We start from the raw sequence: 72089 nt of genomic DNA on the forward strand, positions 1-72089 counted from the left end.
TTCACAAGATGTCTTAGATGTACGTATGTACTGACCAATGTTAGCAGAATGTTAATGAACCGCTGTATACTCATGCTTTAGAATGTCTTGGTCAGATAAAAACTTTGCCAATATAGCATTGGCAAAGGAATGCTAAAGATTTTATGCTGACCAAATATTAAATAGTTTGAGGGATCTTGTGTTGGGTAAGTGTAGTCAGTGGTCCTCTGTAAGTCAATATAAGGAAGATAAGGAAATTGTGGATAAAGTCTTTGAGATCTAAGCCACCCTAAAGGTGAGGAGTCAGAGCGTTTCTTTTTACCTTTTTTTTTTTTTTTAGACAAAATCTCTCTCTATTGCCCAGGCTGGAGTACAGTGGCGTGATCGCAGCTCACTGCAACCTCTGACTCCCTAGTTCAAGTGATTCTCCTGCCTCAGGCTCCCAAGTAGCTGGGACTATAGTCGCACAACACCACGCCCGGCTAATTTTTTTTTTTTAGTAGAGACAGGGTTTCACCATTTTGTCCAGGATGGTCTCGGTCTCCTGACCTCATGATCCGCATGCCTCGGCCTCCCAAAGTGCTGAGATTACAGGCATGAGCCACCATGCCCAGCCGCCTTCCATTTTTTTTGAGATGAAGTTTTGCTCTTGTTGCCCAGGCTGGAGTACAATGGAATGATCTCGGCTCACCACAACGTCCACCTCCCAGGTTCAAGTGAATCTCCTGCCTCAGCCTCCCTAGTAGCTGGGATTACAGGTATGTGCCACCACGCCTGGCTAATTTTGTATTTTTATTAGAGACAGGGTTTCTCCATGTTGGTCAGGCTGGTCTCGAACTCCTGACCTCAGGTGATCCACCCGCCTTGGCCTCCCAAAGTGCTGGGGTTACAGGCATGAGCCACCATGCCCGACCTTTTTTTTTTTTTTTTTTGACAAAGTTTCACTCTGTTGCCCAAGCTGGAGTGCAATGACGCGATCTCGGCTCACTGCAACCTTCACCTCCTGGGTTCAAGCAATTCTCCTGCCTCAGCCTCCCGAATAGCTGGGATTACAGGCACGTGCCACCATGTCCGGTTGATTTTTGTATTGTTAGTAGAGACGGGGTTTCACTATGTTGGCCAGGCTGGTTTTGAACTCCTGACCTCGTGATCCACCTGCCTTGGCCTTCCAAGGTGCTAGGATTCCAGGCGTGAGCCACCACGCCCGGCCGAGTCAGAGGGTTTCTTTTTGTTTGTTTGTTTTTTGAGACGGAGCCTTGCTCAATCGCCCAGGCTGGAGTACAGTGGCATGATCTTGGCTCACTGCAAGCTCCGCCTCCCGGGTTCACGCCATTCTCCTGGCTCAGCCTCCCAAGTAGCTGGGACCACAGGCGCCTGCCGCCACGCCCGGCTAATTTTTTGCATTTTTAGTAGAGACGGGGTTTCACCGTGTTAGCCAGGCTGGTCTCGATCTTCCGACCTCGTGATCTGCCCGCCTCGGCCTCCCAAAGTGCTGGGATTACAGGCGTGAGCCACCGCGCCCGGCCATCAGAGGGTTTCTAAAGGAGGCTGGGGGCGGTGGCTTATGCCTGGAATCCTAGCACTTTGGGAGGCTGAGGTAGGAGGATCGCTTGAGTCCAGAAGTCGAGACCAGCCTGGGTGACATACTGAAACCCCATCTTTATTTAAAAATAAAAAAATTAGCCAGGTGTGGTGGTGTGCATCTGTGGTCCCAGCTACTCAGGAGGCTGAGGTGGTAGGATTGCTTAAACCTGGGAAGCAGAGGCTGCAGTGAACCAAGATCAAGCCTCTGCACTCCACAGCGGAGGCTGCAGTGAGCCCAGGGGATCGAGCCTCTGTACTCTGTCTGGCAACAGAGCAAGAGTGGTAGTTTACGCCTGTAATCCAAACATTTTGAGAGGCCAAGGCGGGCAGATCTCCTGAGGTCAGGAGTTTGAGACCAGCCTGGCCAGCATGGTGAAACCTTGTCTCTACTAAAAATACAAAAATTAGCTGGGCATGGTGGCAGGTGCCTGTAATCCCAGCAATTTGGGAGGCTGAGGCTGGAAAATCATTTGAACACAGGAGGAGGAGGTTGCAGTGACCAGACATCGCGCCATTGCACTCCAGCTTGGATTACAAGAGCAGAACTCCATCTCAATCAGTCAATAAAAAATTTTAAAAATATTGAATCTCTTTTCTTTGATAGCAAGTAATGAAGCATTCAAAGCCTAAACTTCTGTAGTGAAGCCATTTTTATGAACATCTCTAAACTGTCAGGATACACATGGAAGATCCAACACTGTTTCTCTGTTATTCATGGGAGGATGATTCTGGGTATCCAGCTACTGACTGATGTCCAGGATCATGCCAGACCTCTCTAGCTCAGAGGTCTCTGGTCCTAAGATCAGATCTTAGGACCTAGAACCTAGTGAGTTTCAGCCATGAGACATGTTCCTGAGCCAGTGAGGTGAGAAAAGAATTGAATGGAGTTTCACCATGTTGTTCTGTTATGCCACTGCTACTCACATTAACAGGCTTGTTTGGAAAGCCTGGAAATCAGGAGGGCTTGGGGCTAGGGACAGGCTATACACCTTCAGAGGGATTAGCTCAACTCTCCTGATGAGCTCCCTGGAATCGAGCTTTAGATGCCTGGGCAAGGCCAGAACATTGTAGATGAGTCCAGCTGGAATCAGTTGCCAACAGGGGAACCCAGCTTCCCAATGACATCAGAATTAGCACATAAAGCTTGGTACTGGGTTGTCTTCGGGTGGATGTGTCCCTACAAGAATACCTGTATGTTTTCAGGAGATGTCTATACAAGCATTCTCCTTCACTGAATCTTGTGTTCTCTAGAATTAAGTAGATCCCCTTTAAATACAGACCCCCATTTTATAGGCTTGATTTTGCTGTGAGTCACATCATAGCTTTCAGGACTTAAAATTGTGCCTAAATAGGTAAAAACATTAGCCGGGCATGGCGGCACGCACCTGTGGTCCCAGTGACACAGGAGGCTGAGGCAGGGGGATCACTGGAACCCAGGAGGTCGAGGCTGCAGTAAGATTTGTTTGTGTCACTGCACTCCAGTCTGGTGAGCATGAGACCCTGTCTTCTTAAAAAAAAAAAAAAAAGTAAAAATGTAAGTAATCATTACATGTTTCCCAAGCAAAATATTTCTGCATGAGGTCCTTGGTGGTGAAGAAGAAATCACCAGTGCCCACCCGTGTTGCACTATATTCTTGTAAAATATATTTTGGTTCTGTCCCCTAATCCTCATATGCTAACAGGGATGTATTGTTTTTTCTAGAGTTTTTTGCAGGGATTTAGATCATTATTTCAGATCTTCCAGATCTTAGATTTGGTTCAAGAGGTCAAGAAGCACTTCCTTCATTCATAAATATTTATTTAGGTTCTATTATATGCCAGCATTCTATGCACTAGAAGCTTAACTTTGTAACCTGGTTTGATGCATTGTGTACAAATTCACAAAGATATGTATGAAACTGTTATCCACAGAATCGTTTGTGTAACTGGAAACAATTCGAACATCTATCAATAGGTAGGAAATGGTTCATTCAAACAACAGAACTTTAAAATCATTAAAAATAGATCTTTATGTATTAGTATGCAAATATGTCAAAGGAATAATAAGACCAAAAGTTGTAAAAATAAGTTATTTTATCCCATTTTTGCATACACACACGTGAGAAATTGGTAAAAGTGATTGCATGTGCGAATAGGTTGGCAAATTTACTTCTATATGTATTAAAAAAAAAAAAAAAGACCAAGGCTGGGCATGGTGGCTCACACCTGTAGCCAGCACTTTGGGAGGTCAAGGCGGGTAGATCACTCGAGGTCAGGAATTCAAGACCAGCCTGGCCAACATAGTGAAAACCCGTCTCTACAAAAACACAAAAATCGAGCCAGCCGTGGTGGTGCATGCCTGTAGTCCTAGTGACTCAGGAGGCTGAGGTAGGAGAATCACTTGGACCCAGAAGTCAGAGGTTGCAGTGAGCCAAGATTGTACCACTGCACTCCAGCCTGGGAGACAGGGAGACTCTGTCTCAAGAAAAGACAAAATGAAACAAAACAAAAACAAAAAACAAACTTTGCGTTGATAGTCTCATTAGCAAGTGATTTGGATGGGGGGGAGATTAATTTTTAAAGTCGATAGTTCTGTTTTTTAATGATATGTATTGCCTTCCTAATAGAAAAAAATAATTTGTACACTATTTGTAGATTATGGAAGGGGATACCTATTCACGCATAGAATGTTAAAGCTTTATCACTGAAGATTCTCAACCCACTGCTGGTATAAGCTTTCTCAGGTTCTTTTCTTCCTATAGCTAGGAAGTCAGGTTTTCTTTTTTCTTTCTTTTTTTGGGACAAAGTCTCGCTCTGTCGCCCAGGCTGGAGTGCAGGGGTGCAATCTCGGCTCACTGCAACCTCCGCCTCCTGGGTTCAAGCGATTCTCCTGCCTCAGCCTCCCAAGTAGCTGGGACTACAGGCGTGTGCCACCATACCTGGCTAATTTTTTTAATTTTAGTAGAGATGGGGTTTCACCGTGTTAGCCAGGATGGTCTTGATCTCCTGTCCTCGTGATCTGCCTGCCTTGGCCTCCCAAAGTGCTGGGATTACAGGCGTGAGCCACCGTGCCTGGCAGAAGTCAGGTTTTCTAACGTGTTTAGCTTGATTCATAGTGGCACTGGCTACTGGTTCACTTTGACCAGAGATTTAACTGAACTTTTGGAAATTAAAAACAACCATTACTTAAAATGTTCCCTAGAAGTCTGTGCCAGGTGATGTAGGCTTCCTAATTTTACCAATCTTTTGCAACTGAAGATTAATTACAAGACTTTTGATGGCCGAGCACAGTGGCTCATGTCTATAATCCCAGCATTTTGAGAGACCAAGGCGGGCAGATAATCTGAGGTCAGTAGATCGAGACCATGCTAGCTAACACGGTGAAACCCTGTCTCTACTAAAAAATACAAAAATTAGCTGAGCATGGTGGCACGTGCCTGTAGTCCCAGCTACTTGGGAGGCTGAGGCAGGAGAATCGCTTGAACCCAGGAGGCAGAGGTTGCAGTGAGCTGAGATTGCACCACTGCACTCCAGCCTGGGCAACAGAGCAAGACTCCATCTCGAATAAAATAAAATAAATAAAATAAATTATGAGATGGGATCTGTATGTTTCCCAGGCTGTTCTTGAACTCTTGGGCTCAAGCAGTCCTTCTGCCTGGGCCTCCCAAAGTGCTAGGATTACAGGCATGAGCCACCATGCCCAGCCTCAATTATTATTTTAGAAAAAGGTTTTACAAATGTAGTGTATCCTGTGTAGAGTGCTTACAATCTCTATAGTAATGGCCTAGGCCTTCACATTCACTCACTGACTCAACCGAATCAGGACTTCCAGTCCTGCCAATTCTATTCATGGTAAGAGCCCTATCCAAGTGTACCATTTTTTTTTTTTTTTTTTTTTTTTTTGAGATGGAGTCTCACTCTGTTACCCAGGCTGGAGTGCAGTGGCACAATCTTGGCTCACTGCAACCTCTGCCTCTGGGATGATTCTCCAGCCTCAGCCTCCGAGTAGCTGGGATTACAGGCTCATGCCACCACATCCAGCAAATTTTTGTATTTTTAGTAGAGACAGGGCTTAGCCATGTTGGCCAGGCTGGTCTTGAACTCCTGATCTCAGGTGATCCGCCCACCTCAGCCTCCCAAAGTGTTGGGATTATAGGCGTGAGCCACCACGCCAGGCCCTTTTCTCATATAAGGTACTTTTACTGTACCAAAAGGTAAACAGAAAACTACTTACCATTGTGTTACAACTGCCTACGGTAACAAGCTGTACAGGTTTGTAGTCTAGGAACGATACACTACACCACATAGGTGTACAGTCGGCTACACCACCTAGGTTCGTGCAAGTACACCCTGTTCGCATGATGAAACCGCCTAACCATGCACTTCTCAGAATGTATCCCTGCTGTTACTGTGCAGATCCATGCTGCCAACAAGGATAAACCATGAAAACATTATGCTAAGTGAATGCATCACTAAAGGTCATGTATTTTGATCTAATTTATACAAAATGTCCAAAATAGGCAAATATTTAGAAGCAGAATTAGCTATTAGTGATTACACCAGGAGTTGAGGAGAGAATGGAACAGAAAGTGACTTAATGGATTGGGGGTTTCTTCTTTGATGAAAATGTTCTGAAATTAGTGGAGATGGCTGAATATACTGAAATCAACTGAATTGTGGCAAATTTTTTAAAATGGTAAATTTTATGGTATGCAAATCATATCTTGAATAAAGCTGTTACACAAAATTATCTGTGCTGGTGACACTGTATGGTTGGTTCTCTAGGCAGGTGCTCTACAAACTAGAGCAAGGAGACCAAGACCTTAACAGCAACTCTCTTCCAAATAATTTTCTTGCCTACAGTCAAAACACCTGGGTAGAAATGAAAGACAGACTACACTGAACAACTGTTTTATAAACCTTTATTGGAAAGGCTACAAACTTTATATTGCCACCGCATTTCTTATGTTTAAAGTGGTTGTGGGGAAGTAACCTTGGATACAAAACTATTATGCTGTTGAATCTTGCCCAGGCTTGTAAAATATTTTTTGTACAATGGAGGTAGAGTGGATAGGTCAATAATTTAAACCTCACAGGCCTTGATTAGTGTCAGCACACCTTTTTCATTCAGGTTTTCAGCTTCTAGCAGACCTAGAAATAAACTACAAATACTAGATTTAGGCTCAGGGATGGCATTTAATACATTAAAAATTTTTCGTTTTCAGTTTTCCCCATTTGTTCCTTTATAAATGTAAAATGTGCATCTTCCCTCAAATAAATGTGTTCTACAAATACCTACTGAGAGTGAAATGATAAAAACCAGATGATGGAAAGAGAAACACAACATCCTTTTCATCAATTTTACCTGATTTTTCTCATTTTCTTTAGTTTGAAATATAAATAACTACAATGCATATTTCAGTTGCCTTCATTCTTAAATTCTGAATAAGCATATTTTCTATAAAACATTAAAGAAAATCAAAATAATAATCAATGGCTTCTCCAATTCTAAATATTCAACGTAATGGAGACAGAGCGTCTTCTACATTTAATGAAAACAGGATTTGAAGACGTTCTATGCAGACATGGTTTTACTATAGATTTGCTGTTACCTTATTTTTTTAAGGGGGTGGTGGTGGGGAGATACAGAAGTCAGGCTAGCCCAGTGCTCAGGAGTTACAGCACTCAAGACATCCTGGCCTCTAGAGAGCATCACTGAAGCCACTGAAGACTGTCTCTACCAGCCTTTTGTCTACCAAGACTATAAGATGGGCACAGGCCTGAGATATAAGCTTCAGGCCAATGGGTTTTTATGGGCTGTTTAAGAACCAGTACTAAGGATACATTCTTTATGTTTTTCCCTTCTAAAAATGTGACACAAAAGAATAATTTACACCAACTGCTTTTTATTATCGAGTTTCAGAAACCTTTCACAAGATGGTAAAAAAAAAAAAAAAAAAAAAAAAAAAAAGAAACAAAAAAAAACCCCAAAACAAAAAAACTTACAACCACAGCTAATGTAATTTTTTCCATTGTTCCCAGTCAGCTCCAAACCATCGTGTGCAAAGCCCATTTTTTTCCATGCATCTAAATGATAGATACAGGCTATGAAATTCTTTATTCTATTTGTAGCAGCTTATGCAAGTGCAGCCAAACACAAAGCTTCAGGACAAATTATACAAACTTTACAATGTGGGATTTAAATTTAAAATATGAAACATAAAAATCTACACAAAACTGATAAAAATCAAGCACAGATACCAGGATTGAAACTTATAATATCCACATGTGAAAGGGAGTCTTGTTTCCTTTCAAGTGCTTTATTCTGCTATGGAACAGTCGAAATGAAGATGTAAAGCTTTGTGGTTAGTTTAAATTATACACTCTGTAGATACTATACCAATTTTAAAAGTTATACATAGACCAACAGATGTCCCTCAGTTCATCTGGATTGATAAGACACTCCAGCTGGATTGCTGAGAACAAATCAGGCAAATGTGGAAAGAAAATCCACCTGTGCAATTTGTTTGCAGAGTTTACTGATGGGCACACTGCACTCCAGGTCCATGATGGCTGCTGCTTTCTTCATCAGAGCTATCATTATAGGCTTCACGCCTCTGACCACCTCCTGAGCCTCGAGTGCTATCAAATTCCTGAAGCTCTACCTCCTCTGTTTCGCCAATTATGTTAGGAACTTCCGGTCTAGATGGCAGAAGATCTTCTAGTTCCTTTATTAAAACAAACAAAAACCAGGTTGGTTGTAACAGTTTCATCAACTTTCCTTTTGATGTATACAATCCAGTGTCCTTTCTTTAAGAGTTGAAAAAGGGGCTGGGCGTGGTGGTTCATGCTTATAATCCCACCAGCACTTTGGGAGGCTGAGGCGGGTGGATGAGGAGGTCAGGAGATTGAGACCAGCCTGGACAACATGGTGAAACCTTGTCTCTACTAAAATACAAAAAATTAGCCGGGCACGGTGGTGGGTACCTGTAATCCCAGCTAGTTGGAAGGCTGAGGCAGGAGAATCGCTTGAACCCAGGAGGTGGAGGTTGCAGTAAGCTGAGACTGTGACACTGCACTCCAGCCTGAATGACAGAGCAAGACTCCATCTCAAAAAAAAATTTAAAAAAAGGAATGTGGACTGGACTTTGAACTCTAAGTAAGAGATCACAAACTCATCACTCACAGGCCAAATCTAGACATCTTTTGTGCAACCTATTGCTTTAAGAACCAAAAAAAAGGTCATTAGCTGCCAATACTTAAACATTAGAAAACTTCTACAGGAGACACGCCTTCCTGCATCCGGCATGGACACCAGCTGATGAGAAGGGGGTAGTGGTCCCTCCCTCTGCAAGTGAGGAATCTGCTCTCTTCAGGGAGTGCTAGTCCTCATCACCACCCACACCTGGTCTACTTTACTTCTCTACAATTCCCTGCTTGGACCCATCAACATTTACACCAGCAATACTCCATTTCCTAACAACTAGGAAAGCCTACTAATCATACAAATATACTTTAAAATTGAATGTAACATGACTATTAAGAAACTTGAAGTCAGCTGGGCACGGTGGCTCACAACTGCCATCCCAGAATTTCAGGACGCAGGAGGATTGCTTGAGACCAGTCTGGACAACATAGCAAGACTCCACCTCTACGAAAAGTTTTGAAAAGCATTAGCAGGGTGTGGTGGAGCACATCTGTAGCGAGCCATGATCATGCCACTGCACGCTAGCTTGGGCAACAGAGCGAGACTCTCTTAAAAAGAAAGAAACTTGGCCGGGTGCAGTGGCTCACGCCTGTAATCCCAGGACTTTGGGAGGCCGAGGCGGGCAGATCACAAGTTCAGGAGATCGAGACCATCCTAGCTAACAAGGTGAAACCCCGTCTCTACTAAAAATACAAAAACAAAATTAGCAGGGCGTGGTGGTGGGTGCCTGTAGTCCCAGCTACTTGGGAGGCTGATGCAGGAGAATGGCATGAACCCAGGAGGCGGAGCTTGCAGTGAGCTGAGATCTGAGATCATGCCACTGCACCCCAGCCTGGGCAACAGAGAGAGACTCCGTCTCAAAAAAAAAAAAAAAAAAAAAAAAAAAGGAAAAGGAAAAGAAAAGGCCAGGCGCGGTGGCTCAAGCTTGTAATCCCAGCACTTTGGGAGGCCGAGATGGGTGGATCACGAGGTCAGGAGATCGAGACCATCCTGGCTAACACGGTGAAACCCCGTCTCTACTAAAAAACACAAAATAAAAACTAGCCAGGCGAGGTGGCGGGCGCCTGTAGTCCCAGCTACTCAGGAGGCTGAGGCAGGAGAATGGCGTAAACCCGGGAGGCGGAGCTTGCAGTGAGCTGAGATATGGCCACTGCACTCCAGCCTGGGCAACAGAGCGAGACTCCATCTCAAAAAAAAAAAAAAAAAAAAAAGAAAAAGAAACAGAAACTTACCAGGCATTGTGGCTCATGCCTGTAATCCCAGCTACTTGGTTGGCTAAGGCATGAGAATGACTTGAACCTGGGAGGCGGGGGGTACAGTGAGCTGAGACTGCACCACTGCACTCCAGCTTGGGTGACACAGTGAGACTGTGTTTCCAAAAAATTTTTTTTTAATTAGCCAGGCATGGCATCACACACCTGTAGTCCCAGCTCCTCGGGGGGCTGAGGTGAGAGGATCGCTTGAGCCCAGGAGGTCGAGGCTATATAGTAAGCCATGATCACACTACGGCACCCCAGCCTGGGCGACAGAGACCCTGTTTAAAAAACCAAAAACCAAACCCCAAACTTGGAAGTCAATTGTTGTTTAAAGAACACTTACGGAAAGCTTGTCTGGGTTGATCCAGTTGTTTTCAGGAAACTGCACATCAAACTTTATGTAAAGATCACCTTTTTCAAAGGGATTACGATACTGCGGCATCCCTTCACCTCGAACTACACGAACACATCCTATTAAGAGGAAATGATTAATAATTTTACCCAAAAGAGGTGTTCATTTGTTTTCAGAGTTATTCAGTATAAAAAAATTACAAATTGTAAGAATACCTGAAAACCAGAATCGGACAAAATCAAGATTTACCTGGTTCAATTACTTTGCCAGGGGGGTATTTCACCACAATCTGACGTCCATCAAGGTGCTTAAACGTGAACTGAAATCCACATAGAGCTTCAACAAGTCCTATTTTATATGTCATGTGCAAATCATTCCCATCTCTCTGAAATACCTATAAATAAAGCACAAAAGAAATACATTTTCTTTTTTTTTTTTTTTTTTTTTGAGACGGAGTCTCGCTCTGTCGCCTGGGCTGGAGTGCAGTGGCCGGATCTCAGCTCACTGCAAGCTCCGCCTCCCGGGTTTACGCCATTCTCCTGCCTCAGCCTCCCGAGTAGCTGGGACTACAGGCGCCCGCCACCTCGCCCGGCTAGATTTTTTTGTATTTTTTTAGTAGAGATGGGGTTTCACCGTGTTAGCCAGGATGGTCTCGATCTCCTGACCTCGTGATCCGCCCGTCTCGGCCTCCCAAAGTGCTGGGATTACAGGCTTGAGCCACTGCGCCCGGCCAAGAAATACATTTTCTTAAAAATTATGGAGCTACACCCTGCGGCATTATGTTCATTGACTTAAATTCCAAACCTTATTTCTACCACTCACTGCAAAGTAGTACGTGAGAAACTTCCATGAGGAAGGTGTACTGGAACTGGTAAACAATGGCATATATAAGAGCAACAGAACTGAGGCCCCCAAAACAGGGCCAGGCATATTCTGCAATTATGGCCCACTTTCAGACTCTGCCTCTGGTGAAAAAGGTATAAAAAGCCCAGAGGTCTTCTACAGAACAAGCTCATCCTGGAGTGCTCCCCAGACATGATCATAACAGGAAAGGGGGGAGGGTCCAAGGTTAACGTAAAAAAACCTTAACCAGTAACACCCAGCCAGCAAAGTCAAGTGGCTCAATTCCACACTCCACACACGTACCAACAAGTTTCATATCTCACTAAAATGTAAAACTGGCTCATTCAATATTACACTATAAGCCTATGGACTAGGTAATGCAAAAGGTATTGAGAATAAGCACAAAGAATGTTTCTGGGCCTTCAATGTGTAGGAAAAATATATCCAATTTCACATGCCCAATCTGCAATTTTTGCTTAGATTTTACAATGGTCACTCTTCTTGTAAAGACCAATCCTGGCTGGTTCACTTATAGAAAATCTGGTAGACAGGTTCTTTTCCTATGTTACTCTCCTAAATTTACCCATTAAACAAAGTTAAACCATTACCTTAACCAATGATTCTCTAAGTGTGGTTCTGGACCAGCAGCTTCAGGAAACTTGTTAGGAACACATATTCTTGGGCCCCACTTCCATTCCTGCCAGAAACAAGGCAGGCAGGACCCAGCGTAGTCCTAACAAGCCCTCTAGGCATTCTTGCGTGTGCTAGTTTGAGATCCAAAAAGGTCTATTATCTATGCACATTTATTCAAGTGTTCCTCACAACGGGACCAATAGTTTCTTTAATACAGGATTTTTCAACGCATTAAAAATGCTAAGTAGGCCAGGCGCAGTGGCTCATGCCAGTAATCCCAGCACTTTGGGAGGCCAAGGCAGGCGGATCACAAGGTCAGGAGTTCGAGACCAGCCTGACCAATATGGTGAAACCCCATCTCTACTAAAAATACAAAAATTAGCCAAGCGTGGTGGTGGGCGCCTGTAGTCCCAGCTACTTAGGGGGCTGCGGCAGGAAAATCACTTGAACCTGGGAGGCGGAGACTGCAATGAACCAAGATCGCACCACTGCACTCCAGCCTGGGTGACAGAGCGAGACTCTGTCTCAATTAAAAAAAAAAAAAAAAAAAAAAAATTTAAAAAGCTAAATATAGGGTCAGAGCTTTGGGAGGCCAGTTCAAAACAGCAACATAGGGAGACAAAAAATTACAACATAAAATAGGCTAGTTGAGGCAGGATGATCCCTTGAGCCCAGGAGTTGGAGCCTGCGGTAGTAGTCCCTCCTCAATGATCCAGCTACTGCACTCCAGCCTGGATGACAGGACATCCTGTCTCTTAAAAATAATAATAATAGGCCGGGCGCGGTGGCTCAAGCCTGTAATCCCAGCACTTTGGGAGGCCGAGACGGGCGGATCACGAGGTCAGGAGATCGAGACCATCCTGGCTAACACGGTGAAACCCCGTCTCTACTAAAAATACAAAAAACTAGCCGGGCGAGGTGGCGGGTGCCTTTAGTCCCAGCTACTCGGGAGGCTGAGGCAGGAGAATGGCGTGAACCCGGGAGGCGGAGCTTGCAGTGAGCTGAGATCCAGCCACTGCACTCCAGACTTGGCGACAGAGCAAGACTCCGTCTCAAAAAAAAAAAAAAAAATAATAATAATAATAATAAATTTAAAATAAAATGCTAAGAATACTGTAAAATGCAAGTGTTCTAAGAACCATCTTACCAAATATCCTTTCTTAAAGTCATATTATTTTAGGACGGAAGCAGTAGCTCATGCCTATAATCCCAGCACTTTGGGAGGCTGAGGCAGGTGGATCACCTGAGGTCCTGGTCAACAAGGCGAAATTCTGTCTCTACTAAAAACACAAAAACTAGCCGGGTGTGGTGGTACAGGCCTGTAGTCCCAGCTACTTGGGAGGCTGAGGCAGAAGAATTGCTTGAACCTGGGAGGTTGAGGTTGCAGTGAACAGAGACTGCGCCACTGCACTCCAGCCTGGGTGACAGAGTGAGACTCCGTCTCAAAAAAAATAAAATAAAAATAAAAAGGAGGGGCAGGGCATGGTGGCTCACACCTATAATCCCAGTACTTTGGGAGGCCGAGGTGGGTGGGCAGATCATTTGAGGTCAGGAGTTTGAGACCAGCCTGGCCAATATGGTGAAACCCTGTCTCTACTAAAAATCCAACTGCGCCACTGCACTCCAGTCTGGAGGATAGGCTGAGACTCTGTCTCTTAAAAAAAAGAATAGGGAACAGGAAGAGATACGTATTATGTTCTTGTACAGGAGAGTTCAACTGAAAGTGATTTCAATAAAAAATGATTATCAGGATAGCTGTTGCAGTGGAGGGGGAGAAGCTAAACAACTGGATGCTAAAAAGTTTAAACAGAATAAACAAGCAAGAATGCCGGAGAGTTTCTGAAAAACAAAATTAATGAGGAGGGATTACCAAAGCACTAGGCCAGAAAACACTTAAAAGTCATAATTTCTGAATAACAAAAGCACAGGTTATAGAGGCGTGACTAACATCACCAGGTTCTGTAGTTTGATGCTGTATAACTGCACTATGGTAATCAGACCACCGAGACACACAAACGGGCACACTGACAAGTGACATGGCAAGATGATGACTATAGATGATACAGCACTCCCAAGAAGGAACTAGACAAACTTCCATTCTAACCTTTACCACCTTTTCTACCTTAGACAACTAGTTACATCTGCCTTCTGTTGAAAATTCCATGCCAATTCCACTGCTGCCAACAACTTTCAGAGATTACTTACTTCCCAACACCTCCCCACAGGCCCCAAGAAAGAAGCTTATTCATAATCTCATTTGACTCTTTAATATCTGAAAAGTCCAGGGAAGCCAAAGCTAGTAAATGGGGCCCAGACCTTAAGTCCTTTGCCTCGAAATCCAATGATCTACTTTTAAAAACCCAATTTATTATGCAGCAACATTAAAATTAGGAATAAAAACAGGTTTTACCATCAGTCTGACATGCCTCAGACCAAAAAAATCATCTTTCTTCTGCAAATAAGCATTCCTTCTTCACTTCCTCACTACCGTGCTGCTGCACTGCCAGACATCATTTGACAATGAACCCCAAACTACTCCAAGGATTCTATCAATGAAAATGCCTAGGCACTGTCTGTACCATTTTACAACACAGTCTAACCTACATCTAAGCAGAATTCCCAATTATTTAGCTGTCTTGCTAGTTTTCTCCTTCATATTCCTGGTATGGTGCTGTGCACAGCAGCAAGACTGAATGAACAAGGAAGTAGCTAAAATGTTAACAAATGGCAAATCTTGTAAATATTTCATCCTATAAGACCCAAAGGCAGAATTCTAAAAACTACTCATTTTTTGACAACCTAGGAGACGTTTGCTATTTGTAGGGTTGGCAATTTCCACAAAAAGCCAAAATACATAATTTGTAGCTTTGCTGAGTCATGAAAGCTGACTAGCACGCCGATTGTCCAGGAGATCAAGTCTGACCTTGTGAGGGATTACAACCAAATTTCTAAAACCTGGATCTCAATATGGCTTTGTTGTTCTCTATTGGATTCTTAAAGTGATTTTTAACATTTACTCTATTTGAAGAAATGACCACCACAGAAGGACGATCTCCTTCTTTATCAAATATATAACCTTTAAATTTCAAATGGATAATCAGCTTACCCACCTTTTTAGAATTAAAAAGAATAACCTTTCACTGAACATAATACAAATTTACCATTTCTCTGTGTTGACTGGGCTTATGCATAGGAGAAAATTTTAGGGCAAACTAAAAAGGCGGTTAACCTGTGATGTAATGACTTTCAGAGGAAAGCATAAGTAAATGTGATCAAGTACAAAGCTAGAGTCCTATCAAGTGCTTCTAACATTCAAGAATTTAGGTGATTACTGGAGGGGTTTTTCATGAATAGCTCCAGATATACTCTTTATGAGTAAGGTCTACAGTATACAATATGGACATTAAAAATACACAAGTGCAATGCTAAAATCAAAATAACATACACTAGGCTGGGCACGGTGGCTCACACCTGTAATCCCAGCACTTTGGGAGGTCGAGACAGGCGGATTGCTTGAGCTCAGGAGTTCAAGACCAGCCTGGGCAATATGGCAAGACCCTGTCTCTACTAAAAATACAAAAACAAAACAAAACAAAACAAAAAACCCAAAAAAACAGATGGGCATGATGGTGCGTCAGTTGTCCCAACTACTTGGGAGGCTGAGATAGGAGGATTGCTTGGGCCCAGGGGCAAAGGTTGCAGTGATCCCAGATCACGCCACTGTACTCCAGCTTGGGCAACAGAGCAAGACCATCTCAAAAACAAAAACCCCCCAAAACATACACTAGTGACCACATTCTTCAGAAACTTCTAAAAAAATGTTTTTTGTTTTTTTTTTTTAAATCCCAGAACTCTTTCAAGGATAGCTCACTTGGCTACCCAATAAGTAAAAACCAAATCAACAGAGCAGCAGTTTCACAGTGAAAAAACAGGCTGCCTTAGACCAACTGGTCCAACGCCCAATGCCCTTATTTTCATAAACAAAGAAACTGAGACAGTAAGATTACCTACCGTTAAAGTGCTAGTCAACGACCAAGCTAGGGGAGAATCGCTTGAACTTGGGAGGCGGAAGTTGCAGTGAGCCAAGATTGCGCCACTGCACTCCAGCCTGGGTACAGTCAAAAAAACTGTCAAAAAAAAAAAAAAAAAGACCAATGCTGGGTGCAGTGGCTCCCACTTTTAATCCCAGCACTTTGGGAGGCTGAGGCAGGCGCACCACCTGAGGTCAGGAGCTCAAGACCAGCCTGACCAACATGGAGAAAAGCCCGTCTCTACTAAAAATAAAAATTAGCCAGGAGTGGTGGTGCGCGCCTGTATTCCCAGCTACTCGGGAGCCTGAGGCAGGAGAATCACTTGAACCCGGGAGGCAGAGGTTGCAGTGAGCCGAGATCACGCCACTGCACTCCAACAACAGTGAAACTCCATCTCGGGGTGGGGGGGGGGGGGGACCAAGCCAGGACTAAAACTGACTCTTACAGTGCTTCTAACTGCACCTGCCTTGTTAGTCTTTCTTACACAAGCCTGTCTTAGGAATTTGCCATGATTCCCTTAACTTCTCCAGTGTGCAGAGTTGCTCCAGGGACTCCAAACAGATCTAACCTATTTCTCACAAGCAAGAAGTACTTCTGAATAAAACAAAACACAAAAAACTAAAAAAAGGAAAATCACCTCATGTTCTTTCTCCTGTAGCAAAAGAACAATGTCTCCAGGTTCCACTCCTGGGGCCTGGTCTGCTTCCCCAGTGAATGTAATTCTCTGTCCATGTTTCATGCCTTTGTCTACGTGGACTTCAAGAATCTTCACTTCTTTAATCACCTTCTTCCCTTCACATTTTTTACAGCGGTCTTTTTCATTAATTACCTCTCCTGGAAAAAGAAGTCATTGAAACTTTCAGCAAGAGTACTATACTATACTCTTAATATTCTTATCCTTTAAAGATACTTTCTGAACTTCTTTTAATCGCTACCTAAATTTTTATTCAAAGCAGCATTCTGAGGTCAAGCATAGTGGCTCAAGCCTGCAATCCCAATCCCAATATTTTGCGAGGTCAGGGTGGTAGGATCACTTGAGCTCAGGATCTGAGACCAGCCTAGCAACACAGTGAGACCTTGCTTCTACTACAAATAAAAAAAGTTAGCCGGCATGGTAGTGCACACTTGTAATCCTGGCTACTCGGGAGGCTGAGGAGGGAGGACTGCTGGAGGTCGAGGCTGCAGTGAGTTATACTCATGCCACTGCACCCCAGTCTGAGTGACAGTGTGAGGCCACCTCTCAAAACAAAACAAAAAAAAGCATTATTCTGAATAACAAAAACTTACATCTTACTACTGCAGATTGCCTGAAGGACTCAGCTTCCCACTATTTCAGAATGTAATGTATCCATGCCATGTTTAGGGCAACACAGCTTTTCTCTTCTATATATTCTTCTGAAATATTTAATTATGGTATAAAAAAGCAAAACTGTGATTATACATAGTATAGTGTGAAAAAATTGCGTCACTTTCTAATAGCTAATTACTGGCACATTTGAAGACTTAGAAAGATGTGTGTAACTGACTATTTAGGGGCTGTTTCTGTAACAGTACTTTTGCAAAGTATGTTCTGCAAAACACCAGTTCTTCAAAATGGTAATGATGGCGGGGCATGGTGGCTCACACCTGTACTCCCAGCCCTTTGGGAGGCCAAGGTGGGAGGATCACCTGAGGTCAGGAGTTTGAGACCAGCCTGGCCGACAGGGCAAAACCCTGTCTCCATTGAAAATACAAAAATCAGCCGGGTGTCATGGTGGGCGCCTGTAATCCCAGCTACTCAGGCGGCTGAGGCAGCAGAATCATTTGAGCCAGGGAGGCAGAGGTTGCGGTGAGCTGAGATCATGCAACTGCACTCTAGCCTGGGCAACAGAGCAAGACTCTGTCTCACATTAAAAAAAAAAAAAAAAAAGGTAATGGTACATGAGAAAAGATTTCAGTTAACTTTGGTTTCTTGATAGTGGGAGTTAGCAATTTTAATAAAATAAAAGGAGGCCAAGAGTGGTGGCTAACACCTGTAAGCCCAGCCCTTTGGGAGGCTGGGGCAGGAGGATTGCTTGAATCCAGGAGTTCGACACCAGCCTGGGCAACATGGCAAAACCCCATCTCTACAAGAAATACAAAAATTAGCTGGGCGTGGTGGCAAGCACCTGTGGTCTCAAAGTTAATTGTGGGGTGAGGGGCTGAGTGGGAGGATTGCTTGAGCGTGGGTGGTGGAAGCTGCAGTGAGCTGAGAATGCGCCTCGGCACTCCAGCAAAACCCTATCTCCAAAAATAATAATTTTTAAAAATAAAGTAAAATGCCAAGATTCTCCAGGAAGGAAACATCATATGTAGCTTCTCATAATTATCGCATCACTTCCAATAGCAATGTAGAAAAGGATGCTCTTGAACTATACTGTCTAATGTGGTAGCCACTATCTACCTGTAGCTACTTAAGTTTATGTGTAAATTAATTCAAATTTAAAATAGTTCCCCAGTCACACTAGCCACATATGAAGTATGCAGTAGTCATAGGTGATTAATGGCTACTGTACTGAACACTGCAGATACAGAACACTTCCATCACCACAGAAAAAAATTCTATTGGATAGCACTGCTCTAGAATGGCAGGTGTGGGAGGAGCTACTTGTTTTTATAATTAAAATTTTAATCAGAACACAGCCATACCCGTTTGTCTGTGGCTATAAAAGCACTAAAAAGTCAGAGGTGAGTAGCTGTGACAAAAACTATTTGGCCCACAAAGACTAAATTATTTACTTCTGTGAGGACAGTTTCAATCTCAAGATCAATTCTTTAAAGCTAACTAAAGGTTACAGTAAAATCTTCCACTTATCAGAGTAACTAAACAAGTAATTGTTTATTTACTTGTTTACTAAACAATTACTTGTTTAGTTATTATTTATTTGTCCCTTTGTAGTTTAAAAGGTTCTGTTTGAGAAAGGAGATAGTCCTCCCATGGTGGTCATTTCTACAGAGACAGTATATAAAAGATTATATTTGATAAAGAAGAAAATAGCAAAGCAACAAATAATCACCTTGCCCCTCTTTTCAGAATTAAGGAGTCACCTTTCACTAACACAATACAAATCTACTGTTTCTCTACGTTCACTGGGCTTAGGCATAATGGAGTAATTACTTTCACGCTTTTATTTTTTGCAACAGGGTCTTGTTCTGTCGCCCTGGCTGGAGTGCACTGGTATGATCACGGCTCACTGCTCCCTTGAACTCCTGGGCTCAAAAAATCCTCCCGCTTCAGCCTCCCAGGCAGCTGGGACCACAGACATGCCCTGAGCCCCTGATTACATATTTTTCTACACTTTTTTTCCTATAGTAATGATGTCTCCCTATCTTGCCCAAGCTGGCCTCGAACTCCTGGGCTCAAGCAATCCACCTCTGTCTCCCAAAGTGCTGGAATTATAGGAATAAGCTAACGCATCTGGCCTCCTTTTTCTTTAATAAGATGTAAACAAATACCCTTTGAAATAAAAAATTGTAAACCTCTCCAATATCTGCATTCTCAATCCATTTCAACATAAAAGCAGAGAAGTACTGGCACACATACCTTCTCCATTACAATCAGAGCATACAGACTGCATCTGTTGTACCATTCCTGGAGCCAGCTGTCTGATCATGATGCGCACACCCCGACCTCGACAAGCACTACACTTCTGGACAGCTCCAGACTTTCCGCCTTGGCTAAAGCAAACACAAGTTATGCATTAGGTTTTTGTCCACAGACCACTCCAATAAGCTATGACACACAGAAATTGTGCTTTTACCTTATCTTCAACCCCAATAACTTGTATTTAAACACAATAACTTGTGTTTAAATTGACTTTCAGAAGTTATCAGAAAATGTTCTGCTAAGATTTATTTATTTCTTTTTTTTTTTTTTTGAGGCGGTGTCTCGCTCTGTCGCCCGGACTGGAGTGCAGTGGCCGGATCTCAGCTCACTGCAAGCTCCGCCTCCCGGGTTCACGCCATTCTCCTGCCTCAGCCTCCCGAGCAGCTGGGACTACAGGCGCCCGCCACCTCGCCCGGCTAGTTTTTTGTATTTTTAGTAGAGACGGGGTTTCACCGTGTTAGCCAGGATGGTCTCGATCTCCTGACCTCGTGATCCGCCCGTCTCGGCCTCCCAAAGTGCTGGGATTACAGGCTTGAGTCACCGCATTTCTTGAGATGGAGTCTCACTCTGTCACCCAGGCTGGAGCGCAGTGGCGCAACCTTGGTTCACTGCAACCTCCACCTCCCAGGTTCAGGTGATTCTCCTGCCTTAGGTGATCCACCCACCTCAGCCTCCCAAAGTGCTGGGATTACAGATGTAAGCCACTGCACCCGGCCGTAAGTTTTAACTCGTAACAATTTTTACCTGGTACAGACATTCAGTGTGACACTTAAAGAACAGACAAAATGTACCCAATAAACCAGAGGACACACTTACCCACTGCATGCACTACAGAGTACATTCTTGCTAAGTTGGAGTTTGGTTGTCTTGCCATTATACAGATCTTCTAATGATACTCTGGAAAGAAAATAATCAGCTTCAATCAAATTTTGCCACATTTTCTCAAATACAAGATATAAATAACAGCTGATACAGCAAATTCATTATCAACTTTTAAAACAGAATTCAAAAATACCTCATAATCTCACATTAAATCAATTCAACTGAGGTTTATTTTATGGCTGAAATTAACAGAAATATTTTATGACTACAGACAGTATATATACCATACTCAAAGTCAGAGCCTATAGCATCAGGCCAACAATTTGCTGTGGTAGAATTTCTGATAAAGCTGATGACTTCACAAACTCAGACATCACAACCTTCTGTTCTAAGGCATAAGCCCTCCACCTAACTCCTAAGAAAAACCCTTCAGAAGAGGTACAATTATTATTCCCATTTTATGTGATAAAACTGAGGCACAGAACAGTCAAGTAACTTGCCTAAGATCACATAGATGTCTGGCTCCAGAGTCCCTGTTTCCTCCATGGACAATTTAGAAAGGCTACAAAGTTATATTTCAGCTTAAGGGAGTCACTTAGATGGCATATGTCTTAAAAAAAATAAAAGTGGCCCTACCAATAGTATGACAGAAAGGAGGGAAAGGAGGGAAAGAATCGTTTTTCATGCCAGGTGCAGTGGCTCATGCCTATAATCCCAGCACTTCAGGAGAACGAGGAGGGAGGATCGCTTGAGCCCAGGAGTTCAAGACCAGCCTGAGCAACTTAGAGAGACCTCATCTTTACCAAAAAATAAAAAATAATTAGCCAGGAATAGTGGCATGTCTGAAGTCCCAGCTACCCAGGAGGCTGAGGCACGGGAATTGCTTAAGCCCTGGAGATTGAGGCTGCAGTGAGCTGAGATCGCACCACTGCACTCCAGCCTGGAGGACAGAGTGAGACAAGTACTTATGTGTGGAGTTTTCTACTTGTGGCATCATGATGGTGCTCAAAAAGTTTCATATTTTGGAGCATTTCAGATTTCAGATTAGGAATGGTCATCCTGTAATGATTTGCTTTAAAATCCTGGGAGTTACAGGAACAAAAAAATAGTTAAAAGTATTTTACAAAGCACCTACACTATTTTGTGATATTCAAACTTTCTCAAAATTGTTATTCTCAGAAACTTAAAACTGTTGTAGACAGGATAAGAATACCACATGTAAGGACAAAACATTACCAACAACACTGTCAAATAATGACCTATCTACAGCTGAGTCTTAGACAAAAAAGCTTGTTGCATCTCGTATACTCTCTGTAACAAATCATTTTTTAAAAATCGGCTTTTTCCCCCTACATATTAAATTACAATTGATATGCACAACCAGTACCCTAAAGCCAGAAAAAAATACACATTTCAACAAAGAAGGCCAAGGAAGGAAAAATGCAGGTAATGGTTTGGCAGGGCTGGCACTCTCCACTAGTGGGGCCTAAACTGGCACAATCCCTCTGCAAGGCGATTTAGTTGTATTTAACAGCCTCAAAACACTCATGCCTGCCTGGGAATCTCTGCCAAGGAGAAACAAAGCTCTACATAAAGATACTCATAGCAGCACTATCTATTACAGAAAAAAAAAACCTGGCAATACCCTATATAAAAGGTAAATGATTAAATCATGGAATGCAGTATTATAAACACAGTATTTGTAATAACAGGAAAATTTGAAATATTAAAACAGCAGAAAACTGTTTTACTATATAGCATAACATTTCTTTAAACATGAAGAACTATAAAGTACAGACAGCACTCTTTTGATCCTATTTTCCTTTTAGACCATTTCTATATTAAAGAAAAATATAAACGAATTAACCTGCACTGCACAAATATTACCATTGGAATGGTATCCAAATGTTAATTTCTGAGGGTAAATTCTTTTAAAAAATAAATTTAAGGATTTAATGAGACTCAAGTTAACAGATAACATGACTTCCTCTAATTTACTCAAGTGTATAAACTAGGATATTATGAAATATTTTAAGTACCTGAACTTCAGCCACTGATATTTGCTAATAAAATAATTTATCGGTCCACGAAAAAAAGAATGGGAAAAAAGACCTCCCAGATTTTGCAAAGTGAAATAGCTAATTTCATACTGGAGAGGGCTTGTGGATTCACAGTCTAAGATCAAGGTCAGGCACCATTCATGTGTTGGCAGGTTAATGTCAGGCTGGAAGCCAGCAAGCTCCATGGAAACCAACTTAGGAGAGTTCACACTGAGGATCAAGTAATGAGTGACTCTAACATGTACACAAAGTAGGCAGACAGTCACTCATTTTTAGTTTTTAAATAAAAGGTAACTTGGAAGATTCATACACTTCAAAGAAAATAGGCTGGATGCAGTGTCTTATGCCTGTAATCCCAGCACTTCGGTAGGCTGAGGCGGGCAGATCACCTGAGCTCAGGAATTCAAGACCAGCCTGGCCAACATGGCGAAACCCTGTCTCTACTAAAAAAATACAAAAACTAGCCCGGCATGGTGGCAGGTGCCTGTAATCCCAACTACTTGGGAGGCTGAGGCAGGAGAATTGCTTGAACTTGAGAGGCGGAGGTTGCAGTGAGCCTAGATGGTGCCACTACACTCCAACCTGGGCGACAGAGTGAGACTCCATTTCAAAAAAAAAAAAAGATCAGGCACAGTGGCTCACGCCTGTAATCCCAGCACTTTGGGAGGCCGAGGCAGGCAGATTACCTGAGGTTGGGAGTTAGAGACCAGCATGACCAACATGGAGGAACCCCCCACCTCTACTAAAAATACAAAATTAGCCGGGTGTGGTGCCACGTCTGTAATTCCAGCTACTCGGGAGGCTGAAGACAGGAGAATCACTTGAAACCAGGAGGCGGAGGTTGCAGTGAGCTGAGATTGTGCCATTGCACTCCAGCATGGGCAACAAAAGCGAAACTCCATCTCAAAAAAAGAAAGAAAAGAAAAAAGAAAATGATCTTCACACTTGAAATTTTAAGTCCTATAATAACATGCAGCCTCAGAACCATATAAAACTACCTTCCTCTCGTTAAAAAATATCTACCATCCTTTTAAGACCTACAGCAAAACAGAAACAGTCAGATAATCAAATTCTATTTAGTCACCAAAAGAAGACGAGGCACATGGAAGTTTTTCTGATGAAGGACAGAACATTCTATGAGTTTTTTTTCTTCTACTGAGTCAATATTCCACTTGACAAAAAGTACCTAATTTTTTAAAACAACAAAACAAGATATTCACTTGAGTGGATGCATCATGTCCTCTCCTCTTCTTCTGCCATTTCGACTTCTACTCTGATTGCCCATGAAGCCGAACAATCCCCCACCAAAAATGTGAGAGAAAATATCATCCATGCCACCACCTCCGCCGCTGCCTTCCCGAAGACCTTGCTCTCCGTATCTGTCATATAACTCACGCTTCTCAGGATTTGATAGTACTTCATATGCAAAACTTATTTCTTTAAACTATAAAGAAAAGGTAAAAATAAAAATAATTGCATTTTCAAGTAGAAGAGTGGGGAGAGGCTATGGGAGTCCAGAATCCATTTAATTCTAATAAAAGGGACAAGTTACCTTTGACTTGATTCTGCTTCTATTTACCACCCACCACTCCTCAGAATGGTAGTACTCTTATTCTAAAACTAAAATACTCTTTGACATTATGAAAATGTGGCTGTGTGGGCATAGTTGGAGCAATATTCCTTTTTTTTCAAGGAGGGCAATTTAAGTTAAAACTAAAACCCCCGGAATAAAAAAAATGACAAATAACTTACTTTGTCTCCTGCATTTGGATTCTTATCAGGATGATATTCCTTGGCTAACTTTCTGTATGCCTTTGAAAATGGATAAAAACAAAGAAGGTTATAACTAAACACCAGTTTAAAGTTTTGTAATAACTTCATATCCACTTTTCTGAAAAGTAATGTTCTAGAGTTATAACCTTCCAAAAATATTTTCTATTTGTATTCTTTGGCATTTTCTTGCGATACTGTTTACTAATGTAATATAACCAAGTAGACTGTAGTTATACTTCAAAATAGTTACAGTGACGTGAAAACCAGATAAAACAATGAAGCAATGCCATAGGGAAAAACAAAACGTTCAACCATTATCCATATTTTCCCTATCGTCAAGTGTCTGATGGCCAAGTAACCAGACCAAGACCACCCTAATAAATTGGAGATAAATGACTGTTAAGCTTTACGGACTGCAAAACATTACTATAAATCAAGCTAAAGTCACAATTTCTGCTCCCAATGGCTCATGCCTTCCTTCTAACTGTAACAACATGAAAAAGTCAAGGTGGTCCTAGGTAGTGTTTTTAGGTGTTTTATTTGCACGTGGTGGTTAACTGGGGTCGTGGTGACAACTTTGGTGGTAGTAAAGTTGCACACTCTCAACGAGGTGTTTGGGTCCTACAGCACTTAAATCTTCATTCACGGAGGCTCGTGAATTATATAATACAGACTAGCATTTCCGGTAAGGTAACAGGAAGTCCACTGCACTCTTCTCACTGCCTAAGGAGCATTCTCATTTTTCTCGGCTTACAAATCCGGATGCTCTTAGCCCGGTGAGGATGCTGTGGGGCTTAAACGCCTCGTGTGCTTTGAAATCCTGAGATTTCAAAGATATCGCAGCATTGCAAACAGCGATAAAAGGCCTTCTATTCATGTTTACTGAACACTCAGGCGTTTGGCTGGGACCACGGTTTATTCCTAAGCAGGTACAGGACATTAGCATTACCTGACCACAGAACAATGCATCCAAACACAGACCCACGCTACCTCCGGGTCAATGGGCGAGGGAGGAAGAGAGGGAGGAGCTCCCGCAGCCTGCAGCCGGGGATCCCAGGAAACAACCCCAGCTGCCCGAGGCGCTCTGTGGGGGCGGCCTCGACCTCCCCGCCGGACCTCCCCGCCGTTTTTCCCCGCGGAGCACCAGACCCGGGGCCGACGGCCGCGGGGCGGACAGCTTCTCTCCCGGGGCCGGGATGCGCTGAGCACCTCGGTCCAACCTGTTTTTCCGGGGTGGTGATCTCGACGCGGAGAGCCGGGCGAGCTGCTTGCCTCCTGGGGGAGACCGGCCCCCGGCGCTCGCCCGAGGAGGGAGGAAGGGCTACCGTCGTGTTTGCGCAGGAGTGAGTTTTATTTGCTGCATCTGCGGGCGGGCGGGGCCGGCGGCCCAAGGTCAGCCGAGGCCGGAGTGCGCGGCTCGCGGAGAGGCCGGTCCCGCCGCCGCCGCCGCCGATCCCCAGCCCGGGCCCTTCACTGCCGGCGCCGGCTCGCGGGCCGCCCAATAGCGCGGCCTGGCTGAAGAAGACATCCCCGGCCGCGCAGGCCCCGCGCCCCTCACACCCGCCCGCCCGGCCCGCTCCCGGATACCTTCTTCAGCTCGTTCTCGCTGGCGCCGGGCGGGACGCCCAGGATGTCGTACAGCTTCGTGTCAGCCACGTTAGCCATGGCGGCCGGCCGGGCGGTACTCGGGAAGAAGGTGGCGGAGCAGACGGAGAGGAGCCGGGCCCACAAGCGGCGTCGGCAGCGGCACAGGCCGAGGGAGACAGCGAGGGGGAAGCGGGGGCGGGGCTGAACTTTGACCGGGCGCACGGTGCGCCGTGACGTCGCAGTGCGGAGCCCGCCCCCGAGCGCCCGAGGCGCGGCCACTGGGTAAGGGTAGTGGAGCGTGTGGCCGGTTCTCTGATCTCTGGATGCAGGCTGTTGTGCAGGGCCAACGTAGGAAATGAACTATACACGGCGCACCCCAGGAATTCAGCTTCCTCTCAAAGGCCATGGTTGCGAGGTCGCGTGTTTAACCTCGCACTGGGTACTGAGGAGATTAACAGGCCTGCGCGGCAGCTTCGTTAGCTTCGAGTCAGTCGGGAAAGAAAGTGGGCCCCGGCTCCTGCAGGAGGCCCGCCTGGCGCGCAGAAATCGTTCTCAGAATCCAGGACGGCGGTGGACTCTCTGGGTCTGGCTCCCTCGAGGCTTACGATGAAAAAAACTGGGGAGCGTGTGTGTGTATGTTATGTTTTATGTTATGGGAATAATGAAACATTCAGCAAAAGCAGTCTATTACTCCCCGTAGTGCAGTTAGCTACATTTTACCAATTTTGTTTCATTCGCTCCCCCATACATCTGTAGTGTTCAGGGAAACCGTTTCATTCATAAATACCCTGAGTGTATATATTTAAGACAACTTTTAAAAGCATGACGACGTAATCTCATCTAATGAAATTAACAATTCCTTAATCTAATTCCCAGTCTATATTTAGGTTTTTCAAATGATCGCATGGCCTTTTACAATTGGTTTGTGGCATTCCAGTCCAAACCAGGGTCCACATGTTGCATCTGGACCACGTGTTTAAGCCTCTTGATAGCTTTAAAATTAGCTAATACCAGAGGTTTAGATGGTGTAAGGCAACTCTGGCCACCAGGTGACTTGATTTACATTCGTTTTAGTTTCGCTCAGAAAGTGAATGCTGTGCATCTACCACGTGCTATGATGTACAGAGGCCTGGTCCGGAGAAAGGAGTGTTACAAAAGTGCCTGCGTTCAACCCATTTACAGTTTATGGAGACAGAAAAGTAAGATTTTTTGATCCCTTGGAACCTGAACTGATAGCAAAGACTTCAGCATAGGCATCTCACTCAGGATGTTTCTTCCTTGGCGTTTCCCTTGACCTAGTTGTGGAGGGCCTGAATGCCATGACAAGGACTCTGAAATTTAGCCCGAAAACCCTAAGAGTAATCAGTGATAAGTCATTGATAGTCCTTAAACCCTTTTCCTCAAATCCCATCTGAAATCCTGCTCCCTCTGTGAAGTCTTCCTTGACTGGACACTGGTGAACACTGCTATCTCATTCGAGTTCCCACCACCCTTCGTTTATACCTTTTGTGGTACAAAAAATGTGCAACAATGTGTTAGGATCCCGAACTCTTTTTTTTTTTGAGACAGTGTCGTTCTGTCGCTCAGGCTGGAGTGCAGTGGCGCGATCTCAGCTCACTGCAACCTCCACCACCCGGGTTCAAATGATTCTCCCACCTCAGCGTCTCGAGTAGCTGGGATTACAGGCGCCCATCACCATACCCGGCTAATTTTTGTGTTTTTAGTAGAGGTGGAGTTTCACCATGTTGACCAGGCTGGTCTCGAACCCCTGATCTCAAATGAACCACCCATCTTGGCCTCTCAAAGTGCTGGAATTGCAGGCCTGAGCCACTGCCTCTGCGGACCATGATTGCCGTGTAAATGCTGACATCATCCTCATGCATGGCTGTGAAATCCATTCTCTACTTTTCATTCTCCACGTCATTTGATGATTGTTAGCCCTCTGGAAAGAAATGTTTTTATGAACATTTTGAGATGTTCATAAGAGAAGGTGTAAAGTTGTGGCGAAGTTAGATTGTGTGGGTTGGTAGTCTGACTCTGCCATTTAGGAACAATGTGACCTTCAACAAGTTAACTTTTCTGAGGTGGTTTCCTCAGGTGTAAGATGGGGCTTATTATTTTTGATATCGTTGGTTTAAAAGAGTTAATACATTTCTGTTACTTAGGGCTGGGCACCATGGTCTGTAATCCCAGAACTTTGGGAGGCTGAGGTGAATGGATCACTTGAGGTCAGGAGTTTGAGACCAGCCTGGCCAACGTGGCAAGACCACCTCTCTACTAAAAATACAAAAATTAGCTGGGGGTGGTTGCGCACCCCTGTAGTCCCAGCTACTCGGGAGGCTGAGGTGGGAGAATCCCCTAAGCCCAGGAGGTGGAGGTTGCAGTGAGCCAAGATCACACCACTGCACTCCAGCCTGGGTGACAGAGTGTGACCCTGTCTCAAAATAATAAATAATTAAAATTTTAAAAATTACTTAGAAGCTAAAACAAATTAAGTATTAACTATTGTTTTTGGCCTATTTGCTTACATTGTCTTTACTCATTTAAATTTCTGGCTTTTCTACTGGGATTCCCTGACTTCCTCCATTACCTATGGGAAATGCCCGTCTGTCCCTTTTCATGACTTCATCTTCCCAGATCTCCTTGCTTGTCAGTCTCATTTCTCTGTTAGTTCCTGCTCCACGTGAGAATATGAACTGAAAATCTGTCTTTATTGCAACCTTCATATTAATTTATCTTATTTGTTTCATATTGTTTTATCTTATTTTCCTTCTGCCCGTGAACAGTTTAAAAGGGCTGGAGTTTCCTATTTGTTTCAGTTTTACTGTTTTTGTTTTTTTTTTTTTTCCAAGGGGAAAAAATTCTCTCTTGATGCCATTTTAGCTTCTGATATTGTAATGAAGAGTAGCTGGGTAAATTCCCTCTTTTGTTCTTGTTGTTACTGTTATTATTTTTTTACCTGACTAGACCAGTAACCACAGTAACTATTTTTGAATTTCATTTTCATTTCTTTGCAATATTTTCTCTACTTCTGAGTATTAATTGTAATCAGCATAATTTGCTAATTTTATGGCTTGAGTTATTTCAGAAGAACTTTGTGTGCTTAAACTGACACAGGCTCTTCTCTCAAGAATCAGAGACTGAGGTAAACCTGTGTCACCGTAATGTTTCAGCCACTAACTCTTTTGAGGTAGCATATTTATTTTGGCTTCATATTTAGCCAATGCTATGAAGGGAAAAGGACCTTTATCTTATTTCATGTCTCAGGCACTGTAAAATGCTGAGTCACAGTGCACCTGAGCGCTGCAATGATCTAAAGTTTGAGGCGGCAGTGATTTCAGATTTCTGCCAGGCTTATATTGGTGTTCAATTCCTTTACTTTGATTTAGTATGTTTGTGTAACTGTGAGGGGTTGGGGTGGAGAGGAGGTGGATATGGACTGGGGCAGGGGGTATAGGAACTGTAGTGTTTTTGAAGACCATTCATACTGTTCACAAGTAATTGGGAACTGTGTAATCCATTACTTAGACAACTCTAGATATATCATTCAGGCAGTTCAGAAAGTGGTTTTGCTTTCTGCCTTTAACTAGGTTTGAATGTATAGAGTAAGTGATGCAGGTTAAAATATTTTGGGGGAATACAGAAGAAGGTAATAATTGTTCTTGTTATGAGGGTATCAGGACCACGTCATTTGATGATTGTTAGCCCTCTGGAAAGAAAAAATTGTGGGCCAGGCGCGGTGGCTCAAGCCTGTAATCCCAGCACTTTGGGAGGCCTAGACGGGCGGATCACGAGGTCAGAAGCCGAGACCATCCTGGCTAACACGGTGAAACCCCGTCTCTACTAAAGAATACAAAAAAAACACAAAAAACCCAAAAAAAAAAAACTAGCCGGGCGAGGTGGCAGGCGCCTGTAGTCCCAGCTACTCGGGAGACTGAGGCAGGAGAATGGCGTAAACCCGGGAGGCGGAGCTTGCAGTGAGCCGAGATCCGGCCACTGCACTGTAGCCTGGGCGACAGAGCGACACTCCATCTCAAAAAAAAAAAAGAAAAAGAAAAAATTGTGGGACTTGGATCACTGAATAATCTCTGAATTTCTTTCAGTGCTTAAAGTAGATTATTCAGTGATGGGGCAGCACAGTTGTATGTGGTATTTCTAGCCCTGCTGCTGGCCTTTCAAACTCAGTCGTGTCAAACCCTGCCTCATTAATTAGCATTTTCCAAAGGTTCAGTTTGCTTATATAATTGCAATGGTATAGTAAGCAGAGAAATTGACCCAATAAATTTGGCCATCTAACAATTAGTGTGGGAAAAATAGTGGAGAAGATATGTCTGTTGTGATGGGATATGAATATGAATTATATATATTCACATATATGTGTATATATATATATACACACACACACCTCATATTACCACTATAATATATACATAATATACATAAAGTCCGGGCATGGTGGCTCACGCCTGTAATCCCAGAACTTTGGGAGGCCAAGGCGGGTGGACCACAAGGTCGGGAGATTGAGACCATCCTGGCTAATACGATGAAATCCCGTCTCTATTAGAAATACAAAAAATTAGGCTGGGCACGGTGGCTCAAGCCTGTAATCCCAGCACTTTGGGAGGCTGAGACGGGCGGATCACGAGGTCAGGAGATCGAGACCATCCTGGCTAACACAGTGAAACCCCATCTCTACTAAAAATACAAAAAAAAAAAAAAAAAAAAAACTAGCTGGGCGAGGTGGCGGGTGCCTGTAGTCCCAGCTACTCGGGAGGCTGAGCCAGGAGAATGGCGTAAACCCGGGAGGCGGAGCTTGCAGTGAGCTGTGATCCAGCCACTGCACTCCAGCGTGGGCGACAGAGCGAGACTCCGTCTCAAAAAAAAAAATACAAAAAATTAGCTGGGTGTGATGGCGGGCACCTGCCCAGCTACTCGGGAGGCTGGGGCAGGAGAATGGCGAGAACCCGGGAGGTGGAGCTTGCTGTGAGCAGAGATCATGCTACTGCACTCTATCTTGGGCAACAGAGTGAGACTCCGTCTCAAACCAAAAAAAAATTCAATTACCCTGGACAACATAGCAAGACCCATCTCTACAAATTTTTTAAAAAATAAGCTGGCCTGGGGAGTGGTGGCTCACACCTGTAATCCCAGCACTTCAAGAGGCCGAGGTGGTAGGATAGTTTGAGACCAGCCTGGGCAACATAGCGAGTTTTTTTTCTCTTTTTTTGGGGGGGGGTACACAGTCTCACTCTGTCACCCAGGCTTGAGTGTAGTGGCACGATCTTGGCTCGCTGCAATCTCTGCCTCCCAGGTTCAAGTGATTCTCCTGCCTCAACCTCCCAGGTAGCTGGAACTACAGGTGTTTGCCACCATGCTCGGCAAATTTTTGTATTTCTAGTAGAGATGGGGTTTCACCATGTTGGCCAGGCTGGTCTCATACTGATCTGCCCGCCTTGGCCTCCCAAAGTGCTGGGATTACAGGTGTGAGCCCCTGTGCTCGGCCCGCAAGATCTTATCTCTAAAAAAAAAAGAAGAAAGAAAAAATTAGCTAGATGTTGTGCACCTGTCATCCTAGCTATTCGAGAGGCTCAGGTGGGAGGATCACTTGAGCCCAAGAGTTCAAAGTTACAGTGAGCTATGATTGTGCCACTGCCCTCCATCCTGGGTGACAGAGTGAGACCCTATCTTTAAAAAAATACTTTTAATTATGAGAACAGAAGAAATTCTCTGACCTATCTTGTCTGATTGTAGGTCATGAGACTTCCATTTCTGAAGGGGTCCTGCCTCATATCCTCAAGAAGGGAGTGCTGTACAGAGAGGCCATGAGGAATCTCAGCAGACAGGCCTTGCTGGGTTTCCCCACTCAGTCTGTTAATATTAGATCATACCTTTTTGTCCAGTCACATTTTTATATGGTTGTCAATTATGCCTGTCCATTAAAGTCTCCATAAAAGGCCCAAGAAGACAGAGTTGGAGTTCCTGGATAGCTGAACACATGGAGGTTCCTGGAGGGTGGGGCACCTGGGCATAAAAGCTCTGAGCCCCTTCCCTCATACCTTGCTCTGTGCATCCCTTCATCTGTATCCCTTGTAACATTCCTTATAAATTGGTAAATGTGTTTCCCAGAACCACTCTAGCAAAATTAATCAAACCCAAGAAAGGGTTCTTGGGAACCCTAATTTCTAGCCAGCTGGTAAGAGACACAGGTGAAACAACCTGGGGCTTGCTATTGGTATCAGAAGTTGGGGGACTGAACCCTCAACATGTGGGATCTGATGCTACCAAGTAGGTAGTGTCAGAATTGAGTTGGAGGTCACCTACTTGGGGTCTACTGTATAATTGATTGCTTGCTTGTTGGTGGGGAGAAATCCCCACTTATTTGGTCACAAAAGTCGTCTGTGTTACTTGTCGAGTGTGAGAATCTGAGTTTTTTCCACTTATCTATAGATTCATTCATTCAACAAATATGTGTTGTGGATCCTCTTTTGTGGTAGGCACTGTTTGGTAGGATAGGGGACAGCCATAAACAAAACAAAATTGCTACCTTTACAGAATGTACATCTAGTGGGGAAGGCAGGCAGTAAACAAGTAAATACATAGTGTATCAATGGTAGTGTGTGCTGTGGAGAAAAAGAGAGTATTGGGGTTGGGAACCATTTTTATTTAAGGTGTTTGAGGAAGGTGACATTCAAACAGTGATCTAGAGGAAGCAGGGCCATGAGGATATGTGAGAAAAGAATTTCTCAGGCAGTAGGGGCCTGCAAAGGCCCTAAGGCAGAGCATGCCTGGTCTGTTAGAGGAAGGAGGCCAGTATGGCTGGGTAGCAGCAAGATGGGGAGATCTTGGAAAGAGCTCGCATCAGAGAGGTTGTCAGGGACTCAATCAGGTCCACTATAAAGACTATGATGTTTAATCTGAGTGAGCTGGGAAACTGTTAAAGGATTTTGATTTTTTTTTTTTTTTTTTGAGACAGAGTCTTGCTCTGTCACCCAGATTGGAGTGCAGTGGCGCCATCTCCACTCGTTGCAGCCTCCACTTCCTGGACTCAAGTGATTCTCCAGCCTCAACCTCCTGAGTAGCTGGGACTACAGGCATGTGCCACCAATGCCTGGCTAATTTTTGTATTTTTTGTAGAGACAGGGTTTTGCCATGTTGCCCAGGCTGGTCTCAGAACTCCTAAGCTCAAAGCGATCCGCCTGCTTCAGTCCCGCAAAATGCTGGGATTACATGTGTTAACCACCGCTCCTGGCTGTGCTATTAGAGGATTTTGATTATAGGAGAGACATACATGCATTTTAAACACATCAATCTGTTAGCTTTGTTGGGAACCTATTGTAATAAAACCTAGGTGAGAGGTGACTTGGGCCAAGATAGAAGAGGTTCAGTTGGCGAGGAATCGGCTTCTGAATGTATTTTCATCTTTGAACTGATAGAATTAGATGTTGGGCAGGAATGAGGGCAGGATGAAAATAAAAGTTCATGTTAATTTATTAACATTCAAGGATAAATTTTTTTTTTTTTTTTTTTGAGATAGAGTCTCGCTCTGTCGCCCAGGCTGAAATGCAGTGGCTTGATCTGGCTCACTGCAAGCTCCGCCTCCCGAGTTCACGCCGTTCTCCTGCCTCAGCCTCCCGAGTAGCTTGGATTACAGGTGCCCACCACCATGCCTGGCTAATTTTTTAATATTTTTAGTAGAGACGGGGTTTCACCGTGTTAGCCGGGATGCTCCCGATCTCCTGACCTCGTGATTCGCCCGTCTCGGCCTCCCAAAGTGCTGGGATTACAGGCATGAGCCACTGCGCCTGGCCAAGAAATTTTTTAAATTAAATTTATTTTTGAGACAAGGTCTCACTGTATCACTCAGGCTGGAGTACAGTGGCAAGATCATAGCTCACTGCAGCCTGAAACTCCTGAGCTCAAGCAATTCTCTCACCTCAACCTCCTGAGTAGCTGGGACTACAGGTGTGTGCCAACACACACTTGGCTAATATTTTTGTGTTTTGTAGAGACAGGGTCTTGCTGTGTTGCCCAGGCTGGTCTCAAACTCATACAATATATATATTTTTTGAGACAGAGTTTCACTCTTGTTGCCCAGGCTGGAATGCAATGGTGTGGTCTCGGCTCACTGCAACCTCCGCCTCCTGGGCTCAAGGGATTCTCCTGCCTCAGCCTCCCAAGTAATGGGGATTACAGGCACCTGCCACCATGCCTGGCTAATTTTTGTAATGTTTTAGTAGAGACAGGGTTTCACCATGTTGGCCAGGCTGGTCTTGAACTAGGTGATTTGCTCACTTCGGCCTCCCAAAGTGCTAGGATAGTGTGAGCCACTGTGCCCAGTCCAATGTTTTAATATATGTATAATATACATTGTGGAATGATTATACCAAACTGACATATCCATCACCTTACATACTTATTTTTTTTGTAGTGAGAACATTTAAAATCTGTTCTTTTAGCAATTTTGAAATATACAATATATTATTGTTGACTACGGTACCATGTTGTACAACAGATCTTAAAACATATCTTCCTGTCAAACTGAAACTGTACACTTTGGTCAACATCTCCTCATTCCTCCTCTCCTCACAGCCTCTGATAACCACAACTATACTCTACTTCCATAAGATTTTTAGATCCTGTATGTAAGCAAGATCATGTGGTATTTGTCTTTCTGTGCCTGGCTTATTTCACTTGGCATAATGTTCTCCAGGTTCAATTCTTTTGTTACAAATGACTGAATTTCCCTTTTTGGCCAGGTGTGGTGGCTCACACCTATAATCCCAGCACTTTGGGAGGCCAAGGAGGCCGATCACCTGAGGTCAGGAGTTTAAGACTAGCCTGGCCAACACAGTGAAACCCCATATCTACTAAAAATTAAAAAATTAGGCCGGGTGTAGTGGCTCAGGCCTGTAATCCCAGCACTTTGGGTGGCTAAGGCATATGGATCACCTGAAGTCAGGAGTGCGTGACCAGCCTGGCCAACATAGTGAAACCCTGTCTCTACTAAAAATACAAAAATTAGCTGGGCATGGTGGCACACGTCTGTAATCCCAGCTACTCGGGAGGCTGAGGCAGGAGAATCGCTTGAACCCGGGAGGCGGAGGTTTGCAGTGAGCCGAGATCACGCCACTGCACTCCAGCCTGGGTGACAGAGCAAGACTCTATCTTAGGAAAAACAAAACAAAAAAATTATCTGGTTGTGGTGGCACGTGCCTGTAAATCCAGCTACTTGGTAGGCTGAGGCAGGAGAATTGCTTGAATCTGGGAGGCAGAGGTTGCAGCGACCCAAGATTGCATCACTGCACTCCAGCTTGGGCAACAGAGCAAGACTCCATCTCAAAAACAAAGCAGAATTTCCCTCTTATTAATAACTGAATAGTATTCCAGTGTGTGTGTGTGTGTGTGTGTGTGTGTGTGTGTGTATCACGTTTTCTTTTCCATTCATCTATTGAATGTGCCGCCACATTCACAGGCATGTGCCACCACACCCTGCTAATTTTGTATTTTTAGTAGAGATGGGGTTTCTCTACTTGATCAGGCTGGTCTCAAACTCCTGACCTCAGGTGATCCACCTGCCTCGGCCTCCCAAAGAGCTGGGATTACAGGCATGAGCCACCGTGCCCTGCCTAAAATATTTGTTTTAAAGTCAGAATAGGCTGGGCATGGTGACACACGCCTGTAATCTGAGCCCTTTGGGAGGCTGAGGCAGGCAGATCACTTGAGGCCAGGAGTTCAAGACCAATGTAGTCAACATGGAGAAACCCTGTCTCTACTAAAAATACAAAAATTAGCCGGGCGTGGTGGTGCGCACCTGTAATCCCAGCTACTCAGGAGACTGAGGTATAAGAATCACTTGAACCTGAGAGGCGGAGGTTACATTGAGCCGAGATCGTGCCACTGTACTCCAGTCTGGGCGACAGAGTGAGACCCTGTCTCAAAAAAAAAAAAAAAAAAGTCAGAATAAACTTGCTTAATAAAATTTCTATGCCTTAAGCATTAGAACAATCATCTAACTCTGCAGTGACATTTTCAGTGCCAAATCTTTCTCCTAGCTATAACACTAAGAGGTCTCAATATCGCTTAATCAGAAAAAAAGGAAAGAAATCATAGCTGAGAAGAGAAAAAAATGAATGGAATACAGAAAGCTCCTTCACTTCTGAATTAGTCGTGAAGGTAGTCACAATCTGGAGTTTAGGTTTTTTGTGTCAGGCACTTTTTCCTTAGTGGATTTTATTGGGTTAAAACAAATCACAGTATCAAAGAGACACAAAATAAAATGTTGGTAAATCAACCATCAAGGAAACAATTAGGAAGCTCAATTGCAGGGGTCCAGATGAAGACAAGAGAGACAGATGAAGATAGACAGCTTAGACTAGGATAGCAAACATGAAAATGAGGAGGAATAGATGGATTTGGACTGTATTTTAGAAGTCTATTAAAGCCTGGAGATGAGATATCTGATCCTTATTGCTGTTTCCAGATATTTCACCCTCTCACATTTCTAAAAATGTATAGCTTTTACTCTCAGGTCACTAGAATATACCACCGACTATCTCTTGTTGCATTGTCAATTTATCACCTCCCCCAAAGTCACTCCTGCTTTCTCAAAAATACTAGTTTCTGCCTCACTGTCCAACTCCATTCCTGTTTTAATTCTTGGCTTTTTCAGTGTATATGTAAATGGTCCTTCCAACACTCTTACCTCTCTGTTCCTTCAACTCATATCCAGTGATCTTGTCCTACACTCCTCAGCTATTCACTTCTGTGATCATATAACTTTGTCATTGTCAAACCCTCCTTAATCTCATTATCTGACTTCTACCTCTTACCTTTCCACTCCCTCTAATATTGTGACTTCAGCAATCCTTCAACTACATCAGGATTGGACTTAGCAAAGTGGAGGCCATTGGTGAGAATGAGAGCAAGTACTTTTGAGAGTGCGAAAGGAAGAGATGATAATGTTTGACAGTGGGATTTTAGTGAGAATGTGGTACTATCAATAGATTATGGGTCTTGATCCTATAGGACTTGCTGATGGATTTGATGTGGGTGTTGGAAAGGAGAAAAATCATGATGACTTCCAGATTTTTCACTTGAGGTAGCAGGCCAGTGGTAGAGTCATTTATAGAGGTGAAAAAGATTGGAGGAGGAGCAGATTTGGTGGTTGTGTGAATCAAGAATTCTATTTTGGGGCCGGGTGTGGTGGTTAATGCCTGTAATACCAACAATTTGGGAGGCCAAGGTGGGAGGATCACTTGAGACCAGGAGTTTGAGACCAGCCTGGCCAACATAGGGAGACCCCATATCAACAAAAAATAAAAAATTAGTGGGTGAAGTGGTACATGCCTATAGTCCCAGCTACTGGGGAGGCTGAGGTGGGAGGATCGCTTGAGCCCAGGAGGTTGAGGCTGCAGTGAGCCATGATGGCACCACTGCACTTCAGCCTGGGTAACAGCAAGACCCTGTCTCAAAAAAAAAAAAAAATGTCTATGTTGGCTGAGTTAAATTTGAAATTTAGATGTCTAAGTAGAGATGTAGATTAAGGAATTGGACCTAATCACTTGGAGCTCAGGGAAGAGGTCAGGGCCGGGAGATAGGTTTTGCAGGGTGGCATTCAAGGCCTGGGGACTGGTTGAAGTCACCCTAATTCTCTGAAGGGAAAACAGTCACAATTTGAGAAGGCTGTAGGTTTCCATTTGAACAGAGAAATTAAAGCTATTAGGATTTTGATAGACAGTGAATTCCAGAGGACGTGGAGCAAGATTTTCAGGCTTGTGATAATTTTGGACCCAGTCCATAAGGACTATAACTTGTGCTAGTACCAGCCAATATTGCTTTGAAACAGTTTCAAATCTAGTGTGATCTGGCTGCACAAACCCTAAGGATGATTTATTACAAAACTTTAATTATATTAAAATATAGCAGATATTTTTCCAGTTCTAATCTAGTCTTGTCCCAATACTTTCTCTCTAAATTTCTGGATCTGAAGGATTTATCAGTTAAATGGAAAAGGAAAGCAAACAAAATATCTTGACTTAATCTACATTAGAAAAATGACACTAAATGACTTTCAAGATCAACTTATTTTTCATAGTTTTATCTCATGTTGAATATTTCCTAGACCTATGAGCATAAGAATCCAGACATCTTGCTTTCTAATTAAGATTTTAAAAATTATTTAACACATTTATATGATTCAAAAGTCTAAACTATATAAAAATTATACAAAGAGAAATCTTGATCCCACCCCTGTCTTCTCCACCCCTGTTGACCTCACCCTAACCCTTATAGTTTTTGCATAGTTCTTATTTATTCTTCCATTGCTTCTTTTTTGGGGGGAGGGGGTGGGGATGGAGTCTCCCTCTATTGCCTAGGCTGGAGTGCAGTGGCGTGATCTCAGCTCACTGTAACCTTCGCCTCGCGGGTTCAAGTGATTTTCCTGCCTCGGACTCCTGAGTAGCTGGGATTACAGGTGCCTGCTACCACGAGCAGCTAATTTTTGTATTTTTAGTAGAGACGGGGTTTCACCATGTTGGCCAGGCTAGTTTCTAACTCCCGACCTCAGGTGATCTGTCCGCCTTGGCCTCCCAGAGTGCTGGGATTACCAGCGTGAGCCACAGTGCCCAGCCTTAACATTTATATTCTTATCCCCAATACAAAAGTAGCATATATACTGTTCTGTTCTGGCTTCGTTCACTTAATGAATCTTGAAAATCTTTTCATATTAGTACATAGAAGTTTTTCTCATTCTTTTTTGTTATTATTCACTCAAAAAAAAAAAAAAAAAATAGCAAGCCGGGCGCGGTGGCTCACGCCTGTAATCCCAGCACTTTAGGAGGCTGAGGCAGGCGGATTATGAGGTCAGGAGATCAAGACCATCCTGGCTAACACAGTGAAACCCTGTCTCTACTAAAGAATACAAAAAATTAGCCGGGTGTAGTGGTGAGCGCCTGTAGTCCTAACTACTTGTGAGGCTGAGACAGGAGAATGGCATGAACCCAGGAGGCGGAGGTTGCAGTGAGCGGCGATTGCGCCATTGCACTCCAGCCTGGGCGACAGAGAGAGACTCCGTCTCAAAAAAAAAAAAAAAAAAAAAATAGCAACATGCATTGTGAAGATGTACCATGGTCTATTTGATCCAAAGCTTGCTATCTGGTAATTAAGATATGTATCTGTGCCAGAGATGAAAATCCCTTAGAAGTTATTCTTTATCTCCCAGCTTTTAGAAACAGGATCTAATTCATTGGGGCCTTCTGCAAAGCTGAATCAAATTCTGAATTTATTTTTAATAATTTAATTTTTAAAGAAAGTTGCTTTAATCAAAAAATTTTGAATTTTCTTTAGAACAGAAGGAATTAATTTCAAATTATTGCAGAACTAAAGAGCTCCCGGTGGACTATCTAGTCAGCAGCCATCAGCATAAGTACTTGCCATTTGAGCTCAAAGTCATTAGCTTTCTCCTATGATTCAGGGAAAGATACCTCGAAATCATAAGAACAGTAGCATTGAATTACACTTTCTAGGTCAAAGTAATGGAGACATTACTTTAGCTGTGGTTAGCTGTGAACTTGGCTGGCAGATTTTCCCTACTAAAGAAACAAGCTACTCAGGTCCAGCTGGAAAAATACACAGAAATCCAGACTGTTGGCCTTGGCAATGGAAGCCCTATTTTCTTCTGAAAGAAAGAACAGTAAAATAGTCTTTAGACAGATCTCGGCTGGGCGTGGTAATTCACACCTGTAATCCCAGCACTTTGGGATGCTAAAGTGCGCAGATCGCTTTACTTGAGTCCAGGAGTTCAAGACCGACCTAGGCAACATAGTGAAACCCTGTCTCTTCAAAAAATACAAAAAATTAGCCAGGCATGATGGTGCACGCCTGTAGTCCCAGTTATTTGGGAGGCTGAGGTGAGAGGATCACATGAGCCCAGGAGGTCAAGGCTGCAGTGAGATGTAATCATGCCACCGCACTCCAGCCTGGTTGACAAAGTGAGACCCTGTCTTAAAAAAAAAAAAAAAAAAGATCTCCATGAGGAATGAAGCACAGTGAAATGATTGTAGTGTAAGTCTGTCTCTCCTTGGGAAAAAGATCGCATTCTGAAATTTTCTTTCAGCAAACTAAAGCTAAACCATTTACATACTCTTTTCCTGCCAGATTGGTGGACTGACTAAGAGGAATGAATAGCCCTCCTTATCTAGAAAACCATCGTTTAATGGTGGCCTTAAGTGAAGTAGCATGCCTCAACTTCTGCAAGAACTCTTTATGAGTTTTTGTATCTCTCTTCTCAGCAGGGCTAATGAAGTTCTAAGTATTAGTTGTGACTACTCTTTTAAATGCCACTCTGGGGAAGGCCATATGTTGTGGCTCTTCTCCTTTGCTGAGCAAGTCAACAACTCACATTAATTATACAATAATAAATTCCCTATTTGCCAGGCACTGTAGAATAGGCATGGTCTCTTTCCTCCAAGCCCCATGCACAGTGAAGGCAACTTTCAACACTGCCAGTGTTTTACAGCGATTGGATTCCAGATTTGGGTAGACATTGAGAAGTGAGTGTGGTTTACCACTGATAAGATTTCATTGCTCTTTAGAGATAGGTGATAAACAATACTATAATTGTTAGGTTTCAAGACAGTCTGTAAGGGTATATAGATGTGTGCAGAATTTAGGTTTTTTTTTTAAGAGGCAGTCTTAGCTCTGTCACCCAAGCTGACATGCAGTAGCACAGTCATAACTCACTGCAACCTCAAACACCTGGATTCACGTGATCCTCCTGCCTCAGCCCCCCAAGTAGCTAGGACTACAGGCATGTACCACCATGCCTGGCTAAAGAACTTAGGTTTTTATGTCCTGTTGTGCAGTAAATTTTCTGAGTGTGAAAATTGTTTAAAGATTCATTCTCACTTTTCTGTAAGTTTCATGGAAGTGCAAACTATTTCTTATTTCCTCTCCTTTAAAAAGTGCTTTGTACATAATAAGCAGTCAGTAAATATCTATGGATTGAATAAACAAATTCTTTGTATAAAGTATTTTTGTGTTCCTCCATTTGTTCATTCTTAATTTTGAGATGGAGTCACACTCTGTTGCCCAACCTGGAGTACAGTGGCACGATCTCAGCTCACTGCAACCTCCGTCTCCTGGGTTCAAGTGATTCTCCTGCCTCAGCCTCCCGAATAGCTGGGATTACAGTCACCTGCCACCATGCCCGGCTAATTTCTTGTATTTTAGTAGAGACAGAGTTTCACCATATTGCCCGGGATGGTCTCGAACTCCTGAGCTCAGGCAATCCGCCTGCCCGGTTTCCCAGAGTGCTGGGATTACAAGTGTGAGCCACCTTGCCTGGCCTATGAAATTTATTAAGTTAAATATATAGTTTTAGGCACTTGGTGGACATATCAGTGAAACACATCTATATTTGATCTCTGCCCTCATGGAGTTTATTGGTAAACAATAAGTATATAATGAGAAAATGATCAATGCTAAGGGGAAAAATATCAGGAAAGAATAGGAAACATTGGGGGAGGGATATACAAGTTTATCCATGCTATTAAAATTTTCGATATGGTGGCCAGAGATCTCTCTAAGATGGTGACGTTTGAGTAAAGTCGTGGAGGAAGTGAAGGAGGGAGCTATAACATATCTGGGGGAAGAGCATGCCAGTCTGAGGAGAAGGAACAACAGGTGAACAGACACTGAGGCAGAAGCAGGCCTCTTGTAAGTAGAGCAGGAGACGAGGACAGAAAGGTAAGTTAAGGCAGGTCACGTAGAGCTTTCTTTTTCTTTTATCTGAGAGTCTCGCTCTGTCACTCTGGCTGGAGGTCAGTGGCATGGTCTGGGCTCCCTGCAACCTCCGCCTCCATGGCTCAAGCGATTCTCCTGCCTCAGCCTCTCCAGTAGCTAGGACTACAGGTGCGTGCCACCACACCCAGCTAATTTTTTGTATTTTTAGTGGAAATGAGGTTTTGTTATGTTGGCCAGGTTGGTCTTGAACCCCTGACCTCAAGTGATCTGCCCACCTCAGCCTCCCAAAGTGCTAGAAGGTGTGAGCCACCACGCCTGGCCGTGTAGAGCTTTCTGTGCATTGTACAGACTTTGTCTTTTACCCAGGGTGAGATGGGAAGACATTTCTGGAATTTTGAGCAGTGAAGTAATGTGACCGGATAGACATTTTCAAAGGTTTCTCTGACTGCTGCTTTGAGAATAGATTGAAGAGCAGTAAGTGCAGAAGTTAGGAAGCTACTACAATCATCCAGGCAAGAGATGTCCAAGGTGGTAGTGGTACAACATATTTAGCAGTGGCTGGATTCTGTATGTATTCTGAATGCAACACAGAACATAACAGCTTATAGATCTGATGTGAAAGAAACACAGGAGTTGAAGGGTGAGGACCAGTGTGGGCAAATGCATGTACGGTTGATATTGAGTTGTATCTGCAAACATACTCAGTATGTTGTATTGAAACAGTGTTCATATATGCAAAGCAAAAATATAAGACTTCCTGGAAAAAGTGCAAACTAGCATGCCCTGTTCAATGTCTTGACTTTTGTACTTGTGCAGCTTAGCACTTCCCACACTGGAACATGTGCAACTTCAGGCTCCTTATGAGTAGGGTTTGTGGCTTTCGTCTTTATTTCTCTATTTCCTACCAAAGAACCTGACACAGAGTAGACACTGAATACATGTTTGCTGAATAAATGAAGTTTTCTGAATATATTATGTTCCCAAGCATTTTCCATATCAGTTTATTTAAAAATCCTTGTTTGCAAAACAGGAAGGTTTTTAATGTTTAAACACACACACACACACACACACACTGCAAGTGATAATAGGGTTCTACTCAGAAACATCTGCTTCTGTGCTTTTTATTTTTTTCTTGTGCTTTTAAAATACATATTATAATTCAATAATGATTTCTATTTATTTATTTATTTGAGATAGAGTCTTTCTGTGTCACCCAGGCTGGAGTGTGGTGGTGCAGTCTCGGCTCACTGTAACCTCTGCCTCCTGGGTTCAACAATTCTCCTGTCTCAGCCTCCTGAGTAGCCGGGACTACAGGCGAACACCGCCACGCCTGGCAAATTCTGTATTTTTGGTAAAGATGGGGATCCACCATGTTGGCCAGGCTAATTTTGAACTCCTGACCTCAGGTGGTCCGCCCACCTTGGCCTCCCAAAGTGTTGGGATTACAGGCGTGAGCCACCACACCTGGCTTGTATTTATTTTCTTTTTAAAAAATGTAGTCCTTTATTTGAAAGTCTTCAAGCATGTATGTCAAAATAGAATGCAAATTTGATAAGTTATAGTAAAAAGGTCATAATGGATCTTTCTATTCTCAGTATAGATTATACAGTAGATACTGTATACTGGTAATTATACTGTAATCTACTGTATATGGTAATCTATACTGTATACGGTAATGCTGGAAGCTTACAGTTCAGATTCAATCATTGCTTTCTAATACCTGTGTTATAATAGTTCTTTTGATCTATGATTATGGAGTCACAATTTTTTAAAGCCTCATCAGAAATAATGTAGATTTATTTGGAACTACCATCCTTTTCCAAAGCTCTTGACTTTAGATTTCTTCCCATTTCAAAAGGCGAAATCTCTGGAGAACTTGCATCCAAATATATAAAGACCTGTAATTAACAAATCAGAACACAAATAACCCAATTAAAAATGGGTGAGAAATTTGAACAGATCCTTAACCAGAGAGAGTATACGAATGTCCAAATAAGTGCATAAAAAGATGCTTACATCCTTTGTCATTAGACAGATACAAGACTGGGCTTGATGGCTCATGCCTCATATCCAGTGTTTCAAGATCTTTGGGGTGTCAATTTAGGGTGTTGATTTTGGACTTGGTAGTCAGGTTTCCAGAAAGAATGAGGTACACAGAGAAGTGAAGAGTGAACAAGACGAAGATGAACTTTATTAAGTGTTACAACAGCTAAGAGGAGACCCGCAGTGTATATAGCTCCTCTCTGTAGGTAGATCATCTGTGGAGTGTTCAGTTCTCAGCAGGGAGGAGGATCTGGAGAGGGTAGCTCCTCTCTGCAAGTGGTTGTCTCAGTGCCACCCTTGGGGAGAGAAGGCCCTGGAAAGAGTGGCTCCTCTCTGCTGGCAGGTCATCTCTGCTCCTCTCTGCAGCAGGCCCTGGCGAGAGTGACTCTCCTCTGACGGCAGGTCTGCTCTACAGCTCTCAGCAGATAGGTACCCCTCCCCTTCCTTTTCCTCTGCTGGCTCTCCTCTGCCCTGCTTTTGGCTGAGCCCAGGGCTTTTATGGACCTCAGAAGGGAGGAAGTGCATGCTGATTGGTCCATAGGCGGCCATGGGCGGGCCCAGAAGAGGCACACCAAGTCCCCACTCTGGTCAAAGAGACTGGCAGCCCCATTCCCAGCCTTCAGGCCCTCCCTGGTCTGAAGACTGGGCCTTACCTTGGATCCACCCCCTTCCACCCAGGCCTACCTTTGCTATTCAGGGCTCCACCCCAACCCCACTCCCTGATCAGAGCAGGTGCCAAAAAGGAAAGGGGCCAGGCAGTGGAAGCAGACAGCCAGAACCTGCAGAGAACGGGGTGGGGGACCTTCCCAGCCCAAGGGCGCAGGCTGCAGAGACTCCCCGGTCCTGCACCTGGGAGAGTGGCTGCAGCTGCACCCTGGGAGCTCCCGCCTGCCAACTTGGAAGTGGGGGGGATTCCTGCTTTGCCTCAGCTCCTGCCTGCTCCGTGGAGTGGGAGGCACAGGTCTGCAGCCGAGGGTCAGGTATTGCAGCTGCACAGAGGAGGGTAGACCCTGCATGCTCCTGGCCCCTCCAAGAATACAAGGAGGCTCGGATCCACAGCCACAGTTTGGTTGGCTGTAGCCCCACCCAGGAGTGTGGGAGTAGAGCAGGAGGCCTGGGTCTGCAGCCTCCATTTGGGTGGCTGCAGCCGCACCCAGGGAGCTCCCATTACACCTTAGAAGGGGTGGGGCTCCCACCGGCTCCAGGGAGTGTGCAGCCCCAGCTATGCCTTCCTGCTGCAGCCAGCGTGATGGCAGAAGCCACTGCCATCACCAGCACTTTGGGAGGCCAAAGCAAGGGGATCACTTGAGCCCAGGAGTTGGAGACCAGCCTGGGCAAAATGGTGAAACCCTGTCTGTACGAAAAAAAAAAGCTAAGTGTGGTGGTGTACACCTGTAATCCCAGCTACTTGAGAGACTGAGGTGGGAGGATCACCTGAAGCTGAAGTCAAGGCTACAATATGCCTTGATCACACCACTGCACTCCAGCCTGGGCAACAGAGTGATACCCTGTCTTAAAAAAAAAAAAAAAGAGAGAAAAAAGTAGAAAAATACAAGGTAAAACCACAATGAGATACTAGTACACACCAAAACCAAAACCGTCTCCCAAGAAAATCCCCAAAGCAAAAAAGGTAAAAGAGTGACAACACCTTGGCCAGGCACAGTAGCTCACGCCTGTAATCCTAGCACTTTGAGAGGCTGAGGCAAGAGGATTGCTTGAGTCCAGGAGTTCGAGACCAGGCTGGGCAACATAGTGAGACCCAGTCTCTACTAAAAATACAAAAATTAGCCAGGCATGGTGTGGGTGTACCTGTAGTCCCAGCTGCTCGGGAAGCTGAGGTAGGAAGATCACTTGAACCTAGGAGGTTGAGGCTGCAGTGAGCTGTGGTCATGCCACTGTACTCCATCCTGGGTGACAGAGTAAGACTCAGTCTCAAAAATGAAATGAAATGAAATAAAATAAAAAGAGTGACAACACCAAGTGCTGGCAAGGATATGGTCCAACTAGACTCTCATACATTGCTGGTGAAAGTACAAAATGGTATAAACTCTTTGCATAATGGCTTGATAGCTTTTATTAAGTTAAACACATACTTAATCATATGACCCAGCAACTTCAACCCTACAGAAATAAAAGCTCATATTGACCATAAAAACCTGTATACAAGTAAGCAGGAGAATAGGGTCTGGAGTCAGCAAATCTAAGGACTTCCTAGAACTAGATCAAATGGAAACACTTCAGCTGTGACAGGAAATATTCTCTTCATTTAAATAGGGCGGGCACAGAGTAAATAACTTTGTAATTTCATTGTCTTCATTTACATAGTAACCAATGGAAACCTCTAGAGGGTATTTAAACCCCAGAAAATTCTGTAACCAGGCCCTTGAGCTGCTTGCTCGGGCCGCTCCCACCCTGTGGAGTGTGCTTTCATTTTCAATAAATTTCTGCTTTTGTGGCTTCATTCTTTCCTTGCTTTGTTTGCATGTTTTGTCCAATTCTTTCTTCAAAACGCCAAGAACCTGGACACCCTCAGCTGGTAACACAGGTGCTTATAGAAGTTGATATCTTATGGCTGGGTGCTGTGGCTCACACCTGGAATCCCAAAGCACTTCGGGAGGTCAAGGCAAGAGGATTGCTCAAGGCTAGGAGTTTGAGACTAGCCCGGGCAACATCATGAGACTCCGATCTCTTAAAAAGAAGTTTATTATTTAAACAGCAAATACAAGTGTTTCTAACATAACTGCTCAAAACTGGAAATAATACACATATCGTTTAACAGATGAATGAATAAGCTAACTGTGGCACAACCATGCAATAGAATACTGCTCAACAATAAAAACAACCTCCTGACACACACAGCATGAGTGAATCGGAAATGCATTATGAAAATAAAAACATGCTGTTTTTCTTTACTGAAAGCCAGTCGCAAAGGGTTAAATACTGCATAATTCCATATGTTATTCTGGAAAAGGCAACAGTATAGGGATGAAGGGTGGATCAGTGTTTGCCAGTGGTTAAGGTGGCAGGGAGGGTTTGGCTACAAAGGGGCAGCCTGAGGGAATTTGGGGGGTGATGGACCTTTCTACATCTCAATTGCTACTGTGCTGACATGAATCTACGCCTGCTTTGGAATGTATAGAACTGTACACCAAAGGAGTCAATTATAGTACACATGAATTTAAACAAAAATTTTTTTTTGAGACAAAGTCTCACTCTGTCGCCCACGCTGGAGTGCAATGGTGCGATCTTGGCTCACTGCAACCTCTGCCTCTGGGTTCAAGTGATTCTCCTGCCTCAGCCTCCTGAGTAGCTGGGATTAAGGCACCCTCTACCATGCCTAGCTAATTTTGTATTTTTTAGTAGAGATGGGGTTTCACCATGTTGGCCAGGCTAGTCTTGAACTCCTGACCTCAGGTGAACCTCCCACCTTGGCCTCCCAAAGTGTTGGGATTACAGACATGAGCCACTGCATCTGGCCTATATGCCTTTTTTTTAAAAAAAAAAAACCTGCAATTGGTGTGTGACATAATAAGAAATAAATATTTGGTCTCTGCCCACCTTTCCTGGCACACTGCTCCTAAAACCCTTGGAATCTCTAAAGTGAGAAGGGCCTTTGTATGCTAGTGAGATGACTGGTGGCCTGAAGTTACTGGAGAGCCTCAATATTGGGGCTGGTGTTCAGGGAACCAACCATGTGATTAGAGTGTGGGAACTTTCAGCATCCCCATCTCTGTAGAGGGGAGGGGGATGAAAGTTGAGTTGACCACCAGGGGCCAATGATTTAATCAATCATGCCTGTGCAATGAAGCCTCCATACATACCTCAAAGGACTTTAACAGATGAATGGTTAAACTGATTATATGGCACAACCATACTATAGAATACTGCTCAACAATAAAACAACAACTACGGACACACACAGCATGAGTGAATCCAAACGCATTATGAAAGTAAAAACATGCTGGTTTTGTATATGGAAAGAAGCCAGTCTCAAAGGGTAAAACAGGGTTTAGAGAGTTCCTAGTCAGTGAACACATCCAAGTTATGGGAAGGTGGTGCACAGCAGCTCCACGGGGACAGAAGCTCCTGCACCCCGGGCCCTTCTGGACCTTGTCCCCTGTACCTCTTCAGCTGGCTGGTCCTCTGTGTCCTTTATCATATCCTTTATAATAAACTAGTAAACATTACATAAGTGTGTCAGCTAGGGTTACTGGCTCACACCTGTAATCCTAGTACTTTGGGAGGCAGAGGTGGGTGGGTGCATCGCTTGAGGCCAAGAGTTTGAGACCAGCCTGGGCAACAAAGTGAGATGCCATATCTACAAAAAATTAGCTGGGTATGGTAGCGGGCACCTGTAGTCCCAGTTACTCAGGAGGCTGAGTTGGGAAGATCGCTTGAGCCCAGGAGGCTACAGTAGCAAATGATAAAACCCAAGGGGGGGCTGTTGGGAATCTCTGATTTGTAGCCAAATTGGACAGAAGTGTGGGTAACTGGGAACTGATGTAAGTGAGGGCAGTCTTGTGGGACTGAGCCCTTGCCCCATGGGATCTGCTAACTGCAGGTAGTTAGTATCATAATTGTATCCTTGGTCACCTGTGTCCAGAGAGTTGGGGAACTGGTTGGGATGGGAAAACCAGCACACAACTGGTGTCAGAATGGAAATTCCGAAAGTGTTGAGAATGTAGTAGAACAGAGAGGAAGCACGAGTTTGCTTTTTCTTTTAAATGTATAGGAAAATTGGCCTTAAAACATGTTGTGGCAATTTCAAAAAGGCAGAACGGCCCCCTACCCTAAATTTGTTTTGGATCTCATGACTGATGACATCACACACACACACACACACATACACACCCCACAAGAGGGTATGAACATTTTATTGCTCACATAGTGTTTCTGAAGAGAGCAGGGCAGGCTTCCCAAGATGGTCTGAAAATGACCTGCGAGATCAGTGGCAGGAGGGTGGCTTGGGGATTTTTTAATGGTTATGGAGTGGGGCCAGGGTGTCTCCCTGTGGTGTTTGAACCAAGGGAGGGAGCACCTGCTTTCTTAGCTTGCTCAGATGTGAGGTAGGAGCAAAAGATAGCAGCAGCCAAACACAAAAAGTGAAGTCAGACTCTTTCTTACAAAATAAAACAAGCAACATAAAAACATCACAAATCTGCATGACCCTGGCTTCAATTCAGGACCTATGTGGAAGAAATGGCCTATATGTCAGGACCTATGTGGAAGAAATGGATGCATTTCTTTTTTTTTTTTTTTTCCTTATCTGATATAGGTATTTAATATAAAACCATAGTTATACAGATAGTGTGACATTCACAGATACACAGATGAGCCAATGGAACAGAATGAAGAGGCTAAAAATAAATCTCTATCTATATATCTATCTCTATATATGCACACACATATATATAGAAATTTGATATATAACAGAGATTGCAGATTAGTATGTAAAGAGCATAATATTTAAAACAATGTGGTTGTACATATGTAACAAACCTGCACTTTGTGCACATGTACCCTAGAACTTAAAGTATAATAAAATAAATAAATAAATAAACAAACAATATGGTACAATTGATCTTCCATGTGAAGAAACAAATTGTTTCCCAATCTCACACCAGAAACAAAATCCACTCCAAATGGATTAAGGTGGCAAATCTGAAAGCCAAAACGTAAAAATAAATTCACGTGACAATATAGAGGAAAACTTCTATACCTGATGTTAGATAAAAATTTTATAATCAAGGCACAAAAATCCAACCAGGTTGGCCAACATGGTGAAACCCTGTCTCTACCAAAAATACAAAAATTAGCCTGGCGTGGTGGCATGCACCTGTGATCCCAGCTACCTGAGAGGCTGAGGCAGGAGGACCGCCTGAATCTGAGAGGCAGAGGTTGCAGTAAACCAAGGTCGCGCCACTGCACTGCAGCCTGGGTGACACAGCAAGACTCTGTCTCAAAAAAAAAAAAAAAAAAAAATACAAATTTCAATTTTCTTTTCTTTTCTTTTTTTTTTTTTTGAGACAGAGTCTTGCTCTTATTGCCCAGGCTGGAGTGCAGTGGCGCGACATCCGGCTCACTGCAACCTCCACCTCCCAGGCACAAGCAATTCTCCTGCCTCAGCCTCCTGAGCAGCCGGGATCACAGGTACGTGCCGCAACTTTGTATTTTTAGTAGAGATGGGTTTCTCCACGTTGGTCAGGGAGGTCTCGAACTCCCAACCTCAGGTGATTGGCCCACCTCGGCCTCCCAAAGTGCTAGGATTACAGGTATGAACCACCGCGCCTGGCCTACAAATTTCAATTCTTTAAAAGATATTTAAATACTGAAAAGACAAACCACAAACTGAAAAAGTACTGGTGACACATACAGCCATAAAATGTTATTTTATTGATATATAAAATGTCTATTAATGAATAAAGCAAATAACTATAAAATAGGCAAAAGAAATCCATGGATATTTGTAATTGAGACAACATGAAAGGCCAATAATTTATTAAAGATACACAAACTCATTAATATTTAGGAACAAAACCACAATGAGACACTATTACACACATCACATTGGTAAACACTTAAAACTCTGAAAATACTAAACGTTGGGAAGATAGTGAAAGAAGAGAAACTCATATACCAGTGATGGAATGTAAAATGGTACAATCACTTTGGAAAATAATTTGCCATGGCCTGGTAAAGTTGACCATGCGCATATCCCACAACCTAGCAGTTTCACTTCAGGTACAGCATAGAACACTGGCTTTCAAATTCTCATGACTCACAGTAAAAGTAAAATTTACATCATGAGTCAGTGTTTACTTGCATATATTTGACTAATATTGAAGCATATCATGTATGTTTCAAAATAATACTCATTGCTATACATTTGATGCATTCTGATATTTTCTTTATTTATTTATTTATTTATTATTTTTATTTATTTATTTATTTTTTATTATACTTTAAGTTCTAGGGTACATGTGCATAACGTTTATATCATGTATAATCCCCAATGCAATCCCTCCCTCCTCCCCCTCCCATGATAGGCCCCAGTGTGTGATGTTCCCCTTCCCGAGTCCAAGTGATCTCATTGTTCAGTTCCCACCTATGAGTGAGAACATGCGGTGTTTGGTTTTCTGTTCTTGTGATAGTTTGCTAAGAATGATGGTTTCCAGCTGCATCCATGTCCCTACAAAGGACGCAAACTCATCCTTTTTGATGGCTGCATAGTATTCCATGGTGTATATGTGCCACATTTTCTTAATCCAGTCTGTCACAGATGGACATTTGGGTTGATTCCAAGTCTTTGCTATTGTGAATAGTGCCGCAATAAACATACGTGTGCATGTGTCCTTGTAGTAGAGTAATTTATAATCCTTTGGGTATATACCCAGTAGTGGGATGGCTGGGTCATATGGTACATCTAGTTCTAGATCCTTGAGGAATCGCCATACTGTTTTCCATAATGGTTGAACTAGTTTACAATCCCACCAACAGTGTAAAAGTGTTCCTATTTCTCCACATCCTCTTCAACATCTATTGTTTCCTGACTTCTTAATGATTGCCATTCTAACTGGTGTGAGATGGTATCTCATTGTGGTTTTGATTTGCATTTCTCTGATGGCGAGTGATGACGAGCATTTTTTCATGTGTCTGTTGGCTGTATGGATGTCTTCTTTTGAGAAATGTCTGTTCATATCCTTTCCCCATTTTTGATGGGGTGTTTGTTTTTTTCTTGTATATTTGTTTGAGTTCTTTGTAGATTCTGGATATTAGCCCTTTGTCAGATGAGTAGGTTGCAAAAATTTTCTCCATTCTGTAGGTTGCCTGTTCACTCTGATGGTAGTTTCTTTTGCTGTGCAAAAGCTCTTTAGTTTAATGAGATCCCATTTGTCAATTTTGGCTTTTGCTGCCGTTGCTTTTGGTGTTTTAGACATGAAGTCCTTGCCCATGCCTATGTCCTGAATGGTACTACCTAGATTTTCTTCTAGGATTTTTATGGTATTAGGTCTAACATTTAAGTCTCTAATCCATCTTGAATTAATTTCGTATAAGGGGTAAGGAAGGATCCAGTTTCAGCTTTCTACTTGTGGCTAGCCAATTTTCCCAGCACCATTTATTAAATAGGGAATCCTTTCCCCATTTCTTGTTTTTGTCAGGTTTGTCAAAGATCAGATGGCTGTAGATGTGTGGTATTATTTCTGAGGACTCTGTTCTGTTCCACTGGTCTATTTCTCTGTTGTGGTACCAGTACCATGCTGTTTTGGTTACTGTAGCCTTGTAGTATAGTTTGAAGTCAGGTAGCGTGATGCCTCCAGCTTTGTCCTTTTGACCTAGGATTGTCTTGGCAATGCGGGCTCTTTTTTGGTTCCATATGAACTTTAAAGCAGTTTTTTCCAATTCTGTGAAGAAACTCATTGGTAGCTTGATGGGGATGGCATTGAATCTATAAATAACCTTGGGCAGTATGGCCATTTTCACGATATTGATTCTTCCTATCCATGACATGGTATGTTCTTCCATTTGTTTGTGTCCTCTTTGATTTCACTGAGCAGTGGTTTGTAGTTCTCCTTGAAGAGGTCCTTTACATCCCTTGTAAGCTGGATTCCTAGGTATTTTATTCTCTTTGAAGCAATTGTGAATGGAAGTTCATTCCTGACTTGGCTCTCTGCTTGTCTGTTACTGGTGTATAAGAATGCTTGTGATTTTTGCACATTAATTTTGTATCCTGAGACTTTGCTGAAGTTGCTTATCAGCTTAAGGAGATTTTGGGCTGAGACGATGGGTTTTCTAAATATACAATCATGTCATCTGCAAACAGGGACAATTTGACTTCTTCTTTTCCTAACTGGATACCTTGATTTCTTTCTCTTGCCTGATTGCCCTAGCCAGAACTTCCAACACTATGTTGAATAGGAGTGGTGAGAGAGGGCATCCCTGTCTTGTGCCAGTTTTCAAAGGGAATTTTTCCAGTTTTTGCCCATTCAGTATGATATTAGCTGTGGGTTTGTCGTAAATAGCTCTTATTATTTTGAGGTACGTTCCATCAATACCGAATTTATTGAGCGTTTTTAGCATAAAGGGCTGTTGAATTTTGTCAAAAGCCTTTTCTGCATCTATTGAGATAATCATGTGGTTCTTGTCTTTGGTTCTGTTTATATGCTGGATTACATTATTGATTTGCGAATGTTGAACCAGCCTTGCATCCCAGGGATGAAGCCCACTTGATCATGGTGGATAAGCTCTTTGATGTGCTGCTGAATCCGGTTTGCCAGTATTTTATTGAGAATTTTTGCATCGATGTTCATCAGGGATATTGGTCTAAAATTCTCTTTTTTTGTTGTGTCTCTGCCAGGCTTTGGTATCAGGATGATGTTGGCCTCATAAAATGAGTTAGGGAGGATTCCTCTTTTTCTATTGATTGGAATAGTTTCAGAAGGAATGGTACCAGCTCCTCCTTGTACCTCTGGTAGAATTCAGCTGTGAATCCATCTGGTCCTGGACTTTTTTCGTGGGTAGGCTATTAATTGTTGCCTCAATTTCAGAGCCTGTTATTGGTCTATTCAGGGATTCAACTTCTTCCTGGTTCAGTCTTGGGAGCGTGTAAGTGTCCAGAAATTATCCATTTCTTCTAGATTTTCTAGTCGATTTGCGTAGAGGCATTTATAGTATTCTCTGATGGTTGTTTGTATTTCTGTGGGGTCGGTGGTGATATCCCCTTTATCATTTTTTATTGCGTATTTGATTCTCTCTCTTTTCTTCTTTATTAGTCTTGCTAGCGGTCTGTCAATTTGTTGATCTTTTCAAAAAACCAACTCCTGGATTCATTGATTTTTTGGAGGGTTTTTTGTGACTCTATCTCCTTCAGTTCTGCTCTGATCTTAGTTATTTCTTGCCTTCTGCTAGCTTTTGAATGTGTTTGCTCTTGCCTCTCTAGTTCTTTTAATTGTGATGTTAAAGTGTCAATTTTAGATCTTTCCTGCTTTCTCTTGTGGGCATTTAGTGCTATAAATTTCCCTCTACACACTGCTTTAAATGTGTCCCAGAGATTCTGGTATGTTGTATCTTTGTTCTCATTGGTTTCAAAGAACATCTTTATTTCTGCTTTCATTTCGTTATGTACCCAGTAGTCATTCAGGAGCAGGTTATTCAGTTTCCATGTAGTTGAGCGGTTTTGATTGTTTCTTAGTCCTGAGTTCTAGTTTGATTGCACTGTGGTCTGAGAGACAGTTTGTTATAATTTCTGTTCTTGTACATTTGCTGAGGAGTGCTTTACTTCCAATTATGTGGTAAATTTTGGAATAAGTGCGATGTGGTGCTGAGAAGAATGTATATTCTGTTGATTTGGGGTGGAGAGTTCTATAGATGTCTATTAGGTCCGCTTGGTGCAGAGATGAGTTCAATTCCTGGATATCCTTGTTAACTTTCTGTCTCGTTGATCTGTCTAATGTTGACAGTGGAGTGTTGAAATCTCCCATTATTATTGTATGGGAGTCTAAGTCTCTTTGTAGGTCTCTAAGGACTTGCTTTATGAATCTGGGTGCTCCTGTATTGGGTGCATATATATTTAGGAGAGTTAGCTCTTCCTGTTGAATTGATCCTTTACCATTATGTAATGGCCTTCTTTGTCTCTTTTGATCTTTGATGGTTTAAAGTCTGTTTTATCAGAGACTAGGATTGCAACCCCTGCTTTTTTTGTTCTCCATTTGCTTGGTAGATCTTTCTCCATCCCTTTATTTTGAGCCTATGTATGTCTCTGCATGTGAGATGGGTCTCCTGAATACAGCAGACTGATGGGTCTTGACTCTTTATCCAGTTTGCCAGTCTGTGTCTTTTAATTGGAGCATTTAGTCCATTGACATTGAAGGTTAATATTGTTATGTGTGAACTTGATCCTGTCATTATGATATTAACTGGTTATTTTGCTCATTAGTTGATGCAGTTTCTTCCTAGCCTCGATGGTCTTTACATTTTGGCATGTTTTTGCAATGGCTGGTACCGGTTGTTCCTTTCCATGTTTAGGGCTTCCTTCAGGGTCTCTTGTAAGGCAGGCCTGGTGGTGACAAAATCTCTAAGCATTTGCTTATCTGTAAAGGATTTTATTTCTCCTTCACTGATGAAACTTAGTTTGGCTGGATATGAAATTCTGGGTTGAAAATTCTTTTCTTTAAGAACGTTGAATATTGGCCCCCACTCTCTTCTGGCTTGTAGAGTTTCTGCCGAGAGATCTGCTGTTAGTCTGATGGGCTTCCTTTGTGGGTAACCCGACCTTTCTCTCTGGCTGCCCTTAAGATTTTTTCCTTCATTTCAACTTTGGTGAATCTGGCAATATGTGTCTTGGAGTTGCTCTTCTGGAGGAGTATCTTTGTGGCGTTCTCTGTATTTCCTGAATTGAATGTTGGCCTGCCCTACTAGGTTGGGGAAGTTCTCCTGGATGATATCCTGAAGAGTGTTTTCCAACTTGGTTCCATTTTCCCCCTCACTTTCAGGCACCCCAATCAGACGTAGATTTGGTCTTTTTACATAATCCCATACTTCTTGCAGGCTTTGTTCATTTCTTTCTTCTTTTTTCTTTTGGTTTCTCTTCTCGCTTCATTTCATTCATTTGATCCTCAATCGCTGATACTCTTTCTTCCAGTTGATCGAGTCGGTTACTGAAGCTTGTGCATTTGTCACGTATTTCTCGTGTCATGGTTTTCATCTCTGTCATTTCGTTATGATCTTCTCTGCATTAATTAGTCTAGCTGTCAATTCTTCCACTTTTTTTTCAAGATTTTTAGTTTCTTTGCGCTGGGTACGTAATTCCTCCTTTAGCTCTGAGAAGTTTGATGGACTGAAGCCTTCTTCTCTCATCTCATCAAAGTCATTCTCTGACCAGCTTTGATCCGTTGCTGGCGATGGGCTGCGCTCCTTTGCAGGGGGAGATGCGCTCTTATTTTTTGAATTTCCAGCTTTTCTGCCCTGCTTTTTCCCCATCTTTGTGGTTTTATCTGTCTCTGGTCTCTGATGATGGTGACGTACTGATGGGGTTTTGGTATAGTGTCCTTCCTGTTTGATAGTTTCTGTCTGACAGTCAGAAGGACTGTCTGTTGGTCTGTTGGAGATTGCTTGAGGTCCACTCCAGACCCTGTTTGCCTGGGTATCAGCAGCAGAGGTTGCCAAAGATAGAATATTCTGAGCAGCGAGTGTACCTGTCTGATTCTTCCTTTGGAAGTTTCCTCTCAGGGATGACTCCACCCTGTGAGGTGTGGGGTGTCAGACTGCCCCTAGTGGGGGATGTCTCCCAGCTAGGCTACTCAGGGGTCAGGGACCACCTGAGCAGGCAGTCTGTCCGTTCTCGGATCTCAACCTCCGCGTTGGAGATCCACGGCTCTCCCCAAAGCTGTCAGACAGAGTTGTTCGCCTCTGCACCGCCCCCGCTGCTTTCCCTATTGGACCTCAGCTGTGGGCTGTCCCCAGAGGTGGAGACTACAGAGACAGGCAGGTTTCCTTGAGCTGCTGTGAGCTCCACCCAGTTCGAGCTTCCCAGCGGCTTTGTTTACCTACTTAAGCCTCAGCAATGGCGGGCGCCCCTCCCCAGCCTCGCTGCTGCCTTGCGGATAGATCGCCGCAGATGGCTGTGTTAGCAGTGAGGGAGGCTCCGTGGGCGTGGGACCCTCCCGGCCAGGTGTGGGATATATTCCTGGTGTGCCTGTTTCCTTAAAGCGCAGTATTGGGGTGGGAGTTACGCGATTTTCCGGGTGTTATGTGTCTCAGTTCCCCTGGCTAGGAAAACGGATTTCCTTCCCCTTGCGCTTCCAGGTGAGGCGATGCCTCGCCCTGCTTCAGCTCACGCTGGTCAGGCTGCAGCAGCTGACCAGCACCGATTGTCCGGCACTCCCTAGAGAGATGACCCCAGTACCTCAGTTGAAAATGCAGAAATCACCGGTCTTCTGTGTTACTCGCACTGGGAGTTGGAGACTGGAGCTGTTCCTATTCGGCCATCTTGCTCCGCCCCCTCAAATGGATGCATTTCTAGACTAGGAAATTAGAGTAGACATTAGAAGACTGTTTTGATTCAAAGGATTGTAAGCGATGAACATTATTTATATTTTTTGCCTTTTAATAAATAGTACACAAGTATTATAAATTATAATATTGTTGTAAATAATTCAAATAGTACAAAATGTTTAGAGCCCTGGCTGGGTGCAATGGCTCACACCTGTAATCCCAGCACTTTGGGAGGCTGAGGCAGGAGGATCACTTGATTCTAGGAGTTCGAGACCAGCCTGGGCAACATGGTGAGATCTTGTCTCTATAAGAAATACAAAAATTTAGCTGGGTATGGTGGTGCACACCTGTAGTCCCAGCTATTTGGGAGGGGAGAATCACCTGAGCCTGGGAAGCCAAGGATGTGGTGAGCTGAGATTGCATAACTGTACTCCAACCTGAATGACAGAGTGAGACCTTGTCTCAAATAAATAAATAAATGAATAATCCTAACAGTGGAAGTTCCCTTTTCCCCACTCCCTGGCCTCTGCCTCCAGCTTCTTATCACACTGTGACTAATTCCTGAGATAACTATTTTCAGCAGTTTGGTGTGTATCCTTCTGACCATTCTCCACAAATATAATTTTGTCTGTTAAAGGCATTATATTCTTTATATTATATCTATATTGTCTTAGTCTGTTTGGGTTGCTATAACAAGATACTTTAGGCTGGGTAATTTATTTTTATTTTTTCCTCTGCCACCCAGGCTGGAGTGCAGTGACCTGATCTCAGCTTACTGCAACCTCCACCTCCCGGGTTCAAGCGATTCTCCTGCCTCAGCCTCCCAAATAGCTGGGACTACAGGTGTGCGCTACCATGCCTGGCTAATTTTGTGTGTGTGTTTTTTTAGTAGAGATGGGGTTTCGCCAGGTTGGCCAGGCTGGTCTCGAATTCCTGACTTCCGACAATCCACCTGCCTTGGCCTCCCAAAAAGCTGGGATTACAGGCATGAGCCACCACACCCAGTCATAGTCTGGCTAATTTATAAACAATAGAAATGTGCTGTCAGCCCTAGAGGCTGGAAAGTCCAAGGTCAAGGTGCTGGCAGATTTGGTGTCTGGTGAGGGCTAGTTTCTCCTAAATGGTGCCTTTTATGTGTTCTCCCATAATAGAAGGAACAAACAGTTCTCAAACCTCTTTTATAAAAGGGCATGATTGGCCGGGCGCGGTGGCTCCCAGCACTTTGGGAGGCCGAGACGGGTGGATCACAAGGTCAGGAGATCGAGACCATCCTGGCTAACATAGTGAAACCCCGTCTCTACTAAAAAACACAAAAAACTAACCGGGCGAGATGGCGGGCGCCTGTAGTCCCAGGTACTCGGGAGGCTGAGGCAGGAGAATGGCGGGAACCCGGGAGGCGGAGCTTGCAGTGAGCTGAGATCCGGCCACTGCACTCCAGCCTGGGTGACAGAGCGAGACTCCGTCTCAAAAAAAAAAAAAAAAAGGGCATGATTCCCATTAATGAGAGCAGAACCTTTATGACCTCATCACCTCCCAAAGGCCCCACCTCCTAATACTATTGCACTGGTGATTAGGTTTCAACATATGAGTTTGGGTGGGGCACAGACCTTCAGGCAATTGCGTGTGTTTTGCCATATGCACCTCCACTATTAAGGTATTTTGAAAGCCTTTTAAAAGTTCACTAGCTGGGTTTGATGCATGTTATTTGCATGAAACATCCTCTGGATTCCGGAAGCTCCAGAATGTGACCCACGTGAGTCTGATGATTCTGGATGTTGGTTGCAAGTCTGAAGTTGAATTATTGTGGCAATATAGCCAACTCAGAGACACTAAAGAGATTATTTAAAAACAGGCTTAGCATGTAATCCTAGCACTTTGGGAGGTTGAGGCAGGCAGATCACTTGAGGTCAGGAGTTCAAAACCAGCCTGGCCAACATGGTGAAAATCTGTCTCTACTAAAATCTTAGTCGGCCGTAGTGGTGGGTGCCTGTAATCTCAGCTACTCCGGAGGCTGAGGCATAAGAATCACGTGAACCCGGGAGATGGAGGTTTCAGTGAGCCAAGATCGTGCTATTGCATTCCAGCCTGGGAGGCAGAGCATGATTCCATTTAAAAAAAAAAAAAATGGTTTAGCAATGTTTGTCAAAATGAAAGTTGGTCTATAAGAATGTATCAGTTAAAGTGTGGTGGCTCATGCCTGTAATCCTGTCTACTTGAGAGGCTGAGGTGGGAGGATCGCTTGAGCCCAGGAGACTGAAGTGAGCTATGATCATTGTACTGCATTCCAGCCTGGATGACAGAGCAAGACTCTGTCTTAAAAAAATATATACATATATGTATATATACACACACACACACAGACACACACACTATGGCCTGGGTACAGTAGCTTATGCCTGTAATCCTAGCATTTTGGTAGGCCAAGTTTGAGCTCAGGAGTTCAAGGCCAGCCTGGCAACATAGTGAGACCTCCTCTTTACTAAAAATCAGAAAAATTGGCTGGGCGTGGTGGCTCACACCTGTAATCCCAGCACTTTGGGAGGTCGAGGCTGGCGGATCACGAGGTCAAGAGATCGAGACCATCCTGGCTAACACGGTGAAACCCCGTCTCTACCAAAAATACAAAAAATAGCCGGGCGTGGTGGTGGGCACCTGTAGTTCCAGCTACTCAGGAGGCTGAGGCAGGAGAATGGCGTGAACCCAGGAAGTGGAGCTTGCAGTGAGCTGAGATGGCGCCACTGCACTCCAGCCTGGGCAACAGAACGAGACTCTGTCTCAAAAAAAAAAAAAAAAATTCAGAAAAATTAGCAGGTGTGGTGGTACACACTTGTAGTCCCAGCTACTTGGGAGGCTGAAGAAGGAGGATCACTTGAGCCCAGGAGGTCTAGCCTGGATGACAGAGTCAGATCTTGTCTGAAACAACAACAAAAAGCTGTGTATATACAATTATAAAAGTAGGCCAGGTGCAGTGACTCACCCCTGTAATCCCATCACTTTAGGAGGCCAAGGCAGGGCAAGCACTTGAGGACAGGAGTTCAAGACCAGCCTGATCAACATGGCGAAACCTCATCTCTACTAAAAATACAAATATTAGCTGCTGGGCATGGTGATGTGAGCCTATAGTCCCAGCTATGCAGGAGGTTGAGGCAGGAGAATGGCTTGAACCCAGGAGCCAGAGGTTGTAACGAGCCAAGATCATGCCACTGCCCTCCAGACTGGGTGACGGAGTGAGACTCTGTCTCAGAAAAATAAAAAATAAATGTTTTGTTGTTTTTCTTTAAAAAAGTTTGCCCTGTCTTATGGTGCTGAAAACATGTTTTTAAGCAAGCACACCAGAACATAGACCCTGCATGAGTGCTGGCTTCCAGACTGGTCATCTGGGTGGTATAGGGGCATGGTGGGTGGGGGAATGTGCATTTGTTTCAGTGGTGCTGAGGCTGTTTCTACTTAAAAAGATATTTGTGTACTGTTTCAAAATGTCCTCAAGAGGCAGTTATCCATGAAAACCAGACTTTAGACTCAGGTTTAAAAAACATCCAAAATAGTATTGATTGACTCAGTTATATTTATTTCAGATTGTAAACATAACCACAATTCTCCATCCCTTCCTGCCTTCATCCCCCTTTGCAATGTGACTTTGCAGTTTCTCCCATCAAAATGTGGATTCTGTTTTTTCATCCCTTGAATCTGGGCTGGTCTTCTGTGTTGCTTTGGCCAATAAGATGTGGCAGAGTGATGTTCCAGTTCCATGTGTAGCCCTTAAGAAGCCCTGGCATGCTTCTACTTTCTTTTTCTTTCTTTCTTTTCTTTTTTTTTTTAAATTTTTATTTTGAGATGGAGTCTCACTCTGTTGCCCAGGCTGGAGTGCAGTGGCGCAATCTTGGCTCACTGCAACCTTTGCCTCGCAGGTTTAAGCAATTCTCCTGCCTCAGTCTCTCCAGTAGCTGGGATGAGAGGCATGTGCCAGTATGCCCAGCTAATTGTTTTATTTTTAGTAGAGACAGGGTTTCACTGTATTGGCCAGGCTGATCTCGAACTCCTCACCTCAGATGATCTGCTCAGCTCGGCCTCCCAAAGTGCTGGGATTAAAGTCGTGAGCCACCGCACCCAGTCTACTTTCTTATTTGGAACCTGCTGAGCTGCCATATGAACAAGGCCAGGCTAGCCTACTAAATAATGAGAGACACATGGCCTTGTCACCCGTGTCATCTCAATCAAAAGTTAAGTCAATTGTTAGGCGTATCAGTCAGGCCTGCCTTCAGACTAACTGCCATGATTATTAGCTGCAGATTTATGGGCATCCCTGGGCAAGAACAGAAGGACCACTCAGCTCAGCCCAGCCTGAATTGCCAACCCACACAATCGTGCACTAGCTATGACTGCTGTTTGGGGTAGCCACAATAGATAACTGGTACACCACTGTATACCCCAATCTTGTCCTGTAATACATTTTGTTGTTTTGAAAAAAATTAACTCTTGGCTGGACATGGTGGCTCATGCCTGTAATCCTAGCACTTTAGGAGGCCAAGTTAGTGGGATCTCTTGAGCCTAGGAGTTCAAGACCAGCCTGGGCAATATAGCAAGACCCCATCTCAGAAAGAAGAAAGAAAGAAAGAGAGAGAGAGAGAGAGGAAGGAAGGAAGGAAGGAAGGAAGAAACCTTTCAATCAACTCTCATCCAACGAAAAAGATTTATCAGTTGGACTGGGCGCGGTGGCTCATACCTATAATCCCAGCACTTTGGGAGGCCGAGGTGGATGGATCACAAGGTCAGGATCCTCAGACCATCCTGGCTAACACAGTGAAACTCCGTCCCTACTAAAAGAAAAAAAAAAGAAAAATACAAAAACTTAGCCGGGTGTGGTGGCGGGTGCCTGTAGTCCCAGCTATTCGGCAGGCTGAGGCAGGAGAATGGCTTGAACCCAGGAGGCGGAGCTTGCAGTGAGCTGAGATAGTGCCACTGCACTCCGGCCTGAGTGACAGAGCGAGACTCCATCTCAAAAAAAAAAAAAAAAAAGATTTATCAGCTGGATGAGATGGCTAATGTCTGTTATCTCAGCACCTTGGGAGGCCAAGTTGGGAAAATGGCTTGTGTCCAGGAGTTCAAGACTATCTTGGGCAACACAATGAGAACACATCTCTACAAAAAAAATAAATAAATAAAAAATTAGCCAGGCCTGGACATGGTGGCTCGTGTCTATAATCCCAGCACTTTGGGAGGCCAAGGCAGGTAGATCGCTTAAGCCTAGTAATTTGAGACCAGCCTGGGCAATATGGGGAAATCCTGTCTCTACAAAAAAATACAAAAAAAAAAAAAAAGAAAGAAAGAAAAAAATTAGCCAGATGTGGTGGCACATACCTGTAGTCTCAGATCCTTGGGAGGCTGAGGTGGGAGGATCACTTGAGCCAGGAGGTCAAAGCTTCAGTGAGCTGAGATTGCACCACTGCACTCCAGCCTGGGCAACAGAATGAGACTTTGTCCCAAAAAAAAAAAAAAAAAAAATTCGCCTGGGCATGGTGGCTCATGCCTGTAAGCCCAGAACTTTGGGAGGCTAAGGCAGGTGGATCACTTGAGGTCAGGAGTTCAACACCAGCCTGGCCCAGAAGGTGAAACTCCTTCTTTACTAAAAATACAAAACTTAGGCTTGATTGTGCCTGCCTATAGTCTCAGCTACTTGGGAAGCTGAGGCATGAGAATCGCTTGACCTGGGAGATGGAAGTTGCAGTGAGCCACGATTGCATCACTGCACTCCGGCCTGGGCAACAGAGTGAGACTCTGCCAAAAAAGAAAAAAAATTATGTGCAGTGTTGGCACACGCCTATAGTCCTAGCTACTTGGGAGGCTAAGGCAGGAAAATCACTTGAGCCTAGAAGGTTAAGGCTGCAGTAAACCATGATTGTGCCATTGTACTTCAGCCTGGGTGACAGAGAGAGACCCTGTCTCAAAAAAAGAAAGACTTGGCCGGGTACGGTTGCTCAAGCCTGTAATCCCAGGACTTTGGGAGGCTGAGAGGGGCGAGATCACCTGAGGTCAGGAGTTCAAGACCAGCCTGGACAACATGGTGACAACCCATCTCTACAAAAATACAAAAATTAGCCAGGCGTGGTGGTGGGCGCCTGTAACCTCAGCTACTGGGGAGGCTAAGGTGGGAGAATCACTTGAACCCAGCAGACAGAGGTTGCAGTGAGCTGAAATAACACCGTTGCACTCTATCTTTGGTGACAGAATGAGACTCCATCAAAAAAAAAAAAAAAGACATCACTGCTAAAGATATTTAAAATAAAATTTAAATAAAGTGATACGCTCTCAAGAAATCTAAAATTGGCACTTTCAGATTGTTTTATTCAAGTAGAACGTTGTTAGCATTAGTGATTGTCCTAAAACATTGCTGTGGTTAAGTTAGAGAGGAAGATAATCAGTAATTAGTATGTTGAAGTTCTTGTTTGTTGAAGTGTGTTTGTCTTGCACTGCTTTGTAGGCACACCTTGTGCTTCCATAGAATTGTCGGCCTCTGCAACAGGAAAAAGCAGCTCTGGGGAAGTCGCTGGTGCTGACAACCTTTGCTCACGCCCCTATTGGGTCCCCCTCTGCGTCCTCTATCACCCTTATCCTGCTTCCTTTACATAGAGTTCATTCTCAAGGAATCTTTTGGCCTGATAGTGAAGCCTCCTGCAAGGAGAAGGAAAGTCAGTGTCTGAATCTGTTTGGGCAGCTATAACAAACACCACAGGCCAGGTAATGTATAAAGAGCAGAAGTTTATTTCTTACAGTTCTGGAGGCTGGGAAGTCCAAGGCACTGGCATGTGGTGTCTGTTGAGGGCCTTCTTTCTGCATCCTCCCTCATGTGGCACAAGAGATTGGAGGGCAAAGAAAAGGGCACAAATGCTGTGTTCTTACATGGTTTCAGGGTAGAAGAGAGTGAACACCTGTCCTATAGGGTTTTATAGGAACCCTAATCCACCCCTGAGGGCTTCATCCTCATGACTTAGTCACCTCTTGAGGCCCCACCTCTCAGTACCATCACATTGGCCATTAAGTCCCAACACATGAATTCTGGCGGACAAAAGTAATTGGCAAAAATCACAATTACTTTTGTACCAACCTAATATCTATCTATATTTAGCTCTATATACATATATGCACACAAGTATTTTTAAAGTTATTGTTTTATTATTTATTTTATTTTATTTTTTGAGACAGGGTCTCACTCTGTTGCCCTGGCTGGAGTGCAGTGACACAATCATGGCTCACGGCAGCCTCAAACTCCTGGGCTCTAGTGATCCTCCCAACTCAGCTCCCAAAATAGCTGGGACACAGGCAGAAAGTTATTGTTTTATGTAAGCCATACTGATTCATTATAGAAAAATTGGAAAGTACAGATAGGCTTTTTTTTTTTTTTTTGAGACGAAGTCTTGCTCTTGTCCCCATACTGGAATGCAATGGCATGATCTTGGCTCACTGTAACCTCTGCCTCCCAGATTCAAGTGATTCTCCTGCCTCAGCCTCTAAAGTAGCTGGGATGACAGTCACCTGCCACCACCATGCACAGCTAATTTTTCTATTTTTAGTAGAGACAGGGTTTTGCCATGTTGGCCAGGCTGGTCTTGAACTTCTGACCTCAGGTGATCTGCCCACCTCAGCCTCCTAAAATGCCTGGCTAACAGGTGTGAGCCACCACACCTGGCCCAGATAGGTTTTTTAAAAACAAAAATAAATTACATTGTCACACTCTTGCATTTGTACTTTATAACCTGAATTTTTACTTTATGTATATTTTTTGGTATTAATAAATGTACTTCTATTATTTTGAATAATTAATGCATTTACATTCTTCAGAATGTAAAATGTTTGTAAAGGTACACAGTGAGGCATCACTTTCTTACTCTAGCTCCCTGCTCCACCCCACTTTCAATACACTGCATTCCTTCTGAGTTTCTTTATGGATATACCGGAAAATATAAACATATGTATTCTGATTTTTTTCTTTTTATGAATGAAAGGTAAATACCACATGTCTTGTTCTGTACTTAACAATATATTTTGAAGTGCTCCTTGTATCACAACATAATATGTTTCTTCTCTTTTTCTTTTTTTTTTTTTTTTGAGACAAGGTCTGGCTCTTTCACCCAGGCTGGAGTGTACATCACAACTTACTGCAACCTCCACTCTTCACCTCCCAGGCTCAAGTGATCCTCCCACCTCAGCCACCTGAGTAGCTGGAAACACAGGTGTGCACCACCAAGCCCAGCTAATTTTTGTATTTTTGTCGAGACGGGGTCTTGCCAAGTTGCCCAGGCTGATATCAAAATCCTGGGCTCATGTGATCCACCCGCCTCAGCCTCCCGAAGTGCTGGGATTACAGGCGTGAGCCACCGTGTCTGGCCGACACCTATTTTTTTGTTTTTTTAAGTTGAAACATACCCCTAGGAAACCCCATCTCTACTAAAAATACCAAAATTAGCCGAGCATACTGGCACACGCCTGTAGTATCAGCTACTCAGGAGGCTGAGGCAGGAGAATTGCTTGAACCTGGGAGGCGGAGGTTGCAGTAAGCAGAGATCATGCCACTGAACTCCAGTCTGGGTGACAGAGTGAGACCATGTCTCATAAATAAATAAATAAATAAAATTAAATAAAAAACATAAGCCATCAGGCGTGGTGACTCACACCTGTAATCCTAGTACTTTGGGAGGCCACGACAGGCAGATCACTTGAGGTCATGAGTTCAAAACCAGCCTGGCCAACATGGTGAAACCCCGTCTCTACTAAAAATACAAAAAATTAGTGGGGTGTGGTGGTGCACGCCTGTGATCACAGCTACTCAGGAGGCTGAGGCAGGAGAATCGCTTGATCCCAGGAGGTGGAGGTTGCGGTGAGCCAAGATTGAACCACTGCACTCCAGCCTGGGTGACAGACTGAGACTCTGTCTCAAAAAAACAAAAAACAAAAAACATATCCCAATGCTTAGAGACATAACTAGAAATGCATCATGAGAAAATAACCATGTATGTGCACAAATATTTAAGTAAAATCATGTATACAGCAGCACTAATTATACTAGCAAAATAGACACAGATGCAATAGGGATTTGTTAAATAAATAATGGAGTACCCATACAATGAAATATAACCCCACTAGTTTTTAAAATTGAGGAAACAAGAGAGGCATGGTGGCTCACACCTGTAATCCCAGCACTTTGGGAGGCTGAGCAGGCAGGTCGCCTGAGCCCACGAGATTGAGACCAGCCTGGACAACATAGTGAGACCCTGTCTCTACAAAAAATAAGAAAAAATTAGCCAGATATGGTGGCACATGTTTGTAGTCCCAGCTACTCATGAGGTTGAGGCAGGAAGATCTCTTGAGCCCAGGGGGTTGAGGCTGCAGTGAGCTGTGATTGACAGAGTGAGACCCTCTCTTTTAAAAAAAAGTGTATCAAGTCTATTAGCTATTTTTTTATTGCTTACCCGTGTCCCACTTTTCTATTTGGTTGTTTAAGTTTTCATACAGATTTATGAGTGTTTATATATAATTAAATATATTGATGCTTTGTCTTATATATCCAATTCTTTTCTCAGTTTATTGCTGGCCTTTTAGTTTTTTTTTTCATATTCAGAAATTTTATGCAGTCAGATCTTTTTATCATTCCCTTTAATGGTTTTTGACTTTGGTGTCTTGCTTCTATGATTGTGAATTTCAGGGATGCTGGTAGAGTGAACCTGAGATCTCATAGTGCATTACAAGCCCATGAAAGTTGATTTAATTGGCCAAAGTAGAGAAACTGGGCTGGGTGCAGTGACTCGCACCTGTAATCCCAGCACTTTGGGAGGCCAAGGTGGGAGAATTTATTAAGCCCAGGGGTTCCAGACCAGCCTGGGCAACAGAGTGAGACCCCTTCTCACTTAAAAAAAAAAAAAAGGTAGAGTAGCTGTCAATACATGAGTTTTGCTTTCATTTGTGCTACCTTGGTATATGTTTTCATTTGGAGGAACCTTAGCAAAATTCCAGCACTTTGGGAGGCTGACGTGGGCAAATCACTTGAGGTCAAGAGTTCAAGACCAGCCTGGCCAACATGGTGAAACCCCCTATCTACTAAAAATACAAAAAATTAGCCAGGCCTGGTGGCATGCACCTGTAATATTCTCAGCTACTGGGGAGGCTGAGGCAAGAGAATCGCTTGAACCCAGGAGGCAGAGGTTGCAGTGAACCGAGATCACACCACTGCATTCCATCCTGGGCGACAGAGCAAGACCCTGTCTCAAAAATAAAAATAAAATATACAAAATAATAAAATAATAAAAATAAAAATAAAAGAATGTCCAGAAACATAAAGTGATAAGGCAATCAGGGCAGGGAACTCCTGTCTGACTTTACACAAAGGCATTTCCCTGAGGCTTTTCTAATGTTTCTGGTTCAGTTTCACTTTCTTATAATTAATTGATAAATATCTCCTATGTGTTTGATGGATAAAACAGAGTAAAGGAACAAAAGCAGGGAGGCGACAGGGACAGTTCCAAGGGATCAAATGATAACAAACAGACGCAGAGAAGAACCCAGTTGTGTGCTGAGGGAGTGAATTCAGCAGGATTTTCTGGACCTACAATGGGAGCTCAACTGTGAAATCAGAGTCAACAACATCCCTGTGTAGAAAGGCATGTGTGGATTTCTCCAAGTTCAGCTGGGCATGTCTAGTCCCTTTTAAGGGCTCATCTGATTAGACCAGGCCCACCCAGGATAATTTCAAGCATGCAGTGAGTCCATAAAACCCATCCAGGTTGTTTGGCAACTGTTGATCCTGGAACTCTGCATTCTGCACCTCTGCATTTCTTAGTTATCCTCTTCTCCTTCTCCTTCTTCTTCCTCTTCCTCCTCTTCTTCTTCTTCTTCTTCTTCTTCTTCTTCTTCTTCTTCTTCTTTTTTGAGACAGAGCCTTGCTCTGTCACCTAGGCTGGAGTGCAGTGGCATGATCTCGGCTCACTGCAGCCTCTGCTTCCTGGGTTCAAGCAATTCTCCTGCCTCAGCCTCCCAAGTAGCTGGGACTACAGGTGCCCGCCACCATACCCAGCTAATTTTTGTATTTTTTGTAGAGACAGAGTTTCACCATGTTGGCCAGGCTGGTCTCGAACTCCTAACCTCAAGTGATCCACTTATCTCAGCATCTTGAAGTGTTGGGATTACAGGCGTGAGCCACGGTGCCTGGTCCCCTTCTCTTTCCTGCTTCCTCCACTTCACAGGCGTTAGTACCCACTAAGACCTTCAACTAACATATGGCTTTCTATGCCCATCCCCTAGTGACTTTCTAAAAAAAGAAGTATGCATATTTCAGAATATCCTTTTTAAAATTTTTATTTAACATTTATTTATTTTTATTTTATTTATTTATTTTTGAGATGGAGTTTTCCTCTTATCATCCAGAGTGGAGGGCAATGGCATGATCGCGGCTCACTGCAACTTCTGCCTCCCAGGTTCAAGCGATTCTCCTGCCTCAGCCTTCCGAGTAGCTGTGATTACAGGTGCCTGCCACCATGCCTGGCTAATTTTTGTATTTTTAATAGAGACGGGGTTTCACCATGCTTGTCAGGCTGGTCTCAAACTCCTAACCTCAGGTGAACCATCCACCTTGGCCTCCCAAAGTGCTGGGATTACAGGCATGAGCCACTGCGCTTGGCCTATTTTTATTTTTTTGAGACTGAGTCTCACTCTGTCACTCAGGGTGGAGTGCAGTGGCACAACCTTGGCTCACTGCAACCTCCACCTCCCCAGTTCAAGCAATTCTCCTGCCTCAGCCTCCCGAGTAACTGGGATTACAGGCACCCACCACCATGCCCAGTTAATTTTTGTCTTTTTAGTACAGACGGAGTTTCACCATATTGGTCAGGCTATCTCAAACTCCTGATCTCAGGTGATCCACCCACCTTGGCCTCCCAAAGTGCTGCGATTACAGGAAAGAGCCACCGTGCCCGGCCATCAGCTAATTATTATAGGTCTGAGGTTTGGGCACAGGGTAGCTGGGGTGTTTGCCCAAGGTCTCACCTTGCCATCAAGGTGTCAGCCAGCAGCCTTCATCTGGAGGCTCCACTAGGGAAAGATCCACTCCTGGTTTCCCTCAGGTTGTTGGCAGAACTCGTATCCTTGCAATTGTAGGACTAAGGCCCCCATGGTCTTGATAGCTGTTGACTAGGGACCACTCCCATCTCCTAGAGATTATTCTGTTATATCTGCAATGTGGCCTCTTCTCACACTTTAAATCTCTGACTTCCAAAAGGACTCAGGCCTTTTAAGGTCTCAACTGATTAGGTCAGAGCCAACTAAGATAAGTTTTTTAAATTAACTCAAAGTCAACTGCTCAGGCATCCTAATCATATCTGCAAAACCCCTCTTTCTGTATAAAGAAACATAATCATTATTGTGGTATTTCATTATATTCATAAGCCCACTTAAAATCAGGCTGTGTACAACAGTGGGTGGGAATTTGGGGACCATCTTAGCATCTGCCTTCTGCAATATAGCATGGCACAGTGGAGTGGCTAATAGCAAGGGCCCTGGGGGAGGCTGCAGGACTTCAAGGCTGAGCATGATTTATGAGCCATGTGACCTAACCTCTTCATGTCTTGGTTCCTCCATTTGTGAAATGAAGGAGTGATAGGTACCTACCTTGTAGAATTACTAAGAGTAAGTCAATGCAGGTAAATCCCTTGAAACAATTTCTGATGCTTAATAAGTGTTGACTTATTAATACAGTTTACCTAAGCATTTGTAAGAGTTATATATTCTGAGATGTTATTACTTTATCAAAGACTTAAAAGTAAGAAACACAAACATAGTAGAATAAAGCTGGACACATTGGCTTACGCCTGTAATCTCAGCATTCTGGGAGGCCGAGGCAGGAGGATAGCTTGAGCCCAGGAGTTCAAGACCAGCCTGGGCAATACAGTGAGACCTCATCTCTTTACAAAAAATTATTATTTTAAAAAATAGCAGAATGACGTGTAACAACTCTGAGAAGCCATAAAAGAAATGCTAATTAGAGGAAATATCAAATAGTCTATGAGACTCAAGTGAAACACCAAAATGACATAGAGTGAGAACACGGAAGGAGAAGAATGACTAGAAAAGGAGAGAGTAAAATGTTCTAGGACTAATCAGATGCAAATAATCCACCCACCATTGCTGACCTAGAAACAAGATACATACATCCCAAATTGTCTGTATAAATATGTTCTTCTTGTTCAAAAAAGAAATCTTTCTGTATATTTAAGTGTTTCAATGACTGTCTTAGTCTATTTTCTGTGGCTTACAACACAATACCCAAAACTGGGAAATCTAGAAAGAAAAGGAATGTATTTCTTATAGTTATGGAGGCTGAGAATTCCAAGGCCAAGGGGCTGCATCTGGTGAGAGCCTTCTTGCTAGTGAGGACTCTCTGCAGAGTCCCAGGGTGGTGCAGGGCATCACATGGTGTGAGACTGAGTGTGCATGCTCAGTTCCATCTTCCTCTTCTTATAATGCTACCAGTTCCCATAATAACCCACTCATCCATTAATCCAGTAATGGGTTAATCCACTCATGCAGGCAGGGCCCTCATGACCCAGTCACTTCTTAAAGGCCCCACCTCTCAGTACTGCCAAATTATTGGAGATTATATTTCTTTTTTTTTTTTTTTTGAGACTGAGTCTTGCTCTGTCGCCCAGGCTGGAGTGCAGTGGTGCAATCTCGGCTCACTGCAAGCTCCACCTCCCCTATTCACACCATTCTCCTGCCTCAGCCTCCCGAGTAGCTAGGACTACAGGCGCCTGCCACCACGCCCGGCTAATTTTTTGTATTTTTAGTAGAGACGGGGTTTCACCGAGTTAGCCAGGATGGTCTCGATCTGCTGACCTTGTGATCTGCCCGCCTCAGCCTCCCAAAGTGCTGGGATTACAGGCGTGAGCCACTGCGCCCGGCCTGGAGATTATATTTCAACATGAGTTTTGGAGGGAACAAATATTTAAACCATAGCAATGACTGGGAGAGTTTTCTTATTTCTTATTTATTTATTTATTGTTGTTGTTGAGACAGGGTCTCACTCTATTGCTCAGGCTGGAGTGCAGTGGCACAATCATGGTTCATGGCAACCTTTATTTCCCAGGCTCAGGTGGTCCTCCCATCTCAGCCTTCTGAGTAGCTGGGACTACCGGCAAATGCCACCAGGTCAACTTTTTTGTGTTTTTTGTAGACACGGGGTTTCCCTATGTTGCCCAGGCTGGTCTCAAACTCCTGGGCTCAAGTGATTCTCCTGCCTTGGCCTCCCAAAGTGCTGGGATTACAGATGTGAGCCATCATGCCCAGCTGGGACATAGGTTTGAGAAAACTTAATCTTCCAAAGCCTACATTTAGCCATTGACAGTATACGCTGTCCTCTTGGGAATTCGATTCTTGCTCTCCCTGTGGGTGCTTTTTATTTTGTTTGCAATAAAATATATCAGAGATCAGCAAACTCTCTGATATATACTCTCTTTGATCTGTGGGCCAAATCCAACTCTCTGCCTGTTTTTGTAAATAAAGTTTTATTGGAATACAGCCATGCCTATTCATTTAGTATCGTCTGTGGTTACACAGCACAACAGCAGAGTTGAGTAGTTGTGACAGAGCCCAAAGGATTGCAAAGCCTAAAATATTTACTAGCTGGCCCTTTACAGAAAACAAATTACTAGACCCTGAAATATATTAATAAGTAAAATGCGCCATCATATTAGCAACTATACAGATCTGCCAGAACAGAGCGTATAAGCCACATGATACAGAATTCAGCCCGTCTGTTAGAATCGTGGCCAAGGGAAGGCAGGCGAGAGGCATCTTTGAAGCCCAGCCATAAACGGCGAAAAACACAGAGTAAAAAATGAATCCAATTCCTCTTGTTGCTAATGCGGAAAGCTGGTGAGCTGGAAGTGCTGGTTGAGACATCTCGTTTTCAAATCAGCCTTCCTTCCCAAAAGATTGATGACTTCAGTAAGGGATCTTTGGATGGTAAGGAGCAGAGATCCCCTGGAGCCTACTCGTTTCGTTGGACTGCGGTGCACCGCGGTGAGTGGCATGGAGAAGAAGCGTGGCCCTCTCGCTACCTCCCTTTCTCCAGGCCCCAGGACATCCTCCCTGGTTGGCACCCGCGGCCTCAGGCCTGGGTCCCGCCCGCGGGTCCCGCAGACGCTGGCTCTCCGCGCCTGGATCCTTCCAGGGTCCGTCTCTGCTCAGAGCAGCCCCCATGCAGCGACGCGGCCTCCAGAGCTCACCCCCTGGGCGGGAGCCAGAAGAATAAGAAGAAAACTTGAACAGGGCCTCTGTGGCTAAAGGAGGCCAGAAGGCCCCAGAGAAACCCTCCCCAGAGAAGGGTCTCCCAAGCGCTGAGGCCCACGCGCTGCCGCTGGCCCAGAAACTGGCCGAGTGCATGGAACAGGTGGTGCAGAAGCGCATTCTGAAACAGGGAGAGCTGGCTATTGCGGCATCCGAACCCTGGCAGCAAAGGAACTTCCTGCCCCAGAAGAGACAGGGTCTCCCAGGCTGGAGTGCAGTGGCGCCATCTGGTCTCACTGCAGCCTTCACCACTCGGG

General features: G+C 43.8%; 1 protein-coding gene across 1 annotated transcript; it reads right to left on the minus strand.

The window, feature by feature from the left end:
* Positions 1–6448: 6448 nt before the first annotated feature.
* DNAJA2 (DnaJ heat shock protein family (Hsp40) member A2) lies at positions 6449–26008 on the minus strand. The gene is made up of 9 exons (XM_033218307.1): positions 25732–26008; positions 24124–24183; positions 23592–23815; positions 20306–20386; positions 19427–19560; positions 16502–16698; positions 10607–10751; positions 10349–10476; positions 6449–8270 (listed from the first exon to the last, which is right to left on the minus strand). Exons 1-9 carry the CDS (start codon positions 25807–25809, stop codon positions 8079–8081), a joined length of 1239 nt encoding a protein of 412 aa, XP_033074198.1. The 5' UTR covers positions 25810–26008; the 3' UTR covers positions 6449–8078.
* Between the last annotated feature and the right edge of the window lie 46081 nt (positions 26009–72089).

Source organism: Trachypithecus francoisi, unplaced genomic scaffold (assembly GCF_009764315.1).
Source record: "Trachypithecus francoisi isolate TF-2019V2 unplaced genomic scaffold, Tfra_2.0 Lachesis_group10, whole genome shotgun sequence".
Taxonomy (NCBI): Eukaryota; Metazoa; Chordata; class Mammalia; order Primates; family Cercopithecidae; genus Trachypithecus; species Trachypithecus francoisi.

What these genes read in the sequence shown, in the direction of transcription:
- DNAJA2 (XM_033218307.1), bottom strand. Translation starts at nt 25,809, where the DNA reads ATGGCTAACGTGGCTGACACGAAGCTGTACGACATCCTGGGCGTCCCG. An exon ending in CTCTGTAGTGCATGCAGTGG is followed by an intron (nt 19,561 to 20,305) that starts GTAAGTGTGTCC and finishes TGTTTGCTTTAG; the next exon opens with CCAAGGCGGAAAGTCTGGAG. An exon ending in TACAGGAGAAAGAACATGAG is followed by an intron (nt 10,752 to 16,501) that starts GTGATTTTCCTT and finishes CTTTATTTATAG; the next exon opens with GTATTTCAGAGAGATGGGAA.